Genomic DNA, 72,089 nt, shown 5'->3' with positions numbered 1-72,089 from the left:
AGAAGGAGAAATGAAATTAAGAAGAGAAAGCTTCTGTACCTGAAGAGGAAGTGTAAGTGTTGGAGAGAAGAAAGCAAGCAATGAAAGAGTGAAAGAAGGAGAGAAAAACCCTAAAACTGAACTGAAATTGTTTAAGAATCTTTGACCAGATTTTATTTTATTTTCTACAAATTAAATGTATTTTTAATTAGGGGTGAAATTGACATTTTCTTTAAGTTTGGAGGTGTAAGATGAAAGGGTTGGAGGTGCAAGGTGAAATACCCTCCATAAATTTTAGTCTTTGTACTTCATATTATATTGTTCTCAATAATAATTTTCATATAATCATTAGAGACATGAGAAGAAAAATTTCTTCCACCTCATATTAAGTGGTCGATATTCAAACTATAGTTTTCAGTGTGATTATAGTGTTAACATAATGTGTGTAGTAATATTGTAGTACGTGTAATAAATTTGTCTTTGTCTTTGTCGTGTCTATGTGTATATATTTTTAAATATTGTTATTATAATTTTTTAAATACAATTAATTTGATTTGTAAAGAGTAAAATGAAATACTAAAAGTGTTTAAAAGTAATAAATAATTAATAAAATCCAAAAGAAAAATGTGAGTTACAAAAGTATTGTCAAATGAAATATAAATAAATTTTAGTACTGTTATTACAATATTTTTTATCAGTGGTAAGGGACCACTTAACTTACTTATCTTATTTAATAGTATGGGACCACTTCATATTATATCTTGCTTCTTGTTGTATTCCATCTTTGCATTATGTCAAGTTAACTTTATTTATTCCAAGTTCAGATTTACAGATACTCTGCTTAGTCAATTTTAGCAGGCAAACTCTGCTTAGTTCAGATTTACAGATCCGGGAGATGGAAGTGGGTGAACCATGAGCAGTTGTTTATGATTAATTTAAATGAGTTGAATGCTAAAAATGCTACCTTTGTTTAATTCTTAAAAGTAAAAAGTGGAAGACAGCTGAAAAAATTAAGTGTTAACTATCTGTCATTGGTTGTTTAAAAATGTTTAGTGATGACTTAATGTCTTCTGTAAGCATGGAAAATTTCCTGAAGGTTGAAGGTTTTCAGCTAATCTTAGTTAGGCGTGAAGGCTATGTAGTTTCTTAATGCCTACTTCTAGTTGTTTCATTTACTTAGAGAACTATCTTTGATTCTCCAAGGATTAATGTCTCCTTCTAGTTTCTTATGCTTCCCAATGTTTTCTTTATTAACATACAACAAAAGTCCAGTAACAGTGGTAGAATGTTAAAGGGAAAAAAAGTTAATCATCAAGTGGCAACACAAGTAAATTATTTGGAGAATTTAGTCAAGCAGAATTTGGAGACAAACTCAAGTCATTTTATTCAACCATAATTCTTAATTACAATTCATCTTCAACAAAAACATAATACAAAAGAAAATTGTTAACGTCCATGACAAAACAAACAACAACAACATCATTTTCCTAACTTTCTTCTCTTGTTCTAATTTCCTTTTCAGCTTGTCGTTCTTCTTCCTTAGATCCAGTACAAGTTTTTCATTTTCCAAACACATTTCAAGTTCTTCACGTTTTCTTTCAAAGCTTCTTTCAATTTCAGAAACTCCTTCATCATGTCATTCAAAGTAATTACAACTTGAATTACTCTGCAATCAAAATAACACACGATTAATACAAAATTCAGCACATGAACTGAAAGATTTAATCACTTACTGCCCAATTTCTACATCTATAAAACATTCTTCCTTTGTTATTCACAGTAGTTGACTTCAAAAGCAACAATGTTTCACCACAACCACACAATTTGGATGGTAATCGTGAAGATGATCCACAACTTTGCGACTTTCTCGAACCAATTGACCTTCGCATCCAACCATTTCCTCCACTCTCACCTTTCATTTCACTACAACAAAGAAATCCCTTCATCAGCTTTCGTGCCCACCCAAACCCTATATCCCTAATCCTTATATTCTTTTATAATACTTAATAATATAATACTTTTTATTATTTTAAAATACATTACAAATTTCAGTTTCTTCCCTCTTTTCTTTATTCAATAACTTATTAGCAAATATTAATAAAATATTCAATTAAATTTTATCATTTAAAATTTATATGATACATAAATAATTTATAACAAAAAAAATGAGAAATATTAACAAATAATTTATTAATAATTTAATAAATTCCTATTTTACATTGTCTAATAAAATAAAATATTTAACAAAATAATTAACATCAAATAATTTTTTTAAGAGAAATCCTCGCATTGCATGGTATAGATATTAGTTAATGAAATAATTAGAGGTGCCATAAAATCATAAATAATTCACTTAAATATTACTTTAGTTAATATAATTATGTACTTTTATTCATAGGAATTATAACAAGTATTTCAAACATTATCACTGAATTATATGATAATAATTAAGCCCCCACATTGCATGGTATAGATATTAGTTAATGAAACAATTAGAGGTGTCATACAAATCATAAATATTTCACTTAAATATTACTTTTATTAACATAATTGTGTACTTTTATTCATTAGGAATTATATTATTTCATACATTATCACTCAATTATATAATAATAATTATATATTGAAAGAAATCCTATCATTATTATCAAATATACAAGTATATTACCAATTCATGTATAATTTAATTATTTAATTGGTCTATTTTATCAAAACATATAATCATTTCAATAACTTTGATTGCTTATACTAAATAATCTTAAGAATTAAATAAAATTTAGATGATAAAAAAACTAATATACATGTGACATCTTTTCATGCAGTGATTTTTTACAAATTGTAAATGTTAACATACATTTCTGAAAAATAAAATATAAATTGCACATTCATATTTTTCAGTTATTGATAAATAAAAAAATTGTTTTTACTAGATTTAAGGACTAATGTTAATTTTTTATAATATTTAAAATTAATATTCTGAATATCTTGAATATATTTAATCTTTTAAAAGTAATAAACCCATGTACCCATTTATTCAAATAGTATCTTAACTGAATAGTGGACATGAAACTTAAGAAAATGGTCAAAAGGAGTGATCGCTCTCGGCCCGGCCCGCAAAAGCCCATATGTTAACATAGTAAGAAAAGAAACTGAAACCCTAACAATTGGCCTATAAATACGACAATCCCTTGTGTAATCTTACGATCAACCACCGAAGCCTCTTTTCCCAAACACCCTTGTTTGTAATACCTTCTCCTCCTTCTGCAGCTCTTTCGTAAATTTGATTTGTTGTGTTTCTCGTCTGGGCAAAGATGAAGAGTGCTTGATTATTCTGACACCTCTTGTATGAGACGGATCTTTGTTAAAGGTTTCGTCTTTGAGCACAGAAAGCAACTCTCTGAGTCCAACAACATTAGGGTTGATATGTTCATTTACTATTTCAATTATTTCTTTAATTTCAATTCTATTCAATTAGAGATTATGCCTAATATTGCAATTCTTTGCACGTCGATTTGGTATGTCAATGAATCTATCGTTAGGCTATATTAAAATTATTTTAATCGACATGTATATACTTAATATACGTGTTGTCTATCTTTAGCTCCGAGTATCCTTATTTCTTGATAGGATTTCTTGGTGACAAGATAGATAAATATCTTTTGAGAATTTGAATAATTCCTTATTTGTTTAATTTATTTTTAATTTTTAATTGACTTTTAAATTTATCTTTGGGTTTTGAACATGTGATGTTGAATGATGATAAAATCAGACGGATTCCCACTGATTTTGTATGTGATTTAACAACCAGCTACTACTGACAACATTATGTTCAAACACATTGCTTTGTATTTTATTTGATTACATTTCTGCTATTAATTGGTTATACACATTGGATTGTTATATTCTTAGATATATTTTATAATGTATTTTACTTTTTATTTTATGATAGCCCGTGATGTTAGAAAATATTTGCTACTCTTGATGGGATCACCCATTTGATGATTTTTATCCACCAAGATCTCTGAGGCTCGTACTTCAAACAATATGCAGATATTTATAAAGTGTATTTTGTATTGTTATTTGAATTTTTTGTATAGCTTTGACAATGTGACAAACGGTCTGCAACATTAACATAAGGAATGCTTCTCTATCTGGTCTGTGTGGATTTGTTCTGTTCCCATATGACTCGTTCCCTTGAAGCTAAATATATCGTGTTGCTTTTCTAAATGTCGATCCCTGGATCTGTTCCCTCTGATACTTTGGGATATTAGTGAAGCAGCTAAATTTTTGTTGATCACATTTTGATAGACTGTTATTTATGTGTTTTATTTCTATTATGTATCACATGCTTGTGTGCCGTATTATTTCTCTGATTGTTTGTCTACAATGTTTTGCTTTTCAAGTTACACTTACATTTAATGTTGCAGGTTGAGTATGGTTTTTGTCATTCTTTTTATTTGAATTTTGTTTGATGTAATGAGCGTGACCTATGTTTAATGTTTCAAAACATATTAATGTTGTTTATAAGCCTTATGTTAGAGTGAAGTTTTGTACTTAATAGATTAGTTATTGTTTGAGGGTTATATATCCTGTAGGCTCTCATTTCTCTGTATTGTCAATACTAAACATACCAATGTATTTTAGTCTTCTGTCCTCCGTAGGCTCTCATTTCTCTGTATTGTGAAATTTGAAAGAGAACAAATGTAATTTTCCTTTACTTCATATTTCACAAGTTATATACAAAGTATATCCTTGAGAAAAATCTAATGTAATTTTCGTGGCGGAGAAATCACCATATTTTGAAGTTCTGCACAATTTTATTGAAAGGTTTTAATCATAAATCACCCTTTGCACAAACATTGTGCGGTTACAATTTCCAATTCATTCTGGTTTTAGTAATAATTCTAAAGTGGGGTGAGGAATGAATATATTTTTACTTGGACTTAAAAAGTTCTTCGTGTTTGAAGAAAATTGTTATTGAAAAATGTATGACATGGAAACCGAAATTAAAGATGAGAGTTGAAAATATCGCTTTTAAGTTTTTTTTGCCATCAAATTCTGGTACTATATTTTTTATTTTAATTTATCACGCTGTAATTACATATAGGAATTTCTTTTATTCCTTATGACTTCTTTCTTTTTAAAATTTATACAATTTATGCTTTCAAAAAAAATTCTTAAATTTTTATACAATCATTTTTTAAATATTCTTTATTTTGAGACCTTTATCAATGATTTATTTAATGAATTAAACTAATGTTCTAATTTCCTTTTCTCCTTAAAATTCGTTTATTTATTTTTCATTTTATATAAAACTATTTGAAAAGGAATGTTAGCACAGTTTATTTTTATTGTTAAAATTTTATTCGTATAGTTTAGTTTTTTAAAAAGGAATATATATTTTTAATTTTAATTTATTAATTTTTAAAATATGTCAAAATATAAAATATTATTATAGTTTAAGTAAGCAAAATTATTATACATATATATATATATATATATATATATATATATATATATATATATATGTAATATAACTTAAAATATTTTAGAAAAAAATGTAACTTAAAATATATCTTAATATATAGTTCCAGATTAAAAGTAATACAATAATGTTTTTAATATATTAATTTAATTAGTAAAGAATATAGAAAAAAATGTATAATTGAATAATAATTTAAAGAAAACATGAATTTTGTTAAGAAATCCATTAAGTTTAGAAGAGAAGTTTATATATAAGATTTTAAAAAAATTATAGTAAGTAAGCAAAATTATTATATATTACAAAAAAAATTCAAGATTAAAAGTAATACAATATTGTTTTTAATATATTAATTAAATTAGTAAAGAATATAGAAAAAATGTATGATTGAATAACAATTTAAAAAAAAACATGAATTTTGTTAAGAAATCCATTAAGTTTAGAAGAGAAGTTTATATATAAGATTTAAAAAAAATATAAAAACTATAACATAACAAATTTCAAGATTAAAAGTAATACACTATTGTTTCTTTAATTTATTGATTAAATTAGTAAAGAATATTTCAAAATAAGGAATATAAAAACAAATATATGATTGTATAAAAATTTAAAGAAACCATAATTTTATTTTAGAAATTCATTAAAATTAGAAGATAAGTTTATATATAAGATTTTGAAAAAACATAAAAACTACTATAAAAGATAAAAAAATTTAATCGTATGCTAACAACAGGATTTCAATATATATATATATATATATGGGTTTGCTATATGTTTATATGTCTGTTTTTCAGTTAGTACATTTTAGCAATGTGTTCCGCATTTTACTAGACAAAAATATTTTTATATATCATGGATTCTAAGTTTTAACGTTAAGAGTATTTTAATAATTTTCATTCTCAAAACTAAAAAAAGAAACCCCCAACTTTACTCACCTCTTCTTTCATTGCTCTCAACTTTTTTTCTTTCATCTCTCTCACTCCAACCTTTTCATTGAAAAAATCAGAAACACTTGTGGTTAACAATTTGCCTTTGTAAAGAATTGAGTAATTGACATATTCACTTTCAGGCAAAGGTTCATTTAAGATCTCTTCAATTTCACCATATTCACTAACCTCTCTAATTTCATCATCTAAAATGAAAACTCATTATAAAATCATTTTTTGTAAGAAATTGTTTAACAACGAGTGTTTCTAATTATTTTCCAAGCCAATTACCAATTCTTTTGATGTCATTATGCTTGTGAAAATTAGATAAAATTAGATAAAACAAAAATTATACAATGAAAACTCATTATAAAATCATTTTTTGTAAGAAATTGTTTAACAACGAGTATTTCTGATTTTTTCCAGATCAATTACAAATTCCTTTATGCTTGTGAAAATTAGATAATACAAAAATTATAAAATGAAAACTTACTATAAAATCATTTTTTGTAAAATTGTTTAACTGTCAGTGTTTCTGATTTTTTTTTTAGTTGGGGCTACCATAGGATAACAGAAAAAATCTTGGAGTGAGAGAGGTAAGTAAGGGTTTGGGAGATTTTTTTTTTAGTTTTAAAAATGAAAATTATTAAAATATCCTTAACCTTAAAACTTAGAATCCATGATATATAAGGGTATTTTTGTCTACCAAAACCCAATACACATTCCTAAAATGTACCAACTGAAAAACAGGTGTACACGCGTTAGCAAACCCCATATATACATATATATATATATATATATATACATATATGTATATATACACATATATATATATACATATATGTATATATATACATATATATATATACATATATGTATATACATATATGTATATATATATATGTGTATATATACATATATGTATATACATATATGTATATATACACATATATGTATATATATATGTATATATACATATATGTATACATATATATATACATATGCATAGATATATACATATGCATAGATATATACATATGCATAGATATATACATATACATAGATATATACATATAGATACATATATATATACATATATATGTATATATATATATGTACATATATATGTATATATATATGTACATATATATGTATATATATATGTACATATATATGTATATATGTATATGATAGTTGTGACTGAGTGTCAATTTTTATAAAAGTCATATTTTTTAATAATAAAATTATATTTATGTATATTATAGATAGGGTTAAATATGTTTTTCGTCCTTTAAGTATTACACGATTTTGGGTTTAGTCCCTACTCGAAACTTTGATGGTTTTTAGTTCTCATAGTTTTAAAACTCTTACTATTAGTCCATAAAATTGGAAGGCGTTAATTTTTAGTAGATATGACGAACGACGAGGTCATGTCTTATGCCAGCTTGCCTCTTCACTCTCTACCACGTTGCTTGTGCTTCAGAACTTCGTTCGTCTTCTCCAGCAGAGCCTAGTCTCCATCAGACCAGTCGCTGTGCCGGACCTTCCGCTCAGTCCAAGGCGTCGCTGGCGCCACCAATCGCCACCGGAGCCATTGCCGGCCGCGACGTCGATTTCTATCTCGTTCCTCTGCCAATCGCTGCCTGAGAGAGCCCAGCCTCCACGAGCCACAAACCAGGATGGTCACCGCCGACGTCGTCCTCGATAACCGGTCAGAGTCGTGAAGATTGGTCTCCCCTTCCTCTAATTCGGCGCGACCTAAAAGCAGGTGTTATCATCCACATTTCGACGAAGCAGACGGCCGCCAACATCCACTGTTTCGCGCCGTCAACACTTGCTCTGTGGCATTCCAGAAAACGCGAGCATCCATCGCATTCCCAGAATCACCTGAAACTCAGAAAAAACCAGAAAACGCGAGCAACCCCAATCACAAATCGCACTGTTCCGGAAGACGCACATCGAGTTCGCTCCGACCAATCGAGAACCATAGCCAAACGAAATCCCAAATCGCGAGTGCTGGGACGAACCCTAAATCGCCTAAGTCTCTCCGCCATCGCGCCTTCATCTCACAAGCTCCCCTGCAGCGACGTCATCTTCCATCAATGCCACCTTCAATGCGCAAAATCCTTGCAAGCCGCGACATCCTCCCTCGTGTCATCATCGTCATCGAGAGGCGCCATCACCTGCAACAGACCTACAAATCCAAAAACACAGCAGAAACTCCATTCGCCACCTGCAAGAGAGCAACCCTTTCCTTCTCGCGTTCTTGGCTCATGACGACGTAAGATAGAAGAGCAAAATCGTGGTGGAGGTACAGGGGCAAGTTTCCCCAATCTGACAAACCCTAATTTGGAGTGGAAGGGGGCTGACACGTGTCAAATTCTTATTGGCCATATAAAAAGAAAAGCAACGTGACAGAGAGTGAAGAGCCAAGCTGGCATAAGACGCGGCCTCGCCGTTTGCCACATCTACTAAAAGTTAACGCCGTCCAATTTTAAGGACTAATAGTAAGAGTTTCAAAACTATGAGGATTAAAAACCATCAAAGTTTCGAGTAAGGATTAAAACCAAATTCGTGTGATACTTAAGGGACGAAAAACATATTTAACCCTTATATATATATATATATATATATATATATATATATATATATATATATATATATATGTGTGTGTAATATAACATAAAAAAATTTAAAGATTAAAACTAATACAATATTGTTTTTTAATATATTAATTAAATTAGTAAAGAATATAAAAAAAAGGAATGATTGAATAAAAAGTTAAAGAAAACATGAATTTTGTTTAGAAATCCATTACGTTTAGAAGAGAAGTTTATATATAAGATTTAAAAAAAAACACAAAAGCTATAACATAACAAATTTTCAAGATTAAAAGTAATACAATATTGTTCCTTTAACTTATTAATTAAATTAGTAAAGGATATTTCAAAATAAGGAATATATAAACAAATGTATGATTGTTAAAATTTTTAAAGAAAGCATGAATTTTTTTTAGAAATCCATTAAAATTAGAAGATAAGTTTATATATAAGATTTGGAAAAAACATAAAAACTACTTTAAAAGGTAAAAAAGATTTCATCGTATGTTAACAACTGGATTTCAATAGAAATATATATATATATATATATATATATATATATATATGATAGTTGTGATAGAAGTCGGTACTATGAGTGTCAATTTTTATAAAAGTTGTATTTTTTAAATGCCAAAATCTGTATATATTGATATATTTGATAAAAAAAATTCTATACTGATAGTGAAAAAATAACCGCGCATATAATGTTTTAATAATTATAAGAAGTAAGTTGTAAAGCAAATTTGACATTTGAATTTTACACAATCATTCTTGATAGTTTATACATATTTTAGAGTTATAGTTAGTTGTTCAGTTATTTGTGAATTATCAATTTATCTTTTTTAATTTTTTAAAAACTATGGAAACAGGGATTATCTTAAAGATTAATATGATTTTTTTTAAGTTTAATAATTTATTTTGTTCCCAGTTTTATTCAAGTTTGTCAATTACGTCCAACATTTGAAAAAAGTGTTAAATACATTCTTATTTTTTAAATTTTGTATTAATGAAGTTTCTTCCGTTAAATACAAACAAACAGAGAGTTAAGAAATTGATAATATGGCAGAAGACGTGTTATTTTGTAGGTATATTTATGCTTATGTGTTAGTGAATGGTGCAGATATGAAATTTAGGGGTGCACTTAGTATTTTCTAGGCCAGGCCTAAACCCTCTATTCTCTAGGGTTTCTTTTCTTCTTTTTCAGAAACGAAAGTCTCTTCTCCACCTTCATTAGCAGAAGCTCTGCCCTCCAACGCTATCGTGGCTCCCTTTGGCCGAACAAAACTGTCGCTGGTGGCTGATGACAAATTTATGAACACCGAAAAACGGCGCCACAAACTTGTTGAACAATCGGCAAGTGTGACCGAATCGTATCAAGTAATAAAACAAGGTAAGACCAAGTATCGTTTTCCCAAAGGACTCACGGCCTAGTTTAGCTATGTGATTTGTTGATTGTAGGTTTAAATGCAAGAGACAATAATTAAATATGTATGCATGAATTTGATCAATGGAGAAAAACAGAATACAAACACTTCAATGAATTAGATGGATGAGTATGTTGTTGGGGTTATCAATTTCATCTTATCCACTCTCATATATTTTAAGGAATTCATCATTCTTATCATCAATGCTAATGTCACTCTCTAAATCACCTTGCAAGAAGGCCTATCCGTAATTACGAGTTCATACAATTCCTAGCATTCCTAGTAATTAGTTCTTAAAGTGCAGGAGCTTAAAGGCAACCAATATGCTATTGGGAGAAATTCCTCAGATCTAGACTTCCCCGTACGTTCCCGTATCGACAAAATCAATAATCATGGCAATGAATGAGTTACACAAAGCAAGCAATAAGCAAAGAGGAAAAACCCTAGCTAAAGATGAAAGAAAACATATATCTTAAGATAAGACATTAAATCAAATTCCATATATGAGAGTTTCACAAGACTACATTGATTCCCCAACAACAATACAAGGTTTAGTTCACCATATTCATGGTGAAACTAGATGAACAATAATGAAAGAATGAAAGATAAAACCCTAGAAAGAGGAGGAGGTAGCCTGAGCATCCAAGATCTTCCTTCAAGGGGTGGAAAAGAGAGTGTTTGCTTCGTCTCTGCCAAAGATACAAACCCTAGGACGTCCTAAAGCTTATATACTATTCTAAAATTACAGAAAATTAGGCCCAAGCCCAAAAATAGTGCCGCTCAGCGGTAAACTACCGCTCAACGGTAAGTGCGTGAGTTGTTTTTCTCCCCTCAGCGGCCTTTTCACCCCTCAGCGGATCCAACGTGACTGCCTGAGTGCCGCTCAGCGGTAAACTGCCGTTGAGCGGCAGTTGCAGCTTCTCCTTTTGCACTTTTTGATGTCTTTTCTGATTCCATCTCTGTCCTTCTTCACTTCTTTCACCAAATTCATCTTAAAACCTGCACAAAAACACTGAAATCAAGCATAAACCTGTCCAGCTCTCTTATTTCTAAAAATATGACCAAAAGCATGATTTCAAGCTAGTTTCTAAGTGTTAAAGGTTGCTTTTAGTATCAATTTTAAGCATGAAAATAACAGTTTTTCAACTATTATCAGTGGCACCGATCGCCGCCAGAGACACCACCCGCCACTATGGCGTTCCTTCCTCCGTGCGCGCTTGAGGTAAGCTCTAACACTGACTGGCGAGGTTGCCGACACCGTCAACGATGCTTTCCCGCGCAAGCCACCGCCGCGGCCAAGCTAGGGTCGTCGACGTCTTTGCGATGCGAGAAGCCCTGTTTGATGGCAACATCGTGGAAGAGAAGAGCGGGCTTGTGTTTGTGGTGTGGTGCCTCCGTTCTCAGGCAGTTTCACGTCAACATGGCTTGTGATTGAAGGTTTCGATTTAGGGCTTTGCAAAAACTCTTCCTCTTTCCCAAAAATTTCTTATGGTTCTGTGGCTTCGTTGTAGGGGAAGCATAATTGCCATTCAAAATTGCAACCACGGGGTTTTGTCGAAATTGGGTTTCTAAATTTGGGAAATCTTGAGTCTTTGTTTCGATCTCGAGTTGGGATTATGTGCTTCTCTACAGGTTAGGGATCAAATTGGAGCTCCTGTTTCTCGCATTTCACACGGGTCAAGCTGTGAAGAAGACAACTTTGATGATTGCTACGTTTGGGGTTTTCCTATCCTTGTGATTCAATTTTGTAATTTGGGGGTTTAACAGGTGGTTTCTGATTTGGGGAATTTCTCGGTCAAGAGTTTTGTTCTTGTGTTCTTGGTCATTTTGGGGTTTCTGATCTAGTTTTGTTTTTGTGATTAACGATTATAGAGTTTTGGTTTTCGTTTTGGAGGTGGTTCTTTGTTTGATGTTTCTCTATTTTGGTTGGGTTTGAATGTGCAAGTGATTATATGAGGATGATGGAGATTTTCTAAGGTATGAGTGAAGGTAATGATTCTGGGTGATGAATCTAAGTGTTACTGGGAGTGATGAATGAGGTTGATGAATTTGTTTGTAATGATGTTGCTGAGAGCAAGAATGAGTACTTTTTTTTGGCAGAGAAAGTGAAAGAAGATGAAATTATGGAAGAATCAAGACCATGGTGCGTGAAGGGTGAATTACTTTCCACGTCAACCTCTAATTCACTAACACATCAACACAAATAAACATACAAAATAACACGTTAATACTGTTTTCTGCCACATCATCAATCCCTTAACTCCGTTTGTTTATATTTAACGAAATGGACTTTATTGATGCAAAATTTACGAAGTGGGGACGTATTTGACACTTTTTTCAAAGGATGGACCTAATTGACAAATTTGAGCAAAAATGGGGACAAAATAAGCTATTAAGCATTTTTTTATATGTTTTCTTTTTTAATGAGCTATCCCACTGGTGGGCCCCCACGCTCCACAAAATAAAGGCATAAGAAAGATGGCCCTACATATCTTGTTCGAGTTGTTTGCTACTAGAATCGTCCGTTCGACTTTCAATCCTATCGACCAGATGGTATTTGTCATATCTTGTCTGAGTTTGGTAATCCCACATACGTGACCGACTGTCTGTCCTTCTTTGGTGGTACGACCCCTCGACCATGTCCTTCTTGATAGTGTTAGCAAAAATCAAAGATAAAGTTTTGATGATGAACAGATTTGCACAAGTCAAGATTCATAAAGACAAATTGAAGATCTCTGTATTTTATAAAGCTTTTATAATAATTAAAGTTGATGTAATAGTGCTCAAATATGTATTAGGGTTGATTCTTGTAATTTATATTTGATTTATTTAGTTAATCGATTATTCCTGAGAATAATCAATTAACACTAGCCGTTGGGGGTTTCAGATTTGAAAAACTAGCCGTTGGGGGTTTCAGATTTGAAAAACTAGCCGTTGTACTCATTATTAATCGATTAATATTTATGTTAATCGATTAAATGCGTTAGATGGCCCGTTTTCGAAGAATGGAAGGGTATTAGGCTGAGTCTATAAAATGGCTCACTCTTTATCTCAAAAATAACTCTTCCCTTGTGCAAAAGATCTCTGAACTCTTTGAGAACTCTGTGAGATTGTTGAAGCTAAGGAAACTCTTGTTTGCAAAGTCCTGAAGTGCTACTACAGTGACAGAGGAATAGCTTGTTCATCCTTGGTGTGTCCGAGGAAGTGCGTGGAAGAGAATCATCCTTCGTGAAGCATTCGAAGGAGGTGGTCATCCTTTGTGAAGATTCAAAGGAAGTGTAAGTTCGTCTCTTGTGGTTTCAAGAGAGGTGGTATCATCCTTTGTGAAGATTCAAAGGAAGTGTAAGTTCATCTCTTGTGGTTTCAAGAGAAGTGGTATTTCTAAACTCTTACAAATTGTTTTTCTTTGTGACTAATATTTGTAAGTGTTTTGTGTTAGTGAAAAAGGTTTATCTTGTTTGAGATAAGCGACTGGACGTAGGATCCTAGTGATCTGAACCAGGATAAAATCACCTGTGTAATTTTTCTCTTTCCCTTACTCTGTCATTTATATTTAATCATTCGCCCAATAAGAAAAATTAAGAGAAAAATAATAAAAGGCACAATAAGAGAATATAACCAATTCACCCCCCCTCTTGGTTTGTTACCACGCTAATAATTCCGCTACAGCGATTCTAACAATTGGCATCAGAGCTTGCTTTGATAGTCATTCAAATGGCAGGATCACATCAAACCTTTGCAGAGGGTGCATCAATCAATAGACCCCCACTATTCACAGGTGAGAACTATGCATTCTGGAAGGTAAGAATGCAAATATTTATTGAATCTATTGATTGTGAAATTTGGGATGTTATTGCATCTGGTTCTTCTGTTCCTACTAACAATATACAAGAAACAAAGCCCCGTGGTCAATGGACCATTGAAGAAAAGAAAAGAATTCAGAATGATGTAAAAGCTCGGAATATTATTGCATCAGCATTGATTGTTGATGAGTTCTACAGGGTTTCTGTCTGCAAAACTGCTCAAGAAATGTGGGACGTGCTCAGAGTGACACATGAAGGAACGGATGACGTAAAGAGGGCAAGAAAGAACTCCCTAATTCAAGAGTATGAAATGTTCCGGATGAAGCAAGGAGAAACAATTTCCGACGTTCAAAAACGCTTCACCAACATTGTCAATCATCTCATTGGACTAGGTAAGTCATTTGATACTGATGAATTAAACATTAAAATCTTGAAGTCTTTAGACAGGTCGTGGCAACCTAAGGTGACTGCAATCTCGGAGTCACAAAACCTTAACACCATGACTATGGCGGCACTATTTGGAAAGTTGAGGGAACATGAATTAGATCTTGGAAGACTTGATGAAGAAGAAGCAAAAGCCAAAAACAACAAGAAGAGTTTGGCATTAAAGTCGGAGGTTGAAAGAAGCAAAGGTAAATCGGAAGATGAAGACTCAGACGAAGAAGAAAATTTGAGACTCATGATAAAAAGGCTCAACAGGTTCATGAAATCAAAAGACAAAGGAAGATTAAAATTCGAAAAGAAAGAAAATCAAGGATCTTCCTCACACTATAAATGTTATGGTTGCGGAGAAAGGGGGCACCTAAAGGCAGACTGCCCAAATCAAAAGAAGAGTGAAGACAAAAAGGAGAAAAGATTCTTCAAGAAAAAGAAGGCCTACATTGCATGGGAAGATGACAATGAAACAATTTCCGATTTGAGCGAATCTGATGAAGAAGCAAACATTTGTTTAGTGGTGAACGACAACGCTGGAAGTCAAGTAAGTACATCTAGCGATTCTGATAATTATAGTCAAATTAGTGAAGATGAATTGCATGAAACTTATGCTGCTTTAATAGTAGAATCTGAAAAATTAAATAAAGCTCATAAGAAATTGAAAAAGGATTTCAAAAATTTAAAATTAAATTTTGAAAATATTTCTGAAGAAAATAAAAATTTGAAATCAGACTTTGAAAATATTCTTGAAGAAAATAAAAATTTAAAATTAAATTTTGAAAATATTTTTGAAGAAAATAAAGATTTGAAAAATAAAGTTTTATTTTTTGAAAAGGGTAAATTTACTAGTAGTGATGAATGTGCTTCTTGTGAAAATTTTAAGAAACTACTAGAACACACAACCTTAGGAGAATGTAGTAAAAATAACGAAAATAAGATTGTTAAAAATAAGTATGTTCCTAAAATTAAAAATAGAACCCGTAGAACATGGGTAGAAAAAGGAACAACTTATAGGAACACAAACTTTGTATCATGCTTTTATTGTATGAAAAAGGGTCATACTTCAAATAAATGTAAAATTAAGCATTATGGTGTTCCAAGTGGTAGATATGTTTGGGTTGTAAAATGATTTCTTTTTTCTAAATCTAACCCAAAGGACCCATACAAGTAGTTGGGTACCTATTGTTTAAAATTTAGAATTTCTTTAAAACAAAATTTAAGAAAATTTTATTCCAAGGCCGATGAAACTATTTTTTTTTGGATATCTTCTAATATACAAAGCACATATAGTTTTCAATCGGAAAACATTTGAAATAGAAGAATGTGTGCATGTTGTCTTTGATGAAATTGTAGACCTTGAGGCAAAACCTCTTGAGTCAGTTGAATTAGATGCAGGCAATGATGAAGATTTGTAGAAGACAACAAATGAAGCGAAGAATGATGACAATCCTCAAGATGAAGATCTAAACAAAATGTGAAAACAACCTAGAGGATTATCATTACGAAGTTGGAGGCATATCTAAAGGGGTAAACATTAGAAGAGATCTAAGAATCTTTAGAAATATCTTAGGATTGAATTTTTAAATGCGTTCCAGTTTTGCAATTTTGAAAAAAACTAGCCATATTTTTGTATGCTTTAAAATTCCTATCTTATATAGTTTAATGTATGTTTAAACAATGTTTTATAAGTTCTTCATCCTAAAATTATTTACTTTAAATATCCTATTGTGTATGTTTGAATGAATCTTTAAATTTGAAATATTTTTAGCTCATATGCATACATGCTTTTATTAAGGGGGAGTATTATCTTAGGGGGAGAACATCAAACACAACTTTTTAATTATGATCAAAAAGGGGGAGAAAATGTTTAAAGCTTAGTTGCTTATTTGTGTTTGCTTATTTGTGTTTATTCACTAATGCACTTTTTCTTCCATAAGTTGTGTTTTATCCATATTATTATTAAAAAGCTTTAAACTCAGAAGAATTTTTGATCATCATCAAAAAGGGGGAGAATGTTAGCAAAAATCAAAGATAAAGTTTTGATGATGAACAGATTTGCACAAGTCAAGATTCATAAAGACAAATTGAAGATCTCTGTATTTTATAAAGCTTTTATAATAATCAAAGTTGATGTAATAGTGCTCAAATATGTATTAGGGTTGATTCTTGTAATTTATATTTGATTTATTTAGTTAATCGATTATTCCTGAGAATAATCAATTAACACTAGCCGTTGGGGGTTTCAGATTTGAAAAACTAGCCGTTGGGGGTTTCAGATTTGAAAAACTAGCCGTTGTACTCATTATTAATCGATTAATATTTATGTTAATCGATTAAATGCGTTAGATGGCCCGTTTTCGAAGAATGGAAGGATATTAGGCTGAGTCTATAAAATGGCTCACTCTTTATCTCAAAAATAACTCTTCCCTTGTGCAAAAGATCTCTGAACTCTTTGAGAACTCTGTGAGATTGTTGAAGCTAAGGAAACTCTTGTATGCAAAGTCCTGAAGTGCTACTGCAGTGACAGAGGAATAGCTTGTTCATCCTTGGTGTGTCCGAGGAAGTGCGTGGAAGAGAATCATCCTTCGTGAAGCATTCGAAGGAGGTGGTCATCCTTTGTGAAGATTCAAAGGAAGTGTAAGTTCGTCTCTTGTGGTTTCAAGAGAGGTGGTATCATCCTTTGTGAAGATTCAAAGGAAGTGTAAGTTCATCTGTTGTGGTTTCAAGAGAGGTGGTATTTCTAAACTCTTACAAATTGTTTTTCTTTGTGACTAATATTTGTAAGTGTTTTGTGTTAGTGAAAAAGGTTTATCTTGTTTGAGATAAGCGACTGGACGTAGGATCCTAGTGATCTGAACCAGGATAAAATCACCTGTGTAATTTTTCTCTTTTCCTTACTCTGTCATTTATATTTAATCATTCGCCCAGTAAGAAAAATTAAGAGAAAAATAATAAAAGGCACAATAAGAGAATATAACCAATTCACCCCCCCCCCCTCTTGGTTTGTTACCACGCTAATAATTCCGCTGCAGCGATTCTAACAGATAGGTACCCCCTGATCGGTTTGGAGAGCTGATGAAGAAAGACTTTGACTTAGAACAAATAGAGGGAATCGTACGGCTAACGAGTAAAAGTGTGAATGTGTGTTTTGTGAAGTTACTCGACCCTATACCTGAATCATTTTGACACCCACCGTGAGGGCTGAACGATTCAGAAGATCCAATGGTAATCACGAGAAACATGAGTTCATAAGACTCGATAGAGATTATCAACATTACGAGGGGAGCTGACTACCCCGAGAACTAAGAATGCGACAAGACATACTTTCTTTGATAATTGAACATTGTGAAGTGTAAGTTTGTCTGGCCCTACATGGTTTCGAAACTTTGCCCCATGCACCACAAATACAAAACATAATACTAAACTATAAGCTTTTCATTAAAAAATACTCACAAAAATACCTATATAAATCATACAAACAAGAACATTTTAATAAAATTATAAATCAATTTATTTATCTAGCAACAATTTTAACACAAAACCACACAAAAAAACCAAATTTATATTATTTTTCCTTTGTTTTATATTTTATTTTATTATGTTGGTTAGACTCTTCTATTATTCTTTGGCCGATCGGTTTCATGTTGATAACCGTTCGGCTTGTTCTGGTCCTTTGTGACCGAACGTTCTCTTGTGATCGTTCGGTCTTGTAGATTCGTACTTGGTTCGTACGTTCTTTGGCCTTCGGTCGGTTTTTTCTTAAATGACCGTTCGGTCTTTGTTGTTTGTTTTTCAGTCGCTTGGAATGGCTATATATATTGTAGCCTGTCTTTGCGTTTGAGGAATTAATTCAATCTCGAAATATTCAGATCATTTTTTTCTCTGTGTTTTCTCTTCTTTCTTCTCTGGGCTTTTCTATTTCTCCGTTTCACGCTCGAACTTAACAATTGGCGCCCACCATGGGGCAGTGAATCAAGAAACTCCAGAAGCGATGACAACCAAGTTCGACATTGAGAAGTTCAATGGTTCTAATGATTTAGGGTTGTGGAAGATCAAGATGGAGGCTATCTTGATACAATAGGGATGTGATGAAGCGTTGAATGATGAGTTGAACATGGGTGCTGCAATGTCGCAAGAAGAGAAGAAAAGAATGGTGGATAAAGCAAGAATCGCAATCATATTGTGTCTGGGTGATAAGACGTTGAGGGAGGTTGCGAAGGAAAAGACTACGGCCGGAATAAGGGCGAAGCTGGAATCTTTGTACATGACGAGATCGCTGGCTCATAGGAGTGTCTGAAGCAACAACTCTATTCGTTCAAGATGACAGATTCAAGAACCATAGAGGAGCAGCTTGCAGAATTCAGTAAGATTGTTGACGATCTGGAGAATATTGACGTGAGATTGAAAGATGAAGATAAAGCGGTTATTCTTATGAATGCGCTTCCAAGAACCTTCGAGCATTTCAGGGATGCCTTGCTCTACGGTAAAGATCAGGTGATCACGCTAGAGGAGGTTGTGACGTCAATTTGAACCAAGGAGTTTCAAAAGCTCCAAGATTCGAAGGCAACCAAGGAGGTGGCATCTGGGCTGATTTCGGTGAAAGGGAAATGGAAGAAGCAAGCTGGAAATGGGAAGAAGTCGAAGCCAGAAGGTGTGAAACAGGTGAGATGTTTCAAGTGCCAAAAGATGGGACATATCAAGAAGTATTGTCCAGAGAAAGGCAAAACCGTTCGGCCATAGGAAACTGCTGATATGGCAGAGGCTTCTGAAGGATATGAATCTGCTGGTGTTCTGGTGGCTTCGTCTGAAGATTCTCAAAGGAGATGGGTCATGGATTTTGGCTGCAGCTATCACATGTTCCTGGTAAAGGAGTTCTTGAGAGTCTAGATCAGAAGGAGCATGGAAATGTGCTGCTGGGAAATAACAAGGCTTGCCGAGTGCAAGGAGTAGGGTCGGTAAGGCTGAAGATGTTTGATAACCGAGAGATGGTATTGTAGGACATGAGGTATGTGCCTGAACTGAAGAGAAATTTAATATCAATAAGTTCCTTTGATCTTGGAGGTTACACCACAAAAGTCGAAGATGGAGTGATGAGGGTGTGTTCTGGAGATCCTATGGTTGTCAAAGGCAGAAGGAAGAATGACTTGTACATTCTTGAGGGATCCACAGTCATTGGTCATGTCTCGGTAGCAAGTTGGAAGATTGAGAATACCGCTCGACTTTGGCACCTAAGGATGAGTCATATCAGTGAGAAGGGTCTTGAAGAATTGGAGAAGCAAGGCTTACTTCTGGGAGAAAAACTGCAGAAGATGGATTTCTGTGATCATTGCGTCTTAGGGAAATCACACAGGATACCGTTCGGTCAAGAGAAGCACTTAACCGAACGACCATTTGAGTACGCTCATGCTGACTTGTGGGGGCCTGCAAGAACTCAGACTCATGGTGGAGGAGCGTATTTCCTGAGCATCATTAATGATTTTTCAAGAAGAGTGTGGATTTACTTTCTGAAGAATAAATCTGAAACTTTTCAGAGATTTAAGGAGTGGCATACACAGACCGAGAACAAATTGTGGTGTAGGCTGAAATGTCTGAGAACTGAAAATAGTCTGGAGTTCGTTTCAGAGGAATTTAATGAGTTCTGCAAGGTTAAAGGGATCAGGAGGCACAAGATTGTAGTGGGAACTCCTCAACAGAATGGTCTGGCTGAAAGGATGAACAAAATAATTATGGAGAGGGTTCGGTGCATGCTGCTTGGATCAGGGCTGTCAAAGGCTTTGTTGCCAATACAGCTGTATACCTGATTAACAGAAGTCCTTCTTCGGCTCTCAATCACAAAATACCAATGGAAGTTTGGAGTGGACGACCGACTGATTACTCAAACTTGAGGGTGTTCGGTTCTTTGGCATTTTCTCATGTCAAAGGGGATAAGCTGGAGGCCCGAGCGGTAAAGAGTGTATTCCTTGGATATGCTGAAGGAGTTAAGGGATACAGGCTATGGAGGTTAAATACTAAACCGTCCAAGCTGATCATTAGTAGGGATGTCGTTTTTGACGAAACGAGAATGACAATGCATGCTGAAAATCCTAGATGCGAGAAGAAGACGCTCGTTGAGGTGGAGCATACTACTAATGGAGTCGTTCGGTCATTGACTGAGGAAGACCGAACGGGTGAAGTGCAAGACGAAACTGTTCGGTCATTAGATGAGAACTGAACGGGTGAAGGGCAAAACCAGTCTATCACAGATCTTGGTGATGATACAAATGGTATATCTGGTGATGTGAGTCACTCAAGAGGTGCTGGTGATGAATTGAGGAATTATCATCTTGTCCGTGATAGGGAAAGGAGGATCTCTAAGCCAACCAAACGGTTTGGAGAGGCAGATTTAATTTGCTACGCCTTGAATGTTACTGAAGATCTTGAAAGCTCGGGTGAACCGAGAAGTTACAAGGAGGCTCTTCATAGTAGCGATCGATATCTTTGGCAGGGTGCTATGAAGGAAGAGCTGGAGGCATTGAGGAAGAATAACACCTGGAGATTGGTGGATCTGCCAAAGGGTAAGAAGGTTGTAGGTTCAAAATGGATGTTCAAGAAAAATGAAGCTATACCAGGGGTGAGAAAGCAAGGTACAAAGCAAGGCTTGTTGCCAAAGGCTTTACTCAGATTGAGGGTGTAGATTATCATGAGATTTTGGCTCCTGTTGTGAAGCACTGTTCGGTCAGAGTTTTAATGGCGATAATTACTCACCGCAATTTGCATCTAGAACAGTTGGATGTGAGGATTGCGTTTCTGCTTGGAGACTTGGAGGAAACCATTTATATGAAGCAGCCGGATGGATTTACTTTGGATGAAAGGGTGTGTCTGTTGCAGAAGTCTCTGTATGGCTTGAAGCAAAGTATAAGGCAGTGGTACAGGAAATTTGATGATTTCCTGATAAAGCTAAACTTCAAGCAGTGCAATTATGATGACTGCGTGTATACTCTGAACCGTAACAGTGAGGTACTTTATCTTCTTCTATATGTGGATGATATTCTGATTGCCAGCCATGACAGAAGCATGATTCATGAGATGAAAGCAAAGTTGGGTGGTGCTTTCGAGATGAAGGAGCTAGGGAAAGCAAGGCAAATATTGGGCTTTGACATAAAGAGAGATAAACTAGGTGGAAACTTGTTTTTATCTCAAAAGACTTATTTAAAGAAGGTGATTTCAAGGTATCAGATGACTGAATCCAAATATGCTAGCACACTGATCGGTCAACACTAGAAACTCACCAAAGAACAGTGCCCGAAGACCGAGGATGAAAGGAGGAAGATGGAATATGTTCCGTTTTCAAATGGGATTGGGAGCATCATGTATGGCATGGTCTGCACAAGACTTGACCTGGCGCATGGGGTAAGTGTTCTCAGTCGGTTTATGGTTGATCTTGGACAAATTCACTGGGAAGCATTGAAGTGGATGCTTAGATACATACGGGGGTCTCTTGATACTGGATTACTTTTCCAGAATAACTTTCAAGGTGGAGGTTATATTGAAGGTCTTGTTGATTCAGATTTTGCCGAGTGCATGGACACAAGGAAATCCCGTTCGGGATATGCGTTTACACTATTTGGTACTGATGTAAGCTGGAGGTCTACATTGCAATCGGTTGTTGCCCTATCAACCATTGAAGCTGAATACTGTGCACTCGCTGAAGGGGTAAAGGAGGCACTAGTGGTTAAAAGGCTTGAATTCGGGAATTTAGGTATTGATCAAACGACCGTCCGGGTTCATTGTGACAGTCAGAGCACCATACATTTGGTCAACCATCAGATCTACCATTCTAGAACAAAGCATATTGACGTCAAGCTGCATTTTGTGAGGAGCATTGTGGAATCCGGTAATGTCCAAATCTGCAAAATTGCATATGAAGACAACCTTGCAAATATGCTGACTAAGCCGCTTGCTAAAGAGAAGTTTCTGAAGTTGTTGTCTATGATTGGTTTTTTACCGTTCAGTTTGTAATTGTATACCGTTTGGTTTTTTGTTCTTTCTTGTAATAGTTGAGTCTAGGTGGAGATTTGTTGGTTAGACTCTTCTATTATTCTTTGGCCGATCGGTTTCATGTTGATAAGCGTTTGACTTGTTCTGGTCCTTTGTGACCGAACGTTCTCTTGTGATCGTTCGGTCTTGTAGATTCGTACTTGGTTCGTACGTTCGTTCGGTGATGAGAGGGTCGCACCTCACACAAAAATTGATTGCAAAATTAATGCAGTATAAACTAGGAAGTGACTCCTAGGTCGTCTCTCAAGGACCAAATGTGGTTCGAGTCTCTGATCAAACACGTAGTGGGGGGTTTTGAAAGTGTTTGCGAATGCAAATGACGAAATTAAAAATGAGAATTCAACACAACTAAATACAATTGAAAACATTAAAGTGAGTATTAAAATTAAATAAAGAAAAAAATAAAAAATAAAAAAAAAACAATTGCAAAGCATTAAATCACGTGCAGCAAGAATGAAAATTCAATGAACATTTTCATGAACCAATTGAATATGAACTTTTAGCTTAACATTAAATGCATTTTATCACGAAAATCAATGAATTAAAAATACGTAAGCAATAAAGTGATTTAAATAAACATGTTGCTTCTTGAATGCATATGTAGAATATAATTTATACTTATTGAATTCAAACGTGAACGTGAAGAAGATGAGAATGAAATGAGCTAGCTGCTTCAACCTAAATCCACTTTAATATATTAGATATGAAAATAAAATTTGACTCAAGCGTGAAAAAGTAAAAACCGAACACCTCTTCCTTGCTCAAAATCACGGACAACACTCTGTTTCTTCATTCATTCTTGGACACCGTGCACACCAACTCTGGACCATCCATTTGTTCTCCGTGTGCTTCCAAAAAATCCTAGACTCTTCTCCTCTAAACGTAATAAGCCTTGCTCCATCCATTCTCCGTGACACGCTGGATGCTACGTGCTCCAGGTCTCCACTCTCAATCTCCGTGTGCACTACATTTCTCTCGGTGGTTCTCCCTCTCTTTCTACTGTGGCGGCCGCTGGAACTTCCTAATATCCAACAAAACCAGCCCTAGGCCGAGACACCTCAACCTGCTGGAGCTCTCTCCTGTAAATGCTTCAACGCTGCTGCCTCCTCTTTGCTCATGGGTCGTGTGCTGCTGGACGTAGCACCCTTCCTCTCCATGCACACCAAAATGAAGGCCCCTTGGACGCGTGACCAATCTGCTCCTGCTGGACCGTGGAGCTTGCTGGACCGAGGGCTTCATTCCATCCAGCACCCCCTGGGCCGTGACCGAGTGAAGAGTTGAATGGTGCAGGCGGTCACACCACTTCCAGCTCAACGTGGAATCTGCAGCTGCTCCTACCTTGCTGGACTCTCGGCGTGGGCGTGTGCTTTCTTTCTTCCAGCACCCCTCAAGTTTGCTTCTTGGACGTGTGTGCCTTCCATGTGCTTGATGAAGATAGATGGGCGTGGACCAGCCCACTCCGTGACAAGCTGCTGCCAAGCTGGACCAGAATTTCAGTTGCACCTCCAAAAAGTAAATCCACACCTCTCACTTTTTAGTTTAAACAAAATTGATGTCACATTTTCTTTTGACCTCCAAAATGTCCCAAATATTATCCAAAAATTTTCCTACAATTAATAATGAAAATAATTAGCTCAAATAATTCAAATTAATTAAAATAAGAATTTTTGGTCAAATTAAGCACAATTAGCAAAAACGGAAAAATACCGGACATTTAAGCACAATTCCCTGATTAAATTCGGTACAATAAGCTAAGTGAAATTGAGAAAATATTGACTCATCATTCGGCCTTCGATCGATTTTTTCTTAAACGACCGTTCAGTCTTTGTTGTTTGTTTTTCAGTAGCTTGGAATGACTATATATATTGTAGCCTGTCTTTGCATTTAAGGAATTAATTCAATATCGAAATATTCAGATCATTTTTCTCTCTGTGTTTTCTCTTCTTTCTTCTCTGAGTTTTTCTGTTTCTCCGTTTCACGAACTCAACATATTATTTTTTCTTCGAATTTTACATGATCACCTCTAAAATAGCTGAACTAGTCAGTCAAACAACTATACCATAGTCAGAAACCTCTTGGCCGAGTTTTAGAAAATACAAATCGAGGTCCAGAACAATCCAAACAGAAAAACATCCCAGTTAGCCGAACTCTCCGTCAACCCTGCCAAGAAACATACAATCCAAACAGAAACATCCTTAGCCTAACTCTAGGTCAACTCTGCAAGGTTACGTAGCTTAGACAGCCCAACCCAACCATGCAGCTCGGACATCTCAACCCGTCCATGCAGCTCGGACAGCTCGGCCACAACCAGAAACACAGAATCACAACGCAAACAGCTATACATACAACATGATTTTCAAACGTTATTAGCAACAAAACATGCATAAGTACATACCAACAAAACATCCATATTAAAACACAACAATCTACACCAAATAGGCAAAACAAACACACACTAGACCCTGCACACCAAACCTTAACGCTCCACCTCTGGTTTGGTCATTCCTTATGATCACAATATGATTCACAAACACCATATCAGTATGTACACTTAATAATTGGCTCAAGTCTAATCCTACCACCTTATAGTCACTGTACAAACTAACCGTGTTCACAACTACGCAGAATCTCATTTAACGTAGAACTCTTAAAACCACTAAGACAACACTGATAAACCTCGAAACACACCACACCCTATATAGTTTCAATGTTGCAGGTTCTGAACTTAAAACTAAACAATTTCCAACCATCAAAATTCACGGCACCATCATGTTTCAACTTCAAACATTTAATCATAAACCTAAACATTATAAAAACTAGTCCACACAACACATAAACATCACGTCCAATACCAAACTCAAAAATCTTGCACCAAACAGCTTAAAACAACAAGCATTCTTAACCCAAAAACAACATGTATAACCACTGTTTTATAAAGACTGCACTACCAGCAACATATTTCAATTAATCAACACTTCAAACAAAATATAACCATTGATTTTTCACCCGAACAACAAGCAATTTAATCTCAACTATACCAATTATCACAACTATTTTACTGCACAACAAATTCATAATTTCCTAAACTTGAAGTTTGATCACATACCTAATTGTTTTGTTGTTTGAAGCCAATGTTCTCTACTGGATTTGTCTTTTCCATCCTGTTTACCTTGAGTCTCCGTTTCCACCTCTTTGGTTGTCAATACATGTGTCACTTCCTTCGATTTAGTTGTCTTCCAACATTCTTCATAATATATATATATATATATATATATATATATTATGAAAATAATACTGGTTTCTTAATTAACAAAACAACCTCTTTCAAAAATTTATTTTCAATTATCAAAAATTTGATCATGTAGTAAATACATAATATATTTTCTGATTATACAATACTGATTCTTGGGCTGTCATATATGACACCTCTTGTGATGGCATCTTGGGCAAGTTATACCTTACATTATTCTATTAACTGGTTTCTTAATTAACAAAACAACCTCTTTCTTTTTGTTTATTGTTTATTACTTGCCGCCCTTTACTTCAATCAACGTCATGCCTGACGCTATTGAATACCTGCATTCTTGTGCAGGATTTTGTTTCTAGAAACTCTACTGTTTTAACAATAAGCATTGAAATAGAAAAAGACCTATAATAATTTATTAAATTAAGAACAAAGTTTCAATTAGACTTACCAATACTCTTTGGTCTACGTTTCAACCATGATTCTACTTTATTCTCTCGTGGTCGAAAAGGGCCACCCAAAACGCTAAAATAACTTAAGTTCTTATTTCGTATTAATAATTATATAGTTTTTATTATTAGGTGGCATTGAAGAGGGACAATTAAGATTCGTTTTTCTACTAAAACATTTAGTTTTGTATTCAACAAAGTTTATCCATTTTGTATTATTTCACTTTCCATTCAAAATTAATCATTCAATAATTTCAATTAATTAATTTATGCGTTCCATCTAAAATGCTCTAATGAACCATTATATTATATACACATAAGTTTATGACATAGAAGAATGTGAGTTTGTATAGTTTCAAATGGTGAGTTTGGTTTCGGTCTAAAACTTCAGGACTCTTTTTTGCTTTCTCTTCGAAACCATAAACAACTTATTTTCTATTTAAATAATATAAATAAAACTTAATTACACCATTTAAAACTATAATAACTTCATAATATACAATTTTATATAATTAAATTCTAGAAATTTAATTTAAAAAATAAAATTATTGATTGATTTATATAATTTAAATAATTATATAAAATTATATCACCTAAGAGTTGTTTAGTTAGTGATATTTGCTAACTTTTGGGGACTCCAACTACACTAATTTGAAATATGAGATTGAGAGGAAGGTATATGATGAGCGGGTAATGATAATTTGTCCTTTTTTGTATTTTTTAAAAAATTGTTAGGTTGTTAGATTCAACATACTACTTTTCTCTTTTGAAAAGAGCTAAGTTTTAGAGTATTTTCTACATATACTATCCGAATAGCTCAAAACAATCAAAACACACAAAATAGAATATAGGAGTGATCCAAAGATCAAACATCAAGGAGTTAAGAATGTATGACCGGTCTGTAGAAATAATAATATAGAATGCAACTAATAGAAAGATTTAATAACAAATTATAATAATTACATGTGTTTAGATAAATTTTTCATATAATTTTTTTCAGTTGATAAAAACTAATAAAACGAAATTAATATTTCTAAAGTTGAAATTAGTTATAATTTAATTTGTAGAAGCTCCTCAATTTTTATAGATAAATTGATTTTAATTTAAAAAGATTTTTTTTTCTTATTTTAGTTTTCTTCTAGTTATTTCAGAAAAAAATGTTCAAATATACCTTCCACTTTCCTACAAGCATACCATAGGTTTAATTTTTTTTATAGGGTGCATACAAGGGAAGCAAGAAAGTTCTTTTGCATAAAAGCACGATGCAATGAAACCTACACGCTATATTTGTGTTTGTAGGGCGTGTGGCAGGCATATTATTTACGTGATAAATTGTTTAATATTACTATTGCGACCACCACCAAATAATTTGTACTTGGCTTAATCATCGACCCTGAAAACAATATGCTAATGCTAGATCATGTGTTGCGTTACACATACACGATGAGACCTAATCATTTTACGTTGCACCTCTTTCAACGAACGAAAAATATTAATGAGAATGATGATATTTTTTTGTGAATTCTAGCATACCTGCTATTGAAGGTTAATAAGCTATCATCCGGTTTTATACAACATTGTTGAAAGTTTTTAAAAATTGCTTGCTTACGTGTAATATATATATATATATATATATATATATATATATATATATATATATATATATATATATATATATATATATATATATATATATATATATATATATATATATATATATATATATATATATATATTCTTTATTTGCTATGTAAGTTTGAGCCACTGTTATGTGAGTTGCTCTTACAATTTGAGTTGAATGCTAACTTGTCATCACATAGACATAAATAATATATTAATTATAAATAAAGACTTTTTTTAAGACTTCAAGCCAAAATTTCAGTTTTACCTTGATCACAACCAAAAAATATATAATATATAAGAAAAAATATACAAGTCTTTTTTTTTAATTTTAAGTTAAAAATTGTATGAATTTTTTATTGAAATTTGAATAAACTTTTATTATTATTTAAATTTTCGATTTAATCCTTTTTCTAAAAATTCATCACTAAAAAAGTAAAAGAATAAAGAAAACATGATAAACTAATCCAATTTCTTTGTGTGAACATAATGCAAAACTTTATTCTCGGATAAACTAAAATACAAAATCCATCAATATGTCCATATCACAGTTATTTATAAAAATTAACAGTTGTTATTTCAGGTATAGCATGGTTAGGGATCATGAAAGACAAAGATTTACTTTTGTTTATATTTTCTTTTTGGAAATTGGCCAGTCTTTAGCGGATTTCTTTATATATATGTTTCTAATTATTATTTTGTATTATATTCAATAAAATTTATTTATTTATTTAATAATTTTTGTAAGAAAATTAAAAAAATATATGATTTTTTTTTTGTGAAAATTAATATTAAAATCATCAAATAATAATTTATTAAATAATTAACAGAAATAAACAAATGACAAAATGAATATTTGATTTTGTTTTGCTTTTAAATAATAAATTAAATTAGTATTAATTTAGATAATAAATAAAATAATATAATGTAAATGAAAATTAATTAGTCTTGTCTAATTTTATAATATAAATTGTTATCAGTAATGACCATTGATATACAAATTTAATAAATTAAACTCAAAAGGAAAAAATATTATAATTTAATTAATTATTAAAAATATAAATAATTATTTTTAAAAATATAATATATTTTCATACTCTGAACATTATTAATTACAGTTTATGAAAATTACGGTTTTATGCAGGGACTAAATTGCAAATTTCCTGTCATTACTGGTTTTATCCTGTCATTAATTTTATTCGTTCATATATTTAACTAATATATCTAATGGTTTAATATGTTGATCACCGGTGGATCCATAAATTAGTATCCACGGTAGAATCCATGGACATTTTTAACCCATCATTGCCTGTTTGTTCCCCAATAACAAAGTAAAGCGTAATTTGTGACCCAAAAGAAAAAAAGTAAAATGCAATATGCATGATTATGCCCTTTCATGTGGATGACAATAACACCGAACATGGACATAAGGACATGCAAAAGAAAACAACATCATATCCACACGCAAACAATCTTTATTTCTTCCTTCATTTCCTCGCATGATCTTGTTCAAGTGTCAAAAGTCACAAAAAGGGAATAAAAATATAACGAAAAAACTAAGGCCAAACAAAAAATTATTTACTTGAGGAATACGCAGTCACATACGCAAACATGGATGGAAAACCGTGTGAATCAAGACACGCCATAAAACAAAATCTAGTTATATATCTGAATAAGTGGAAATGTGAAAACTAAACAAAGCGTCATATCAAAGAAGATTTTTTTTCAAAAAAAATATCAACGTAGGTTTAAAAGAAAATTATTGAAATTTAATTTTGATTTAGTTGATAAAGATAAAGACAATCAAACATAATTCTAAAAATATAGACATTTTTTATTTTTATGAACTCTAATTTTAAGTTATATTTTAACATAAATTTTCATATCATATAAATGACGAATAAAAGAAATAAACTTATATAGTAAAATATTATCTTTATATAAATAGAAATTAGCATTTTAACAAAAGTCTACTAACATTGTGCTATTGTCTCATCTTCATCGTGTACACGCTGACCTTCTTCATATTCATTCCATATTAAAGATTTTTACTAGTCCGTATACAACACTAAAATTTATTACTCCTTTCCTAATGTACTAATTTTTCTTTTTCCTTCTATATTTGCTCCCACAGAAAGGTTTAAACATTAAATTAATACGTTTTAAATGAAAGTAGTTTATTATTTTTTTCAAATGTTAATAATAAATTATAATTAAAAATTACAATCACAATACATTTTTGGTATGGTGACAGTAGTTACGGTTGCATCATTCCTGACGTATTTTAAAAATATAAACCTTGTATTCTTGAAATGATTATTATAATACCTTGTGAGCTTCCTGGACTTCTCCAAGTTGATTTCCATGTTCCTTTTCCATCCTATAAATACACAAAGTCCACGGCTATTCTGCAATCGTTCTCAATCTGCACGAAAAGCCAGAGATCAGAAAAACAAGTCCAAAAAGCAACGCTTTTGAGTTGTGCTCCAAATTGAAAAAAAAATAAAATGCAGAAAGAACAAGAAAAAGAGTATTTAGATTCGATGACGTGTCCAAGCTTCAACTACTACACCACCGTTCAACTCGCTGTCGTCGATAATCAAGTCGGACAAGATCACATCAGGACTCTAAACGACGACGCGAGTTTCGAGTTTGCGGCGTTTCGAGATGAAGCCTGTTTCGACGACGCGTTTTTCCCCATTTTCAACCACAAGATTCCAAGTACGCAAGGGAGCAGCATCGCCGGCGGACGCGATTCCGGCGCGGCAGTCCTCCGGTTCCCTATCACAGGAGCCGATCTTCACCGGAGCGAGCACGATCTGTTACAGGTTCCGCTGTCGGATTCGTCGTCTTCGTCGGAGGCGGATGAATTGGAGGGAGTCCCGGCAGCTACTTACTGCATGTGGACGCCGAATTCGCCGAGAAAATGCAAGAAGAGCAATTCGACAGGGTCGTCGTCAAAGAAGTGGAAGCTTTTTGATTTGCTTCGCCGGAGCAATAGCGAGGGGAAGGAGTCGTATCTGTTCCTGACGGCGGAGAAGAAAAGGATGAACGAGCGGTGGAGCATAGAGGTCGCTGAAAGACCGAAAGGCAATGGTTTCGCTGAGAAGAAAAAAGCGGCGGTGACAGCGCACGAGGCTTTATATGTTAAGAACAGAGAATTGAGAATGATTAATAAGAAGAAGTCCTTTTTGCCGTATAAGCCTAACTTGGTCGGGTTCTGCACAAGACGTTTTGGCAAAACATTCCCTTCATTCTGAAGACTATGTTCGATGAATATCTATTTTCAATTTTTCTTTCCAGTAAGGAAAAAAAGGATTGGAGAAGTTAGATTAGATTAAGTTTGGTCTTTCTTTTTGGCATTTTTATTTTACTAATCATGATTCATGTAAATAAGGGTGAAATGAATCAAATGAATGATTTATTATTAAACGATCTTTGTTGAAGAAGCGGCGGAGGGTGAAGTGTCTGTTGAGTTCAAATACGGGTCTTCGCCACCAAGCTGGGCCAAGAAAGCGAATACTTTTTATTTTTGTTCAAAGAAAAGGGTGGGTAGAGAAATCATCATTGATAACAAGAAAAGGCAAAACTGAAGGAATCGTCTACTTTGAAATGAAAGGAATAATCGATCACGGAGTTTATTGACACAAAAATTGTAGGACCGAGAGTCATTATAAAAGTATCCTCTTCAAAATTATTGGAAGGTCAAACTGCAGTTTATTTTTATTTTTTTTCTTAAGTGCTCTATGTTTAGAAATGTATGATCATAGTATTGCGGCATCTCTCTCTTAGACCTAGGGTTTATGCTTGAATTTTATATACGTATAAGTAGAACGTACTTGATTTTCTGTAGCGTGTACAGGGGTATCTAGCATCCAAAGTATTTTTCTTAGGAAAATACTTTATTTCTTTCTGAAGTTTCATTCTAGAATTTTTTAATGAGAAAAAAAGTCATTCAATTGTTTTAATTTTGCTACAGAAATTAATTTAATTTGATAAATTGTTTGTTTTTAGTTTAATGAACTCAAGTGGTTCGGTGAGACTCATCATTTTAATTCAAAATTTATATTTTACAGATGTTCTCTCTACATCTTCACGTACTCTTCCTGTACCTCCAACTTTGCCATATTATTCTTTTGACTGTCTGCAATTCTATATAGAAATCTAAAAAGAAATTAGAAGAATTGACTAATCACATTCTTTTTCAAAAATTAAAAAGCCAACCCTACACCCCAAAGCTCATACTTTGTGCGCCTCCTTCAAAATCAAAAAGGGCTCTCTTTGTCTCTCTTGCGTCCTTCTTCAAGTCTCCCTTTGTTTCTGTTTGTGTATTTCCCTTCCTCTCTCGGTGTAGCTTTTCCACTTTGTGTCTCGGTGCATTATTTTTTCACGGGCTCGTGAGCAAGGGCAACCACATTTCTAACTACGCTACAATCATAACTGGCATTTGAAATTTGATGGACCCTTAATCGGCGTTTGAACTGCAGTTAAGGATTGGCGGCGTTCGAATGTCGGTTAAAGTTCAACCGTACTTTGAAGTACGATGACCCTTAATCGACATTTGAACGTCGACAACCTCTTAAGCGCATTTCGAACGTCGGTTAAGGATGTTCCACTATTCTAACCTCAAATACGTTTGAAAGTTGCTTCGATGAAAAATTAAGACCCGATTACTACTCAACCATCGGAGACCACTAGCACAAGACCACATCAAGACACCGAGACTACAAACACGAGGGACCACAGATCTCCAAACAACAAACCAACATGAGAAACAAAGAAGAAGCACAATGAATGAATGAGCGAGGTGGTGGTGGGATGCAGGTGTGCACAAAATTTGTTGAGTTTCATTTAATGCAAGGAGTATTATGAAAAACTTGAAGGTGCAAGAACCCTGGAAGTAAAAAGAGAATTACTCTTTACTTATCATGTGCAATATCATACTATCTACAATAAGCATCAAATGGTCCACAATATTCACCAACATTGTCAGTACGAATGCGCTTCAGCTTCTTGCCTGACTGCCTCTCAACCAAAGCATGGAATTCTTTAAACTTGTCCAACACTTGGTCCTTTCTCTATAAAGCATAAACCCAAAGCTTCCTAGAACAATCATCAATAATAGTAACAAAGTAAATTGCACCACTAAAATATTTTACCTTCAATGAGCCACAAGCATCAGAATGCACCAATTCAAACAACTCTGACTTCCTGGAAGGAGGATGCTTCTTGAATGATACTCTGGTTTGTTTACCAGCCATGTAGTGAGAATATTTCTCCAACTCTACACTCTTCAATCCTGAGAGAACATCCTTTTTAACTAAGTAGTTAAGTCCTTTTTCACTAAGTAGTTAAGTCTTTTTTCACTGATATGCCCAAGCCTTCTATGCCGCAAAGATGACTCCATATACATGGCATTCATACTATCTTTAGCAACTAAAGCTTTTGTCCAGTAAAGCTTAGAGTTTTTCTCCCCTTTAGCCACAATCAAGTTACCTTAGGTGAGCTTCCACTTTCCAGAACCAAAGTGGTTATCAAATCCACCATCATCAAGTACCTGCACATAAATCAAGTTAAAGCGAACATTTGGAGCATGTTTAACTCCTCTAAGCAACAACTGCATCCCCATGTTGGTTTGCAAGTGAACATCACCAACACCAATAACCTTAGACACTCCATCATTACCCATCTTCAATATTCCAAAATCACCATGTGTATAAGATGTGTAGAACTCCTTCCTGGATGTAACATGCAGTGTAGCATCACTATCAATTATCCACATGCTCTCATCAGATACAAGATTAATAACGTCATAATCACAAAGGCAAACAAGGTCACCACATGTAGTAGTAGTAACACGATCACCATCATCGATATCTTTTTCTCTTTGCTTACCCTTTTTGTCTTTGCTCTCTTTCTTAAAAAAATAGTTCTTCTTTATATGCCCTGTTTTGTGACAATAATGACACTCAACATTCTTGTACCGAGACCAGAACTTGCTCCTACTTTTATCTCTACCACTATTTTGTTCTTTCTTCTAGTTTCTCCCCCTATTCTTTGTAATAAGCACTTTTGAATGAGATGAAGTACCCTGTGTATTCCTTCTCATCTCCTCATTAAGAGCACCACTCTTTGCCATTTGCAAAGAAATATCACCATTAGGGGTAGCACTTATCATGGAAACCTAAAATGTCTTCCATGAATTCGATAAAGAGTTTAATAGGAATAAGCCCAATAGATCATCATCAAATTTTATAACCACTCTTGCTAATTGATCATAGCGTCCTTGAAATTCACTCAAGTGATTTAAAACAGGAGTTCCTTCCTTGTACTTCAACTCCACAAAATTTTTCAGCGAGTACAATTTATTAGTCCCTGACTTAGAGGCAAACAAGGGCTCAAGCTTATCCCATAGGCTTCTCGCATGTGTCTCATTAGCAACAAAATTATAAATATTATGATCAACAAACTGTCTGATAAATCCACATACCTGTTGATGTTCAAAATCTCATTCTTCATATGACTTGGATTTCGGCTTATTGGAAGCAAAAACAGGAAGATGCAATTTTTTCACAAATAGCAAGTCCTTCATCTCGCCTTTCCATAGGTGATAATTTTCTTCATCCAAAGGAATCAATTTTGTATGTGCCTCCATCATTCACGCAAACTAAACAGTCCCTTAACCAAAGAGCTCTGATGCCACTCTGATGGGGAAAGGGTCAAAAAATATAACAACTTAGAAAAAGTAATAATGCAGTGGAAATTCATCCCTCTTCTTGCGAGAATCTGTGAGGAGCATCAAACAAATAGAACAAAAATATAATCTAAAGCACAAAGAGACACCAACAATTTTTAACGTGGAAAACCCCTCAATGCAAGGGTAAAAACCACTAGTCGTCCAGACCAAAGAAAAATCTACTATGATCAATAATAGGATACAAAAGAGTCTCCAATAATAACACCAAGTGATGTGATCAATAAGCCAATTTAAATAAGCACAAATGCTTACAAATGAGAATAAAGAAGATGAAAATTCTCCAAAATAGGACTGCTGGTGCGAGAACTGATTCTCCCAATATAGATCTTCGATTGATAATCCGAACGGTCAGAATGAAGAACCATATGTTTGGAACCTATTGTCAAAATATCAGCTCGATCCAACGGTGAACACCTTCACAACGACAAAAACACCAATGCAGGTTTAGGGTTATGCGGGAATGACTTTCTCTCTTTCTTTTTCTCTCACTTGACTTTTGCCTCTCTTCAAATGACTCTAATGTGCCCTACTAATCTGACCCATCTCAATTTAACCTATTGAGACCTAATGATCCACATTATTTGGGCCTATTCTCCACATAGGAAGGGAGCTCAATAACCCAACACTAAGTAAGTGATCTTTTTCAAAGAAGTCTATATAAAGGAGTTTGCATGAAGAAAAGAGAAGAACTTTCACTATCAAGAATATTTATACGCTCTCTACTATCTCCAATTAAAATTCTTAAGACTTTTCTTGAAAATATCTTTTTACAAGTTTTCAAAAGTTCTTTGTATTGATTTTATACCCTCTCTAAGAGAGTTATCTTCTATCTTGTAAGATTTTAAAAATACATTTGTTGTATTAGATTCATAAGTGAATTTAAATACTTATAAAGTTTAACTTAACAAAGTTAAACATTTAAGACAGTTGGTCAGTTGGTCTAGTGTTGATATCAAGAGTGGTGAAACTCGTCTAACTAGTTTGATTATTTTGTAAATCAAAAATGGTTAAACTCATTTTTAGTGAAACTCTTTAAAGGTTTTTAAGAGAAAAGTGAATGTAGTTCAATTTAAATGAATCACTATAAAATCAAATATGCTTTTATACCTTTATGTTTAAACAAGTTTTTTATTCAACACTTTCTTTAAACTTAAGTGTTTAAATATTATTAGATATCGCTTAATCCCTACAAGATAATATTTAACATTATTTGAAAAAAAAATTTAAAACACATATTTTTCTTGTGTTTTATGAAATATTACTTTCGAAATTATTATTCTCTTACAAGAAAATTTGAGATAGCCATAAATAAATATCAAATAAGGAAAAAAATATAAATGATATCCATTTTGATTTAAAATATTTCTAATTTTAACCTTTTGCAATCATACCTTATTTATTGATTTATTTTCGTGTCATTTTACTTTACTTAACTCTTTCTTATTCTTCTATAACTATTTAGATTTTTCCGTTATTATGGAGTTGGAGTACCTACAACCAAATTATGAAACCTACCTCTTTTGATTGATTTGATTATTCTGATATTTTTTAAATCATGATAAAAATATGTATTTGAATTTAATTTTTAATACACATGACTAATGATAAGTTAATTTATTTATTTATTCTTAAAATTGAAATTCCATCGTCCTTACTCGACATGTTCAATAATAAATTAGTTTATTAAACAATATATATTGAAAATATTTATTGTTTAAATGATATAAAATATATATTAAATAATTTTATTGTTTAAATTATAGAAATTTATGATTTTACACAATTTTTATAATTTGTAATGTATGTAACTATTTATATAATCTGTGATTATTTTAATCAATTTATTTTAAGTAGTAATTTTCCTTTTTCATATTTATGTATATTTTTTAAATGAACGTTGTTAATCAGTTATGAAAAAAATAATGTGACGTAAATGATTTCTCACATATGCATATACAAAGTCTGTGTGAAATAGGAAAAGAGTTATTTAAAACATAATTTTTTACTGGAGAATGTATAATTTATTTATAGCATTTATGAGAAGAATTACTGGCCTTGTGATGGATACATTTGAAAGTGTGAAATTGTGTATTGGGATCAAATAAGAAAACTAAGAATTCATCTTATTAAATATCAGTCAGGTTTAATATGAAGGAAACTAGTTATATAGTTTTTATTTCTAAATGATATAAAATATATTTATTGTTTAAATGATATAAAATATATATTAAATAATTTTATTGTTTAATTAAATATGATCTTTAGAAGGAAGTAATTTCCTTGGATAATGTTTTTGTGTAGCGGAAGGTGCGAGAAAATCAAGAAAATATCTTCAACAGCAGCACCGTCAATTTAGAGAGGCGCCAAAAATCTTAGAAGAGAGATATAGTTGGATTCCTCCGTGGCATGTAAAGTTTAGAAGTGTGTCCCACGCAATCGCCACGTGCACCTCCCATTCTCTTACCCTGACCCGTGCCCTCTTCAGCAATACGTTCTAAATTCTCAAACAATAATAATAGGAAGAGAAATACGCACTTCTCACTTCACATGCTCTGCTTCCGTAACCATAAACCAATCTTACCTTCAATTCAAGCTTCTTCGCCATAGCCACAACCTCAACCATGCTTGCACTGCAATTTGGCACGCGCCCTCACTACCCTCCTTCGCTGTTCCTGAGCAGCTCCAACGCTTGTTCATCCTCTCGCATCCTCTACAGCAACAGAAACAACCAGGTGTACCTTGTTCGCTCCAACGTTGGAACCCTCAACCTTAGAGTTTTCGCTGCGTCTGGCAACTCCTCATATAAGATGAACCTCAACGAGTACCTCGTCACTCTCGAGAAGCCCCTCGGCATTCGGTTCGCGCTAACCGCCGATGGCAAAATCATCGTCCACTCTCTCACCAAAGGGGTACCCTCTATTCATTCTTACCTCGCTCTGTCCCAATCACGTTAAGATCTGTTTTAAAAAAACCATTGTATTTTTTGGATTAAATAAGTTTTTGTTACCTCCAAAATTTGGACCGATATATCCTAAAATCATTTAACCTATATGTACATTTATTTATTTATTTTTCTGATGGTAGGGTAATGCAGAGAGGTCCAGGATAATTATGGTGGGTGATACTTTGAAGAAAGCTGGCGATTCGTCTCAGAACACTCTCGTTGAGATTAAAGACGTTGGAAATACACAGTATGCCTCCTGATTTTGCTCTAGCACATGTTTGGAAACCGTTAAATTCAGATAACTGTAATTATAATATTACAATAATGTGACTGTAAAACTAAAAGTGTAATGCATGCCGATAAAATTTCACGCAGTAATATCTTTTCATAATGTAGGAAAGTGTTAACTTCGATAAAACTTTCCCTTCCTTTCATTTTCTGTTTTGTTTTTATCCAACAAGAACAATTTCATTCGATTCCAGGTATTGGAGTAAAGGCACGGACACCTTGAGTGTTTTTCAGATTGCACACCATACTCCTCTTTTCTTTATCTGTACACAAATACCTTTCATTGCTTGAACAACAGTACACTGCCCCCACTTTTACATTGCTCGAATTCCTTAATTGTTGGAAAATATTACATTGTGTATGGTTTGGTGTACCTGTAAGAGACACATCATTGTAAATATTAAAGAAGCAATAGAGTTGTGTGCATTCTCAAAAAAACCTTAGCGATGCCAATGTGATTTATTCTACGAATAACTTAGGTTTGAAATTGTGGATGCAGTTACATAGTTTCCTTGCAATCTGTTGTGATCCTTGAAACTCTGGGAAATTGTAGACAAATGTAATTTGTGTGTAGTCGCGATGATTCCAAAATCCATGACACTGGCCAAAATCATGGTTGCGGAAAGTTTCTGAAAACCTTGATATAACCATTCAGGAGAATTCACTTGATAACCCAAGTGGTGGTTCGTGACGCCGAAGTGCTTACTGGTGGTCAATAGGATTGAGAAAAGACAGAAGATTGGCATTATGTCATGGATGCTTTAGTTTCCGTTTCAGCTTCTGCTTGATTATTTTTTTTTCTATTAATTTAAAAGAGAAAATTCTCAATTCTATCTCAACATGGTATTATTACTTCTGTACCCTTTTACTCTACTAGAAATCAGTTCAAAAATCGCTTAAAACGGAGTGAAGATACTTTTTCATGGACCATCACAATGTATTATGTTCATCAGTGTGTTGTTTTTATTTTTTTCAGTCTTTTGGTTTCCTCAGGAAGGTGCTAAACGAGCAAACAAGTTCTTTTAGTTTGGTTCTTGAGAGGCCCACATCTCCTTTTCCTATTCAAGTACTGCACAAGATGAATGATCTCGAGATAATCTTTAATAGAGGGCGAGTTCCTATTGTCACATGGAACAAGACCCTATTGGCATCAAATTTACAATCATCTTGTGAGAGCAGTGCAAATTCTGGATTTTTGATGTTCAACTCAAAGTTTCTCAAACCAAACGCAAACAAGTTATTGGGCAACCAAAATCAACGTACCATCACCCATGGTGAGAGAAACTTCTTTGCTGAACACACACCACAAATTGCTTGTGTTTTTACTGAAGAAGTGTGTGGAGATGGAGATTGGGGTCATGGAAGTTTCCCACTCGAGGAGTATATTCAGGCTCTAGATCGTTCCAAGGATGAGATGTATTATAACCACTCTCTTGGTATGCGTTATAGTAAGGTATAGCATTCGTTTTCAATGTCTTTATTACAATTTTTTGTTTAATAGCACACTTTTTATAATACTTATAAGATATTGATTTGTTATAAATAATTAGATTACAGAGCAAATATATGTGGGATCCTGTATACAAACAGAAGATGATGGAGAGACGTTGTCAAAAGTTGAGGTATGGACATTGCCACCTTGATTTCATAAAAGCCTCCCTAATCCTTGTTTAATGCCTTATAGTCAATGTGCAAATGAATTGCTTAATTCAATCTTCAGTTCTGAAACTGGAATGTGTTTAATATGAAAACATTTCTGTAGCTGTCAAATATCAACCAATATTTGGCATTTAATTCACTGCAGTAGTTTGCTAACAAAAATAACTTCCGCCCTGAAGTATTTTTAGTCAAAGGTATGTTGTGGCATAAAAAGTTTTTGGATTCTGAATGTGCACAGTTCTTTCTGTTTTTAGTTAGTTACTATTAGCATCTCCTAAGCTAACAGCGAGTCCTATCTTTTTTATGTTCTTAATTACCCTAAAAGTTGTTTCTTTCGTACTATAATAACTTCTATACGAAGTTTTCCTTTTATATCAAGCATTATATCCTCGTCATTATAGTAGGAATATTTCTGCTGCAGGGAATTACTGCTGTTCTGAACTTCCAAAGTGGAACTGAAGCCGAAAATTGGGGAATCAATGCAAAATCAATCAATGAATCTTGTCAAAGGAATAATATTCTCATGATCAACTATCCTATTCGGTAATATTGGGTCCAGAACATGCTAGTTTATTTAAATTTTGCAGAGTTTATGTAATAATGATAATTTTGTCTTCTTTTAGGACATCTTCATCAAATAACTTAATTAAGTACTTTGTGAACACTTATGATGTAAGTGTATTTTTTTCTATATTAAAAAAACAAATTGCTATAAGTTAATTCTTTTTTTTTTTCATATAAGATTTAAGCTATTTCATGATTGGAATTAATGAAAATAGCATATGGACATATCATAAACTACTTTTGTAATCTCTGTTCCAAATGTCTAGACAAGTACTTATATCAACAAGATAAGTCCAAATAGGCTGTAGATAAGTTCTTTCAAATGTACTCAAAGTACTTTTTGAAAAAGAGGAATATAAAACATGAGACAAGGATTGAATTATGTTTTTTTTTTGTTTTTGTTTTTAAAGAGATTTTTAATAGAATAATGGATTTTATTTAGAAAACCTTTAATGTACTATGCAAAGAAAGGTTAGTTTTACAATAAAAAATTATCATATTAGGGCTAAGGCGATACATTAGAAAGAACTCTGAAGAATCTGTTTTCTGTAAATTTTACAAATTAAACCCTACTTATATTAGAAAAAAAAGAAGATAAATTGATGTAAGGTAGATGTAATGAGTAGCATTAGGGGCCTGTTAGCAAAGTTAATTTTCATATTATTTCTAAAATATATAGTAGTCATTCGGTGCCAATTTGTTGATCAGCTTAAAATAAGAAGCTAGTGGATTTTTTGGGACCTAGGAGAAGCTAATGGATTTTTGGGGACCTAGGTTTATAAATGTCAGAAATCGTGATTGGCGTGATAGAGATTGGCATGGTGTATTTTAGGAAGTTTTATATTTGATGTGCTGTATTTTTTGTAATAATTATGTGCTGCCTTTTTTAGGTTCATTTATGTTTGATTGATTCCGTAATCACAGGGATCTATCCCTTAGAATTAGCAGTCCATATTTCCTAAAATATGCTGCAGACTTATGTATTTATATAGGGGTTAATAACCTCTTAATTAAATAAGAAAGAATTCTATTCCTTCTAAATTTGAGATGGTATCAGAGCTCCCGATCCTTGGGAGTCTCTGATCGTGCCGTTAAACCTAAACCGCAGCCTTCATTGCTGCACAACCTTTAACCTAAATTGCAACCTTCATTGTTGCACCACCTTTAGGCCTTGTTACAAGCCTTCATTGCAGCGCAACCCTCTCTACCTTGATTGCACCTAGGTATGGTTGAAGTTGTGAATCTGGAGATGGGGGACAGACCCCAGACTGCTGGAGAACTGCAGAATGTTCATTCCGCTTATCGGTTAAATGGGAAGAACTACCTCAAATGGTCTCAAATCATTAAGACCATCTTGAAAGGGAAAGGGAAGATCAGTCATCTGACGGGTGATAACTTTTCCTATACAAAGAATGCAAGTAATCAAAAGTACTCTTCAACAGATAACTACTTCCTATATATACAAGATTATCCCGTGCCCTTTCTAACTGTTAAGACAGTTAGTGTAACTAACTCTACTAACTCTTCCTCCTCTACTATGGCTTCTCCTAATTCCACTCTTATATTCTCACAACGGCCACGCGTCACCCTCTTGTGCCCGTCCCCTAAACTAACCGAATATGGTCGCGTATCGATCGTAGGCAGTTCTAACTTCTCCACCAACTTCCGGCTAATGTAATTGTGGCTTGCGCCACTATCTATGAGCACCACTACTTCCCTCTCTCCAATTCTTCCTCTCAACTTCAGGGTCTTGGGTGTTGTTAACCCTTCAACGGAGCAGGCGGGTAATTCCATGGGTTTCTCTTCTAGGCTTCCCACTTCTTCGCATTCAGCTTCCTCCTCATCCTCCGCTAATAGCAACACGCGCAAGCTCTTCTCAGTACACCTATGGCCTGGTGCGAACGGTCCCCCGCAACGAAAGCACCGACCTTCCTCCTTTCTTTTGAGAAATTCTGGATATGGTAGATTTCTCACCATCCGTCCTCTGTTTTCGTTCCCGGCTGGTGCACCTACTCTCGCATTTGCATGCGTCGTCGCCCCATCTCTTCTCACCGATCCTGTACTCTCCGCTCTCCCTGTTTGCTGAGTCGTGTTTTGACTGGGTTCCGATCGCAACACACTCTCCGTTGATCGTGTTCCCAGTAGGTTAAATTTGACCCCATTCCCGTATCCTCCCTGCGCTTGCATGATAGCCCCCTCGACTTCCCGAGCAATCCGCATCACCTCCATCAACTCCATGGGTTTTGAATTTGCACCTGGACCTTTACATCGTCACGCAATCCCGCCAGGAAGTAACCCAGTACCTGCTCATCAGGTATGCCCCTCGTTTGCCCCTCGTCTGCCCCATCAACACCTCAAAATCACGAACAAACTCCTCCACCAACACCTCAAAATCACGAACAAACTCCTCCACCGTACCCGTCTGGCGTAAAGTCGCCAACCTCTCGAACACCGTTCCCCTAAAAACTCCTCTAAAACGGTTGATCATGGCTGCCTTCAGTCCTTCCCATGATCGATTTCTCGCTTTTTCCTTCCAAAAGGTGAACCAATACGCCGCACTCCCCTCCATACTAACGTACGCAATTTCGACTTTCTCCTCGTCGCTGGACACCTTCTGTATACTAAAAAATCTCTCGGCTCGATTGAGCCAACTCAGTGGTTCCTCCCCATCAAAAGAGGGCAATTCCACCCTTCTCCTCCACGGTTTCTGTTCATCACTCCGAACGCCGGTTCCTCCGTCTCCGATCTCTCTCCCGACTCTTTGTCGGTTGTCATTCACGGAACTATCATCGGAACTCCCTTCCGCCTGATCGACTTGCTTCCCCAACATCTTCATGATTTGTTGTAAGTCCCGCCGTACTGCTACCGATTCCGCCTTCATCTCTTCCATCGTTATCTCAATCGCTTCCAATCTCGCCTCCGTTGCACTCTCCATTTCTCGGAATCCCCCCTCCCCCCAAACTTTGGATCCGGCAGGTCGGACCAAATTGTTAGGTTTCCAATCAAGAAACCTAAGGAATAATCTCACTAACACCCAACTGAACACTAAATAACCTCCACACGTATTATTCACATTAAGAAAAGTTAAGAAAAGCATATACAGGGAGCCTAACCTCCCCCCACAGGAATAACTTTTCCTGTACAAAGAATGCAAGTAATCAAAAGTACTCTTCAACATATAACTATTTCCTATATATACAAGATTATCCCGTGCCCTTTCTAACTGTTAAGACAGTTAGTGTAACTAACTCTACTAACTCTTCTTTCTCCTCTCATAGACTCTCAGTCTCCTATCAAATTTTGCCTCCATTCTCGTATTGACCATGCTGCACAACATACAACTTTCTGGTTATTAGTTATTAGAGAGAACCAGACTCTCCCTCTCAAGTTACAAAATAAAGTTGGAAACTGCTAAAACTGTCAATTATGACTTTATAGAAGATGTAACTAACTAGGGATAAATAACTACCTTACAGCTAGTTAACTGTCTGTCATACAATAAACTAAATTATACAGTTTTTCTTATGCTGTAAACCTTCCCTTTGTACCTATTAGTGCGAGCAATGTTTCACGAGATATTGATTTCTTGACTAAAGAAATCTATCGTAGAGACTTTTGGATAATTTTGTAGATTGAGCTTTAGCTCTTTGTGAAGGGAAACCTTTGGAGGAGAGAGTGCTCTCCTATTTTTTTTTTTTTTTTTTTTTTTGTGTTCTTTTCTGTATATTAAAAAATATTACTCTTCTTCCTCTTTTCATTTATGGGTTTGTAACATATAGGCACTACACTTTTGATGGATTAATTTTAAGAAGGTAAAGTGGTAATTGGTGAAGATCAGAACATGAAAAGAAAAATACTGCAATATTTTCATGACATGGTGATGGGTGGACATTCAGGAGGCAACCTAACTTACAAAAGAATAAAAAGATATCGGAAAGGGTTGTAGAAAGAAGTTAAACAATGGGTACAAGAGTGTATAATGCTTGCTAGGTTACTTCAGCCACTTTCTATTCCTGATAGAGCTTGGAAATCATTTTCAATTTATTTTATTGTGGTTCTTCCTAAGTGTAATGGCATGACAAAGTATGCTCATGTCACACTAATAGCTCATCCTTTTTGGAGCAGCTAAAGTTGGACAGGTATTTTTCGATACTGTTGTTAAATTACATGGTTGGCCATATGAGATAATTGCTGAAAGACATACTCTTTTTATGAGTGCATTCTAGACTAAATTGATCAAGCAACAGAAGGTCTAATTCTTTCGGTCCACAGCCTTCCACCCTCAAACAGAGGGGCAAATTAAAGCTTTAAAATTTAAGATGTGTAGCTGGTGACTTACCAAAGAGGTGGATAGAGCATCTTTCTTCAGTAGAGCTATGGTACAATGCTAAAATCCACACGGCAACCAAAATGCCCCCATTTGAAGCTTTATAAGGCAATCCTCCATTAATGCCTAATGTTGCAATGCACAAAGTTCCATTAGTCAAAGCAGTGGCTTATACACTGAGAACAAAGCAGATTGCCAAACTTTTGCAAGAAAATTTATACACTGAAAAGGTTTTCTGATCTCATGTGGGCAGACAAGGAGTTTCAATACAGAGACTTAGTTTATTTTGAAGGTACAACCTTATAAGCAATACAGTTTGGAAAATACATCATTCCACAAGTTTGCTGCCAGATTTTGTGGCCATTTTAGCACATTGGAGAGAGCTAGCAAGAGGCTTAGAAACTTGAGCTACCTGTTGTCACAAGAATACATGGTGTTTTTCATGTGTCATTGCTGAAGAAACGTTATGGTAATCATTCCAAATCGCAAGAGCTTCTAGTAGTATACAATGAAGGTGGTGAGATGCAGCTGTAGCAATTGGCGGTTTTAGATAGAAAAATGAAGAAAAAGGGCATTGGAGCGGTTATTGAGATGCTCATTCAATGGCAGCATACCAACCCCAAAGATGCATTTTGGTAGGAACTACACACTATGCTACACCAATTTCCATATTTTCATTCTAGTGCCACAAGGCCTTGAGGACAAGTCCTTTTGGGTGGGAGGAACAACTGTAATAAGTAGTATTAGTGGTCTGTTAGCAAAGTTAGTTTTCGTATTATTTCTAAAAATAATAGTAGTGGTTAGTTGCCAATTTGTTGATCTAAAAATAATAGTAGTGGTTAGTTGCCAATTTGTTGATCAGCTTCTTACGAAGCTAGGGGCTTTCTGGGAATCAATGGTTCTAAATAAACACCCTTGTCTAATTTGAGGGATCAAAATTACAATTTTAAGAGTTGTTTTCATCTGTAGTTACCTTTACTATAGTAAAGTAAGATCAACATGTAGTAGTATTGATATTGGCTCACCCTACAGCGATAGGGACTATGTTTCCCTAATTAACATAAAACGTAATATATCTAACAAGCTTCATTCTCCATTTTTTTTCACTTCATTTGTCTCCTTTCCCCTTTGATTGTTACTTTATGCATTGAGTTACCAAAAGTTGAATATAACGAGTATTATTTGTCTTTTATTATAGTGATCCTAAAGTCAATTGAAGAAAATTAAGTTTCATCGGGAAAAGACATTCAAAGTACTGATGACTCTAGTTTGGCTTCCTATTAGACTATGATTTCTGGTTTTATTTGAGCCTTCTTTAATTCTGTTTGTAGGGAGGGAGATTCTTATGATATGAGGAAAAAACTCCCATTTTGTGTGGGGCTTCTACTACGTTTGCTAAGGAAGAATCTTCGTGTTTTTGTTACTTGCACTTCTGGATTTGATCGATCTCCTGCATGTGTGATTGCCTACCTACATTGGATGACGGATGTTTCCCTTCATGCAGCATATACTTGGGTAACTGGGATGCACAATTGCAGACCTGACAGGTTCACCTTGACACACTTCAAACACTTTTAGCATCATATATTTACTGTTCATTTGATTCTGTTAAAGAGGACACTAGATCATGGGATGCATTCATGTAAAAACGTTTATATTTTATATGCAATCTATAAACAAAGGGTAATTATGCAAAGTTTCTTTTTCTTTTGGGGCATGGGACATAATTATCTGAGTTCTGTTTGAGACTGAATAATTTAAATTAATTATTAGCTTTCAGCTGAGTTCCTTGGGAAGCTTATATGTAATCCAGTATTTTCTATGATTTGTATGTACTTTTCTAATATTAGTGAATTTCTTCTGGAGATATCTCAGAATATCTTTATGTTTTCATAACGGTCTATTTTAGATATTCATTTTTGGTTTCTTTCACTGGCCACTATTTGTGTGGACTGGAAACAGATAACAAGGCAGTTTTAAAATGGGATGGAACATGACATACGGCTCTTGGTTGCTTTTTGTTCTTTAGAAGAGAAAAAGACAAAACATAATTCTACAGAAGTGTTGGGAAGGGAAATATTGAGAGAGAGAGGAATGTGTATTATAGAAGGGAATTTAGAAATAAAAAAGGTTTATGCAGTTAATTGTTTTGGGGGAGAGATTTTCTCATAAAGTTTATAAATAGTTTCCTTTTGGAGGTGTTAGGGGTCTTTCTTTTAGTTTTGAAAGTCTTTGACTTTTGGTGACAGGGAATACCCTGTGGGAAACGAAGTTGTTCCTTTGTAAATATTGTTCTTTTACAGCTAATAGTGAATAAGTATAACTAATAGTGAAAAAGTACACTTGTGGGTTTATCTTTGGTACTTTTATATCTTGTTCTTTCATCACTATTTCTAGGTGCCTAACAATTTGGTCCGACCTGCTGGACCAAATCAAGGGATCATCATCTTGGAGAGTTGGATAAGCACTTCGGAGAAATGGGCCAGTGAACAAGAAAGAATGTAAGCAGAATTAAAAATGGATATGCCCATTGTTAAAGACAGTTTGTAAAAGTGAAAGAGATTCTTCGAGAAGTGAAGAAAGGCAAGAAAGGAGAGAAAAAGTTTGAAGAAGGAGAAAACTCGGTCAATGGAGATGATAGGAGGGAGGAAAGATTTCTACAGGGGAACAGATAGAATGAAGAGCGTGCTGAAACATTGAGACATTGGACAAAGAGGGTGGAACTACCCACTTTTGAAGGTAAAGATCCTCTGGGATGGATAGTTTGAGCAGATAAGTATTTTGAAGTGAGGAGTGTCAATCAAGAGGAAAAACTACAATTGGCTCTTATCAGTATGAAAGGCAATGCTCACCATTGGTATAAGTTTTGGCGTCAGAAGAACAAGAACCCATCTTTAGAGGCAAAGAACACAACAATGTTTATGAAAAATTAGCAGTTGTACACAAACATGAAAAGGTTGAAGACTACATACAAGAATTCAAATTATTAACCAAATGTTCAGAATCAGATTCACAGTCCTAAGGATTTGATAAGGGAGATCACTCATGATATCGAAAAAGCTATGCAAAAGTGATGTCCGATTGGAGACCTTCTGATGGCAATCTCCTAGCTAGGTTGGGCCAAAACTAGAAGGAAAGTCATGGTGATGGTTGAAGGTTGGGGTGGTTGTGGAAATATGGTGGAAAAGAGACTAAGGCTCTTGGTCATGGGTTGTTTTATGGTGATGGAGGTGGTATTTGTGATGCTATAAGAGAAGTTAGGCCAACTCTTGGAGGAAGGTGGTTAAAGGAGGCCACTTGGGTTGCTTTAGCCTAGAGTGACCTATTAGAGTAGTATGGCTCAAATTTGGTAGCATAACAATTTGGCAGCATTACATGAGGGGGAGACACCTCTATTTATAGGCTAAGGTGTCTCCAAATGGACAGAAACTTAGACCTAAAAGAGTCACTTTGGTTAGCTTGGAGAGCAAGGAGAAATCCTCTCCATTAGGAGAAGGACAAGTTGCAAAATTCCTCTCCAATAAGAGGGGATATGTGGCCACTACCTATGTAGAATCTTTCCCATTCCTAGAGTGACATGTAGCCACTAACTAGGAAGAAAAACTCTCTAAAGGGAGGGTAACACATGGCATGGACAGCCCACTAAGTTGATGACGAGATTCAACTTGCTCAACAATCAATGTTAGAAGATGTGTACAGGGGGAGACAACAGTCGAAGCGGAAGCACAAAAGTCACCTCAACAAGGGTTAGTTTAATAGCAAGAGGGCAGCTCCGAAGTGGTCATATTGTAAAACACTTCTGCCATTCAAGTTCAATTTTTAGAATTCAACCTTGAGGAAAATGTTGTTCAGGCAGCGGTGGGTATTGTATGAAGGGAAAAAGGGAAATATACTGAGAGAGGAATGTGTATTATAGAAGAGAATTTAGAAATAAAAGGGGGTTATGCGACTTTCTCATAAAGTCTATAAACAGTTTCCCTTTGGGAGGTGTTAGGGGTCTTTTTAGTGTTTTGAAAGTCTGATTTTGGTGACGGGCAATATCATGTGGGAAGTGAAGTTTTTCCTTTGTAAACATTTTTCTTTTACAGCTAACAGTGAATAGGTGCAATTGTGGGTTTATCTTTTGTTCTATTCTGTCTTGTTCTTTCATCACTAGTTCTAGGTGCCTAACAAAAAGTGGTACATTTTGGTTTCACCTTTTAGGAGAATGAAATCAGTTAAATTGTTCTGATCTATTCTGTTTGCTTGCCAAAGGCTTATGGGTTATTTGTGAAGATATTAAAGATTGTGAATTTTTAGTGATGGTATTAGTTTTTTAGCAAATTGAGTATGTTGTAGGAAATGCTAGGTAAACTGTTATGCTTTTTAGTTTGAAATAGAAATTTGGTTTGATATAATTTCTCACTTAGAAAAAACATTTCATCGAGATGTAATGCAGGCCGGCAATTGCATGGGCTACTTGGGATCTTATAGCCATGGTTGAAAATGCCAAACATGATGGACCTCCTACACATTCTGTCACATTTGTGTGGAATGGTCATGAGGTATGAAGTTATATTTCCATTGCTTTTTTGTAGCTTAATTTATCTTTTTGATTCTTGGGTTAGAATTTTTTTTTGTTATACTAGTAAAATTGATCATTGGTAGTTAATTTTAATCCTTTCTGTTCTATATTCCTGTATTTAAGTGGAATGTTCATCCCATGAGGGCATAAACTTGTAATATAGCTTTCAATGTGGCTCTCGGCTAATTTATCTGTTGATTCTTAAACAGGTTCGAGATATTAAATCATCACCATTGTTATTCAGAATTATCATAGTTTCAACGTTAAATTGTCCTTTTGGTTTTAATGTTTCAGGGTGAGGATGTAACTTTGGTTGGAGACTTTACCGGAAATTGGAAAGAACCACTAAAGGCAAAGTTCCAAGGTGGATCAAGACATGAAGTAGAAGTTAAACTTCCACAAGGAAAGTATGTGCTAATTTTTCTATTTTTTTCTTGAGCGGTGATACTTTCACAAACCTTTAACAACTCTTTATAATAATATTTTATTCAACAATTTAATTTTTATTTTAGTTTAAAATTTAATTTAATTTTTATTTTAGTTTAAAATTTAATTTAATTTTTTGTCATTTATCACAGTTAAATAAACGTATTTTTAAAACGTGGAGTCAAAATACTTTTTTCGTTTTTCTTTATGTAGATTAAGTATATCCTTTTTCTTTTCTTTCTCAACATGATGACCAAATTGCCTAAGACTCCTCGCGAGTAAATTGTTTTAGTCTAACCAATGCCATTTGTTTACTTTTTTTGTTGTATGATTTTTTTTATCACAAGCATAAAACTGTTCCCACTACCCCCTGCTTCTTCACCATTCACCCAAAACAATTCCAGACAATTTAACGATGTATCCTAGATTTTTGACGATTTAATGATTTTGTTGCACCTGAATGTTTCATGATTCGTTTCTATCAGGTATTACTACAAGTTCATTGTAAATGGGCAATGGAAGCATTCAACTGCTTCACCAGCAGAAAGGGATGACAGGGGAAACGTTAACAATATAATTGTGATTGGTGAAACTGCCAATGTTCGGCCTTCTATTCAGCACCAGCTGAAAGTATGTTTCCAATTAATATTTGTGTTTTGCATTTTGATTTATCTACACTATATGATATGATACGCTTCCTATAGTACAATTTTTCTTGTGCAATTATTTAGGCACTGGAAACTGCAGCTTAGCTGATCTAAAGATATTATTTTGGACTAAAAATTTGATTTCTGATTTTGCTTATTACTTCTAATACTTGATTGCGAGAGCAGTCTGCATTTCCTATATTTCTTGACGGTTGCTGCATTTGTGTGTTAAGTAAAAGCTTAGGTAGAATTCGTATGTCATGTAATTCTTACAACAAAAATTAATCTTTTAATCACTGCCTGATCTTTGATGTTCTAGGATGCTAACGTTGTCAAGGTGATTGAGAGGCCTTTGAATGAAAAGGAGCGGTTTATGCTGGCAAAAGCAGCTCGTTGTATTGCTTTCTCTATCAGTCCGATCACTTTGGCCCCCAAATAGTTTCACGCAAATACTATAATGTACAGAATTGCAGTTGTTGCACATGTTACTGAGGCCAAAACAAATTTGGTCACATCACACGCTGGGTATGTCTTGGCATATTTAGTGCACACTACCAAACTTGCCTATGTTTCTGCAGGCCTACCCTTTTTCTTCATTCTGTTATTCGTATTAAAAATCGTAGTCATAGTATAAATTCACATTTATGTTGTACTGGCTTTCAAATGTTGGCCCAAGTAATTTGCTTAAATGGATTACGGATGGGTGTCTTCATAAATAATTTCAGTTCATAGCATTTTATGTAATGTTCTTATAGTTGTGAAGTTGTTTCTAATGCTATTTTTAATTCCGTAAATCAGCATTCTTTGTCCTTTCATTTTTAGCATTTAAATATTTCATTCTGGAGCATATATATTCCGTAGTTTGCTATTTTTCCTTGTTTATCGGGACAGTATACATTCTTATTATTCTTACATAGATCTCTTCAATTTTACTATCTTTATTAATCTTTCTAATTTTATTATCTGTTGCATATATTGAATCATCATCTCTAATAAAATGTTCCGGGTCAATTACCAATTCCTTCATATACTATTATGTTTGTGAAAATTAGATAAAATTACACATGATAAAAATTATAAAATAAAAGTTATTTATAAATCATTTTTTTATAAGAAATTGTTTAATAACGAGTGTTTCACATTTTTTTCAGGCTAATTATCAATTCCTTTAATGTCATTATGCTTGTGAAAATTAGATAAAATTAGATAAGACAAAAATTACAAAATGAAGACAAAAATTATAAAATGAAAACTTGTTATAAAATCATTTTTTGTAAAATTGTTTAATTGTCAGTGTTTTTGATTTTTTTCAGTTGATGTTACATAGTATGACAGGGAAAATGTTGGAGTGAGAGAGAGAAAAGAGAAAGAGTTGAGAGAAATGAGGAAGGTAAGTAATGACTTGGGTTTATTTTTTTAATTTTAAGAATAAAAATTATTAAAATATCCTTAACTTTAAAACTTAGAATTCATGATATATAAAGATATTTTTGTCTACTAAAATTCGATACATATTGTTAAAATGTACTAACTGAAAAACAGACATACACACATTAGTAAATATATATATATATATATATATATATATATATATATATATATATATATATATATATATATATATATATATATATATATATATATATATATATATATGATGTAAATCGATTCTTGATTATTATGTTTATTTTCTTGTAATGATTCGATTGCGAATTAATATGATTATGGAATTGTCGAGACTGTTTTTTCAGTAGAATTGGCAACAAGATCAACTTGGATAGTAGAACGTTGGTAAATACAAGTTTAGGATACAGTTTTTAATTGCCTCGATAATTGTACACATTGTTTGGATGATATGGAAGATGAAAGCCTGTTAAATTCCAAAATATATTTTTTGTAATGCAATTGCCATAATTTAAAGCAGAAATACACAGCTATGGAGAAGCCTTAAAATTCATAAATTCTCTCTTATGAGAGATTTCAGTATTATCTTATTCTTTTGTATAATATTGACTACAGATTCTTTGTTATTTTTTTGTATTATTTTTGTGTTGTATTTTTACAATATATTGATTTTATATTAAAAATTAATATATTTTAACACTTCAAAGTTAGAATACATAAAAAATATATTTTGAGAAAGATATTAAAATAACCTCATGCAAATCCAGATTCATCCATATTACACCACCGAAAGCCCCTAAAGTTATTGAATTTAATTTACACTTCCGGAATCATTTTCTGTCAAATATAATGTAATGGACATGATACCGTTTATTGATTTAGTTTCAAATAGTCTATAGCCAATAAGGCAATTACTGAATGTTCCATAAATAGATTACTTAACCGAACACTGGACACCGTGTCAGAAACTATTGAAACTATGTTTTTTACATTAAAAACATTAAAAACTGCATCTACTTTGTCAACAATGTTGAGGACATTTTTTGTTAAATAATTTAGCTAAAAACTATTTTATTTTCTCTCAGGTAAACTAGTCACTGGTTCAATAGTGAGATCCATAATCAATGAGGTAAACTAGAGTTATCAAAATAAGTCACAACTCTCGGACTAATCCGGTCCTTTACGGGTTTAAGCCGGGTTGGATTTGAAAAAATTGTATTTTCTTTATGCGAGTCAGATTTTAATCCGTCTCATTTAAACCTGGTTCATGCGGATTGAACCCGTGGTGGACCGAGTTGACCCACCAACCCACTTATCTAATTTTATTTTATTAAAATTTAATTTTATAAAAAAATATTTATTGTTCATGAGGTATTGAAACTATGCTTTTAACATTAAAAACTGCGTCTATTTTGTTAACAACGTTGAGGACATTTTTTGTTCAATAATTTAGCTAAAAACTATTCTATTTTCTCTCAGGTAAACTGGTCATTGGTCCAATAGTGAGATCCATAATCGATGAGGTAAACTAGAGCTATCAAAATAGGTCACAACTCTCGAACTAATCCGATCCTTTACGGGTTTAAGCTGGGTTGGATTTGAGAAAATTGTATTTTTTTTATGCGAGTCAGATTTCAATCCGTCTCATTTAAACCTGGTTCATGCGGGTTGAACCCGTGGTGGACCGAGTTGACCCACCAACCCACTTATCTAATTTTATTTTATTAAAATTTAATTTTATAAAAAAATATTTATTGTTTTGTTTTTGCTTGAAAAAATTATTTAAGTTCTTTATTTTCAAAATTAATTAAATACCCATGTTGAGAGTGGAATTTGGAAGTGAAATTTGTTTAGATTTGAATTATAAAAAGTTTGTAATTTTTTTATTTTAAAAAAAATTGTAATTAAGTGAGTCAGTGAATCAAAACGTTTATCCACCAACCCGTAATGAGTTGAACCGAGTTCGAATTTTTTTGACTCGCTAATAAATGAACCGGGTTGGGTCTCATTAAGTGACCAATCCGTGATGGGTCGGGTCAGATTGGGTGACCCGTTTTGAAAGCTTTAAGGTAAACCTATAAATAGTATTTTAATTATAGTTTAACTTCACTTTTTGTATTTAATTCATATTTGACCTGAATTTTTAACCAAGTACTAACTTGATTATTGGATTTTTTTACGAAGGAGACTTGGAGAACAAATAGAGTACAGGGAAAAGTTTGTAGAAGTAGAAAGTAACTTTGGAAAATATATTCAATTTTGCAAGAACATGTAATAATTTTCCTTTTAAGTGTTATTTAGCTTCTATTGGAAAAAAAATTTTAGAAGATTTCTTATAGTTCTAATCTTATTTTTTTTTAATAAACCAAGTAGTTAATGATCTCTTAAACTTTGAAAAACACAACTAAATAGGAATTCTTGATTGAGAAAAAAAGAGAGAAAACATTTCACTGAATTTTTGGAATTGGAGGTAGCTGTTGATCATAGTATATATAGCTGGAGAATGTCTAGTTTTTATATTATTACGTAGAGATGTTAGAAGAGTAACCTGAGAGAAGCACTCAAAACTAAATAGAAGGCACCCGTACTGAAAGCTCTATTATTCTTTGTATTAATAAAGTATTATTACAATATAGGTGCCAGTGCTATGACAGCAGTGTAAGGCTAGCTTTTGCTTAAATGGCGTATTATTAACTGTAGTAGAAAGGTAGAACTCTTTGGTGCACTTTATTTTTACTTTTAGTAGTTACTGATGTATATTGCATTCACCAATTCCTCATATTCAGGGATACAAGGAATCGAAGCACCAGCAATAGTAGTCAGATCTTGATATTTCCAGCATCTGTTCAGGAGTCATTCTTTCAAGCTCACTTTGCCTCCACGAAGCAAAATTGTTCCTGTTCTGGGGGTCAGAAACCAAAGGGTAATCCTGTGTTCTGTGTAGTTGGGATCTCATTCTCATGTAGAGCCTCATAGTTGCCACACTGTCATCATAAGGATCCTGAATTCCAACTTGAATGTCATACCTGCATATATATATGTGCCCAAATTCTTCAAACTTTCCATAAAAATTGCCTCTTGTGTAAGAAAATTGTAAAAGATACTTGCCCAAGATATGTTTGCGTTAAGTACTTGAGTGAGTTGCTGAGCTTGCTCGTTTTCATCAGAGGAGGGTATTTTGCAGTGTCCCTGATTATTCAATAAGGACTTTTAAGTCAATAATTGAATAAGAGAGTATTAAAGTAGTAAACATATGTGCTTGTTCTATACAAAGTATTTTTCTGAAGAGAATATTTGACTAAGATGTGTATGATAGACAACCTAAATTTTAGATTGAATGATTTACCTTATCTTTTCTGTTCGATATTCTATTTGCAGACATTCAAGGTCATGATCCAAACCATGGCCCACAAGAATCCTTGCTCTTCCTCCTCTTGCCCGAATTGTCCACATAGGTTCACCGTTGCAAAGAAAATCTTGAATCCTCCTTTGAACTTGTCTCACTGGCATTGCATCCCTCAGGTATTCTGGTCTAATGCCTGTTGTCTCATACCTGTCAATGAATAAGTAGCTCCATTCACCACACCAGCTATATATATATATATATATATATATATATATATATATATATATATATATATATATATATATATATATGTTAGACTCGGAAGATTAATTGTCCAACCTGTAGTTTGTGACAGGAATTGGTGGCTTCACATAAGAATGGAATATGATGTTCTCATGCTCATCGGTTAAGCACACTCTTCCACAGAGATCGAGTGAGCCATCACTGCCACCTCCAACCATTTTACATGCTAATGCAACTACTTGTGGTCCTCTTGCTCCACCACTAATGGCCAAATTATCACGAAGTCCTAAGTTTGAAAAGCGACCAATTATTCCCTGTAATAATGTGCACCAAAAGTTACAAATTCCCAATGAATAATTCCAATTTTTAATATTAATAAAAAAAAAAATACACAGTTCATGTTTTTATGTATTAACTGCACATATTTTTATCATGTAACAGGAAGTTCAAAGTCAAAAGTTGTACAGCATTTGTTCCAGAGTGTTGGCATTTTTCTTGGTGAATCCTGCGAGAATTAGGGCTGTCAAACACTTTCAAGCAAAACTTGCACCCTCTATAGGCAAATATATCTCTGCATTCCTGCTTTGGCAATGGACCTGGAAAAGCAGATCGAGTCTCAAAAAATTCACAATGATCATCAATCAATAGATAATTATCTACTCCGTGTATTCAAAATAGTTATTAAGAAAGATTATCATTACCTATGAGATGTTCCCTTAGAGACTCAAATGACCTGCAGTGTTTCCTGCAAATGCCACAGGTTGGCTCATGAACTGAATGATACGAGATCCTCATGTGCTCCACAAGGTGCTCCAGTTTGTTGAACTGTCTGAAGCATGCTGCACACTTATTCCTACAGTAAGAAAAGCTACATATTACACATATCCATGTGTCTGCTAACTATGAATTAAGAGAGTTAAGATGCTCATGCAGCCTTGTATACATGATGTGTGTGCTTGTGCATGGATGTCAGAAACAAAACCTGTGAGTTTCTGTACTCTCTATTCTGCAATCCATGATTGTTTATAGTGATGTATGTATATTTGTTAAGAAAGAGTTGAAGTTGAGGTCAAAGGTGGAGGGGAATGATATTTATAGAGAAAGGGTACAGGTAAGAATTGCCCCAACTTGCATAAACGGACAATTCCCAAAGAATTATTCAGTATATTAATTTGGGATTCCCCTTTTACTTTTTCTTTATCTTTGACCATGCTTGCTTCCTCTCCTCAACCTTGCAGCAGAGTTTATGGTAGGGTATAGCATTCTTCCATTCCTAATGATCTATGTAAGTTCCAGATTCTTGGGTTGGGTCCATTCTTGTTGTTTCTTTCATTGACTTTGGCTCTCGCGTTGCTTTAGTGTATGAATTTCTTTGTTTGGAAACCAACCAATGAATGTTCTCAAACCCTTATCCATAAACACACACCTTCTCTCTCATCACTGGCCACATGCTTCTCTAGTTTCTTTTCATCCGGAGAATAATCCACTAGTAAAAAGAAAATACTAAAGCACCTACTTGTGCTTAGGTTGATCAGAAACCAAAACATAAGTTGGTGCGGTGGTATTTTTGAAATTTTCGCTTATTTATATACCTCAATTCTATCTCAACCGAAGCTATAAGGTATATACGATCACGGTTATGAAGGCAACCTAGGCCATAAAGTCTGCGAAACTTTCTAACAAAAGACTTTTCATCTAAAAAAATATTAGTACAAGGGTTTTGGCCTCGATTGTTCACAGAACCGAGGCTGCTCCAACTAATAATCCTATCTATAGCTTGACAAAATCTCTGTGGAGGGGTTTTGGCATTGGTTGTTCTCAAAACCGAGCCCAAAAACCCTTTGCCCCATTGACAATCCCCCTCAGCACTCTATCGTTTGAAGTGACAGACTTTTCTAAGAGGGATTTATGGCCTCGGTTCCTCTTACAATCGACCGAGGCGATAGACCTGTTGTCAGTTGTAATGATCAGATTTCTTGACTTTGAAAATTAATTAAAATATATATTTTTTATTGGATTTGGGACCATTTTTTTGAGAATCGAGGTAATAAATCCCATCTGCTTCAGTTTGGCGCTTAACCGAGGTAATATGGTTGATTAAAATTTCAAAAATGCTACTTAAATTAAATTTCAATTTTTTTTTGAACTTTAGGCTTCGGTTCTTTGTAGAACCGAGGTAGTATATCCCCTACTGCTTCAGTTCTTTGTAGAACCGAGGTAGTATCCCTTGTCTAGGGTTAAAATTCCTCGAAAACGCGAACAGTTCCTTCTTCTCTAGCGATTTCACTCTGCAACTTCTTCTTCTTCCTTATGTCGTCGCTAGCTTTCTCCTTGTTTCCTTACACCACTGTTGCATCGCTGTTGTCACTGTAGAACGACTTCCTTCCTCACTTTTTATCATTTGTATCCAATCAAATTGGACTTTGGTCGTTGGAGTTTTTTCGCTTTTTTTTTTTTTGCGTTTTTGGGTTGGTTTGATGCGTTTTTTATTGTTTCGGATGATCACTCATGTTTTGTTGTATTTTTTTGTAGATATTGTGTTTTTGCTTTGAAATTTGTTCCGTTTCAAAATGCGGGTTGTCGCATCTTCTCCATTGTTGAGTGGTTTTTCACACTCCCACGTTCCTATTATTCTGTTTATTAATTTTCTTTTGTTAATTTTTAATTTTTTTGTATGTTGAATATGAACAATTATGTATGCTTGAATGTTTGAATTGATCATTTGAATGCTTATTAATTGTATGATTGTATGATTGAATTAATTGTATGTTGAATATATCGTATAATTGTATGATTGTATGATTGTAATTTTTTAGAATATTTATGTATGGATCGAAACTGGATTAATTTACCATGCATTAGTGCTGAGTACGAGAGAGGGGTAGAAGAATTTATACAATTTGTGCAACTTAATAAGTGTAGAAGAGATGATGAAGTGAAATTTAGATGTCCTTGTATCAACTGTTTGAATGAGAGAAAGTCGAACGCAACCCAGATTAGGGAACATCTTATCTGTGATGGTTTCCTATAATGCTATACAACACGGAGATGGCACGACGAAGAAATACACTTTTGACTGCCTCCCAAACTGAAAATGTTATTGATTCCACCATGGAAGAAAATCGACTGGATGAAGACAAATTAGAGGACATGATCCGTGATGTTGGCGCAAAATTTTTTGCCAAAGCTCATGTGTGTGAGACAATGTGCGTGTTGAGGATTGCTAGGATATTCTTACCACTACAATTGGACGACATGAGCACCCTGGACGAGTGCATGTTGCTGGTATTGGAGTGGGCATTAAAGATTATTTTGGGAGTTCTTTGCATCAGACTTCATATACATACAACGAAGATTATGAACAACGACTAAAGTAAGAGATCTCAAAAAAGCTTAGGGCGAAATTGTATGATGAAGTCACTAAAAAAATGACTGACAGAGTTATGTGTCAATTCCTATAGTAGTTTGAGAGTTATAGGATGCGCCCGCAGCCATCCTTTGTACAGGATCATGTTGTGCCTCCCACAAGTAAAATTAGTAAAAAAATTTGTTGAATAATTTATTATTTGTATAATCTACAATTTACTGTGACAGGGAGAAGCGGGAAAGGAAGTTGTTTAGCATCAGTCGTCCCACGGGACGACATGGACGATGCTAGTCCATGTCTGCTATATGTTTTAGATGGTACATGGACGATGCTGGTAGCTCGTGGAACAGTGTTCAGGCAGCGACTATTGTTCATGATATGGAGCTATCAGAGGATGAGGTTAAGGTCTTAGTAGATGATATTATCATACTAGATGCCTAAGTTCCTCTGCCCACATATGAGATTTTCACTGTGGCACAAGCATTCCATTCTTTTATCGCTTGGTCTAAACACTTGGTTGGTTCTATTTCTGACCCCTGCTATGGACTCTTACTTTACACTTCTTAATTTTAAAGTTTACATATTATTTATGTCGAAACTTATCACATTTTTCCATGTAACAAGAGACGCATGGACAAGAGAAGATTCATTTATCTAAGGACGATTCTCTTGGTGCATTGCACCAACTTTTTGACATCACTGGAAATGAGCCTATGAAGGTTGAATATGATCCTAATGTATTTGGGAGAGGCTCTAAGGTCCCAATATAACTGCATAGTCAAGATGTCAAGGAGCTTGTGTCGGAAAGAGAACAGTTGAATATTACATTAATTCAGTTATGGATGATGTAAGTCTATGAGCAATTATATAGATAAAATTGATTTATATATCAAGTATACTTATATAAAATATAATTTTTGATTTCAGGTATATGTTTGGTGTTAGTAACAACTTGGGGTATAGTGATGTCCATGGGTTCATTCATCCCCAAGTCACTCACGAAGCAAATAAATTTGATGACATCCAGACATACCTCACTAGTAGATTTGGAAGTGAGAATGAGATACTCTTTATCCCTTATATATATGGGTAACTGGAGTTTGTTAACTTCAAAGTATCATCTGTGATTTTAATATATTAAGTTATTATCAATTTTGGGCGCCATTAGCAACTACTTATTCTTTCCATACCAAAGAGCTATGTTGTGTGGTTCTGTTCATTGCATAAGTCTCCTCCCAAATATCTCAAACAAGTAGTTGATTGGTAAGAACCTCAATTTTTGGACTTTCTTTGTTATATAAATGAATGCTAAAGCCTTTTGTTTTTAAAAGTTCCATTGTAGTACATATGATGTTGTCTGGGAGATCACCTGCTAACGGTAAAAAGCTTGCATGGTTGGTTCTCAAGGTTTGACATGTGTTAAAGCCATACTTTCTTATAGTTGTTTTATTTTAATGATTTTCACTAACTTTTTACAACTGTGATGATATATTGTAGTGTCACAAACAAAGTAGGTCATATGAGTATGGATACTACGTAATGTATTGGATGACACACACTATTCATGCCCATATTAGAAGTGGTAGGGAAATGGTAATATTTAAATTTAATGAATTTTGATTTTATCCATCATTTGGAATTCATATAGACTAATTAATATCATGTGTCTTGTGTAAAGATTCAAGACTCGTACTCCACTTTCTGAGAAGCCACTAACATTCCTAAGGAAGACACTTGCAAAACATTTAATTAGATTATACAATAGTTCATAGTTATTAGGATTTAAAATACATTATCACATGTTGTTTTATAGTCATTAGACTTTGTACATTATGCTTTAAACATTATGTGTCGTAAATATTGATTCTGTGTTGTATATATTGTGTTTTTTATGCCGGTATGTTTTTGTGATAGTGGATATCACAAAAACAGACATGCTATTAAAAATATTCCAAGAGAATAGGTCTCGGTTGTGGCCAAAACCAATGTAGAAAGTCTATCTATGGCCTCGATTCAACCACAATCGGTGCCATAGGGTGCACATGATTTATTTAAAAAATAATAAAGGGCTTTGACAACAGTTTTAGCTTGAACCACTGCCACAGACCCACATTATTATCTCGGTTGAACTCAGGTAATAATCCCTCTCCTCCTTTTTCTTTCTTCCAAACTACTTCTAGTGCAGAAGAACTGAAGTAGTATCCATTGAGATATTACCTCGGTTGGAACCGAGGTCAAAAGTCTCTCACATTATTACCTCGTTAGTATAGGTTTCGGTTTGAAAACCAAAGTGTATTATAAAAAACAACCGTTGTTATTTTCCTGCACTAGTGATCATTCGTCTTGTTTCTATATTCATAATTTATCTTTAACTTTTACAATAATTTATGTAAGTTCTTTCTAAATAAAAAGTAAAATAATGAGAAATATGTTTTACAGACATAAACTTTTTATATTTATTTTTTAAATTTTGACTTATTTTCAAATACAATTTTTTTATAATTATTTTATTTTATTTTTAATTTGTGTCAAATAAATATAAATATGTGTCATTATATTATTACTTAAAATGAAAATAAAATTATAATTAGTTTAGAATGAAAATTATTAGATATTTATTTTTAATTAGGAAAAAAAATGTTATTTGACATGACTTCTACGAAAGAATGTCAAGATAATGAGAGCCCAAAAGAATTGATTTAATAGACTTTTGCCTTTTTATCTTCACTACAGTCTAGAATCTTTGAAAGTCATTTTCAGGGGAGATCCTTCTATGTTCCATTTATATATGTATAATTCAGTTTTTACTATTTCTTATTTTTATTTAAGGTCTTTTATAAGCACTTTTCCCAACAGTCCAGTGTCTCTTTATAAAATAAATTATTACAGAGCATTTATTAATAAAATATTTAACTTAAAAAAAACATAATACTTAGTTAAGTTATACACCGTGTTTAAAATCGATGAAAAAACACTCACCTTATAACTCATTTTAATTGTATAATAATATATATTATTATTTTATTTTATGCTGTAAAAATATATAATTAAAATAGTAATATATTATTTAACAATTAATTGTTTTTCAATTAGCGAAAACTAAAAACCGCCAAAAAACTAGTTTGGTGCATGTTGGGACACAAAAGTTAAGATGTTCGAAATTAGGTCATGCCTTGCTTAAAAAGGTGTCAATAAATCTTCTAAATCATTAATGCGGCAATTTTAATATTTTCTTCATTTACTTTTCGGACCTAACCTTATATCTATTTCTATAATAACAATAATAATAATAATAATAATATAATAATAATAATAATAATAATTATTATTATTATTATTATTATTATAATAATGTTTGTTTTATATTTCGTGAAAAATATCTCCGTTTGAAATAAATATTTTTTTTCATGTGATTATTTTAATAATAATAATAGTCACAATTCCTGCTATTAATTAGCGTTTATAAATAAATTATTCTGTTTCTTCTAAAACCTCAACAATATTGTTATACCTTTCTACAACTTTTCTAAAATGGTTAAAATCCGTATCAATAAATATAAATATATTTTAAAATATGAAGTGAGTTGAGAAATCAATAGTAATGTGTTTCAGAAGAATGGGTTAGATGATTAAGAAATGTATATAAAGATTGTTTTTTGAGTCTTTTAGTTAGACTAACAATGTGTAAAGATTTTAATCTAAATGTATTAAACGTAATATTAAATAAGAGCTCCGCATCACTACCATATTATTAAGAAGATTTTATTAAAAAAAAGTAAAAGAACAGAAAAATATGGAAAGACTATAACAATGTCATAATAAAAATTCATCGCACACATGAAAAAATATCTATAATGAAAAAAGTAAACCAATGCACCATTAATATAAAACTAAAACTCAATCAACATAAGGCATTTAAAACGTATTACTTTTCAGAATTTTTTGTTTTAGAAAATTTAATATTAATTTTATTTGGTCTATCTCAATCAAACTTTTCTATAGTTTGAAGTAATCTTTCATCCTTCTTGGAGTTAGAACACCTCTCCTCTCTTGTTACCTCAAGAGAGATGAAACTCACCTCCCCCTGAAATCCATAAGAAATGAACACCTCCTTCGAATGTTTCCTAAATGATGAAAATTTCCTTTAAATTTTCACAAAGGACGAACACTTCCTTTGAATCTTCATAAAGAATGACAATCTTTCACTCAACAATAGCAACAACACTAAATCACAACTCCTGTTAAAGTTCTCGCTCTATGTCAACATCAAGTTCTCAAAGCCAAAGTACAAGAGTTGCACAAACCTACAAGTATATCCATCTCACAAAATAACTAAAAAAAAATAATAAGTCCTAAAAGAACAATTCATAAGCAAAAAATAAAAACACATGTCTGAATCAAATTAATGTGCAATTAAGTATAGCATAGAAAGTAATTCCTAAGTCGTCTTTCAAAAATTAAACTTTAGTTTGTTCGTAAAATCAAACACGGAGTGAGTGATTTGAACAAATTTATAAATGAAAATCAATTGAACAAATAATGCATATTAAACACATATTAGCATTAGTTCATTGTAATGCTTTGCATCTCATATTAACTCTAATTACTCACTCTTCACACTCCTAATTCATAATGTTGAATGCATTATATATTATGAATTCCCTTATTCTACTTCAATATATCTTTAATTAATTTTAAATGATTTAAATATAACATCAATTTAATTTCATAAAATGAGTTTATCATCGAGATTTATATAAAATGAAATCACGTGTGAGGCTAAACGAAGGTTACTTTCGAGTGAAGTAGAGATAAGGTCAATGTTATGGCAACAGGGCTTAGGGCTTTATCGTATTCGTAAGGCATCAAATTTGTTATAAAGCTTCTTTTGCTTGCCAAGGAGAGGTTGACTTTGATAACAAGGGAATGTCAGCCGAACCTTTTGACTAAGGACCCTAAAGTGGATTCGTCTCTTGTGTTGTTGGAACCTAAAGTGGATTCCGGACCACTGAAAGACTACGAATAGTTTTCCTGAATATTCCAATACCTTCTTTAATTTCCACTTTTCCTAGCTATCGTTAATTTGGATTACAAAGAGAAAATTGAAATATTCTCAACAAAATATAAAGAAGTTCGTCATAAGTTGATGGTTCTAAATTACAGGGTCCTAATTAGAGGTATTAAAGGATTATGTTTAGAAGAAAACAAAATCCTAATTAGTAAAATCTAAACCAATGATTTTTTTATTGATCTAAATATGTTTAAATTTTTTAAAAGGGTTTAATTAAGTTTTGAATATTTGGTAAATTTGAATATTTTTAAATTCATTTTCTATTAAATTTTCTTGATCTATTAAGTACTTAAAATATTTAGATTTTTCAATTAAATCCTTATCATTTAATTTTTTTGCTGTTTATTTTTTTTTCATCTTGTTTACTTGTGGTATATAAAGTTCAATTATAATTTAAAATTGATAAATAATTAACGTAAAAAATAACGTGGGACTTCCATTGCTCTAATTGAAAATATACTAGATAAAGAAATTTTCACACTTCCTAATGACTTCCACATCACTGTACATTAACTAAGAGATTGTAAAACATAAAAGTCGTTCATCATTTAACATTAACAACAAATCAATTTTATAATAATCATATAACTCTAAAATCTATTATAAATAGCAATAAATAAGCAAGATGGGAAGAGGGAATAATTACAATGTGTTAGCAAAAAGAAGAAGATGAACATCTTGCTTTAATAAAGAATTTTGATGATGATGATTCATGGAGAAAAGTTGAAGATTTAATGAATGCTTGGATTCAAGAGATTCACTAAAGACTTAATAATTTAATGGTTGAAGTCTTGTAATTTGCGTATTTTATTTAAATTAGTAGATCAAATGCTCAATAGATAGAATCAAGTAATAGCTAACACTCAAGAAAAGTTTTATTTTTAATAAAATCCTCTATGATAATCGATTATCGTTAATGATAATTGATTGTCATAATTAATTTCATATTTTCATAAAATCCCGGAGGTAATCGATAATCACAATTAAGTTGACATTTATAGAAAACCCCTTATAATAATCGACTATCATTTATGATAATTGATTATCATAGGAAGAAAATAATTTTTGAAATAGTTTCTAGAATAATCGATTATCACTTATGATAATCAACTATCTATGTCAGTTGTGAAAAGACTCTTTAGTATTCTAACCTAAATTTCAAATTAGGGGTTAAGGGTTTATATATAATTTCTCTAAACCTAATTTAAAAACGAACTTTTCATTTCAGAGGTTTAAGAGTTGTGTGATGGAGAAACTCTGTGTGTTCTTGAGAAGGATCTTTGGAAAACCTAATGTGGGTAGAGCAAGAATTTTAACTAAGTGTGTCTTGTGATTGAGTATTATTTATGTTGTTAGGAAAGTTGTTAATCCTTTGTGTCAAAGGAGGTGTTGTTCATCTTTTGTGTGTCAAAGGAGGTGTTGGTCATCCATTGTGTGTTGAAGGAGGTGTTTTCTATCCTTTAGTTTATTCTCTATGATTGTAAGTTCTTGTTTATTTCTAGTTATTGGTGAATTTCTCTTTTAGAGAGATTAACAACTAGACATAGGTTCTTTTAATCTAAATCAGTATAAAAATCACCTGCCTAAGTTTCTCTCTTGTATACTCTTTTATTTACTTACTCTTATTTGGCTTGATTTTTCTATTATGTGAAGTTAGTTTTTTAAAAGGGAAGTTTGTTTCACAAGAAGTTGGTTTTAATGAAAAACATGTTCTTCCCCTTTTTGGTTATTGTCGAACACCGAACATTTTGCTATGTATATTTCTAACAACTGGTATCATAGTTTGCTTTAATAGTTTTTCAAAAGTTTACGAAAATGATTGGATAACACTAAATTTATGCTAAGAGTGGTGCCTCTATCAACAAACCCCCACTTTTTAACGGTGAAAATTATCGTTTTTAGAGAGTTAGAATGCAAATGGTTTAAGTCTATTGAGAAAGATGTTTGGGAAGCCGTTTTAAATAGATATTTTCACCCCACTATTATTGTTAATGACGTGAAAGAGTTAAGCCATACTTGTAGTGGACTGTTAAGGGAAACTAGAGAACTGAGTTTGATGTCAGAGCTCGCAATAGTTATTGAATTTAATTTACACTTCCGAAATCATTTTGTGTCAAATTTAATGTAATGGACATGATACCGTTTATTGATTTAGTTTCAAATAGTCTATAGCCAATAAGACACTGAATGTTCCATAAATAGATTACTTAACCGAACACTGGACACCGTGTCGGAAACTGCGTCTATTTTGTTAACAACGTTGAGGACATTTTTTGTTCAATAATTTAGCTAAAAACTATTCTATTTTCTCTCAGGTAAACTGGTCATTGGTCCAATAGTGAGATCCATAATCGATGAGGTAAACTAGAGCTATCAAAATAGGTCACAACTCTCGAACTAATCCGATCCTTTACGGGTTTAAGCTGGGTTGGATTTGAGAAAATTGTATTTTTTTTATGCGAGTCAGATTTCAATCCGTCTCATTTAAACCTGGCTCATGCGGGTTGAACCCGTGGTGGACCGGGTTGACCCACCAACCCACTTACCTAATTTTATTTTATTAAAATTTAATTTTAATTTTATAAAAAAATATTTATTGTTTTGTTTTTGCTTGAAAAAATTATTTAAGTTCTTTATTTTCAAAATTAATTAAATACCCATGTTGAGGGTGGAATTTGGAAGTGAAATTTGTTTAGATTTGAATTATAAAAAGTTTGTAATTTTTTTATTTTAAAAAGAATTGTAATTAAGTGAGTCAGTGAATCAAAACGTTTATCCACCAACCCGTAATGAGTTGAACCGAGTTCGAATTTTTCTGACTCGCTAATAAATGAACCGGGTTGGGTCTCATTAAGTGACCAATCCGTGGTGGGTCGGGTCAGATTGGGTGACCCGTTTTGAAAGCTTTAAGGTAAACCTATAAATAGTATTTTAATTATAGTTTAACTTCACTTTTTGTATTTAATTCATATTTGACCTGAATTTTTAACCAAGTACTAACTTGATTATTGGATTTTTTTACGAAGGAGACTTGGAGAACAAATAGAGTACAGGGAAAAGTTTGTAGAAGTAGAAAGTAACTTTGGAAAATATATTCAATTTTGCAAGAACATGTAATAATTTTCCTTTTAAGTGTTATTTAGCTTCTATTGGAAAAAAAATTTTAGAAGATTTCTTATAGTTCTAATCTTATTTTTTTTTAATAAACCAAGTAGTTAATGATCTCTTAAACTTTGAAAAACACAACTAAATAGGAATTCTTGATTGAGAAAAAAAGAGAGAAAACATTTCACTGAATTTTTGGAATTGGAGGTAGCTGTTGATCATAGTATATATAGCTGGAGAATGTCTAGTTTTTATATTATTACGTAGAGATGTTAGAAGAGTAACCTGAGAGAAGCACTCAAAACTAAATAGAAGGCACCCGTACTGAAAGCTCTATTATTCTTTGTATTAATAAAGTATTATTACAATATAGGTGCCAGTGCTATGACAGCAGTGTAAGGCTAGCTTTTGCTTAAATGGCGTATTATTAACTGTAGTAGAAAGGTAGAACTCTTTGGTGCACTTTATTTTTACTTTTAGTAGTTACTGATGTATATTGCATTCACCAATTCCTCATATTCAGGGATACAAGGAATCGAAGCACCAGCAATAGTAGTCAGATCTTGATATTTCCAGCATCTGTTCAGGAGTCATTCTTTCAAGCTCACTTTGCCTCCACGAAGCAAAATTGTTCCTGTTCTGGGGGTCAGAAACCAAAGGGTAATCCTGTGTTCTGTGTAGTTGGGATCTCATTCTCATGTAGAGCCTCATAGTTGCCACACTGTCATCATAAGGATCCTGAATTCCAACTTGAATGTCATACCTGCATATATATATGTGCCCAAATTCTTCAAACTTTCCATAAAAATTTGTTAAGAAAGAGTTGAAGTTGAGGTCAAAGGTGGAGGGCAATGGTATTTATAGAGAAAGGGTATACAGGTAAGAATTGCCCCAACTTGCATAAACGGACGATTCCCAAAGAATTATTCAGTATATTAATTTGGGATTCCCCTTTTACTTTTTCTTTATCTTTGGCCAAGCTTGCTTCCTCTCCTCAACCTTGCAGCAGAGTTTGTGGTAGGGTATAGCATTCTTCCATTCGTAATGATCTATGTAAGTTCCAGATTCTTGGGTTGGGTCCATTCTTGTTGTTTCTTTCATTGACTTTGGCTCTCGCGTTGCTTTAGTATGAATTTCTTTTGTTTGGAACCCAACCAACCAATGTTCTCAAACCCTTTTCCATAAACACACACCTTCTCTCTCATCACTGGCCACATACTTCTCTAGTTTCTTTTCATCCGGAGAATAATCCACTAGGAAAAGAAAAAAGGAAAATGACACTTGAACAACCATTTTTGACAACATTTAGACACGCGCACACGTGTCAAAATCTGAGTGGTCCATTTTCATTTAATTTTTCCAACTGGACCACTCAGATTTTGACACGTGTGCGCGTGTCTAAATGTTGTCAAAAATGGTTGTTCAAGTATCATTTTCCAAGAAAAAAATACTAACACACCTACTCTCCTTAGGTTGATCAGAAACCAAAATATAAGTTGGTGCGGTGGTATTTTTGAAAATTTCGTTAATTTATATAGTTCAGTTCTATCTCAACCGAAGCCATAAAGTGTAAACGACCTCAGTTATGAAGGCAACCTAGACCATAAAATCTGCGAAACCGGCCAACAAAAGTCTTTTCATCTAAAAAAATATCAGTATGGCCTCGGTTGTTCGCAGAACCGAGGTTGCTCCAACTAACAATCCTGTCTATAGCTTGACAAAATCTCTGTGCAGGGGTTTTGGTATTGATTGTTCTCAGAACCGAGTCCAAAAACCCTTTGTCCCATTGACATTTCCCTTCAGCACTTTGACGTTTGAAGTGACAGACTTTTCTAAAAGGGATTTATGACCTCGTTTCCTCTCAGAATCGACCAAGGCGATAGACCTATTGTTAGTTGTAATGATAAGATTTCTTGACTTTGAAAAATAATTAAAATATATTCTTTTTATTGGTTTTGACACCGGTTTTTTGAGAACCGAGGTAATAACCCCTTCTGCTTCAGTTTGGCGCTTAACCGAGGTCATATGGTTGATTAAAATTTCAAAAATGCTATTTAAATTAAATTTCAAAATTTTTTTCTGTGAACTTTAGGCTTCAGTTCTTTGTAGAACTGAGGTAGTATATCCCCTACTGCTTCAGTTCTTTATAGAATTGAACTCATGATTTTGTTGAATTGTTGAAAATAAGAGAGTTGGACAGATTTTATGCTTGATTTCCTTGTTTTTGCAGGTTTTGAGATGAAATTGATGAAATAAGTGAAAAGGGATAGAGGTGGAATCAAAAAAGGACACAAAAAGTGCAAAAAATTAGAAACTACAAGTACCGCTCAGCTCAAATTACTGTTGAGCGGCACTCTCAAGGACCCGTTGGCACTACTGAGGGGAGAAATTCCGCTGAGGGGAAGAATTGGTCATGCGCTATTACCGTTGAGCGGTATTTACCCCTGAGCGATATTTATTGCTGAACGGCACTTTTCTGGGCTTGGGCCTACTTTTCTGTAATTTTTAGAAATATTATATAAGCTTTAGGACGTTCTAGGGTTTGTATCTTTGGCTGGGACGAAGCAAAAATGCATTCTTTCACCCCTTGGAAGAGGATTTTGGATGCTAAGGCTCCTTTCTCAACTTTCTAGGGTTCTATCCTTCACTTTTCCATTGTATTTCATCTAGTTCACCATGAATATGGTGAACTAAACTTATTTAGTTATTGGAGAATCAATGTAAATCCTTAGAAACTCTCTTGTATGGAATTTGTTCTTCAAGATCATTTTTATGATACATGCTTTCTTTAATTAATTGTTAGAGATATTCTTCTTTGCTCAAATGCTTGTGATATTTTAGGGTTTAGGGTTGGACGGTTTGGGGATGTGACAGCTCTCCTCTTCTCTCCCTAGGATTGTTATTGAGAGATATTTTACAAATCATGATCTGGGGAATTCTTCCAATAGTATATTACAAACCTAGATATAGGAGTATGATGGTTGGTTGCCTTTAAGCTTCTGTTCACTATAATGCATGATTAATTGCTAGGGAGACAAGACATTGTAAACTAGTGATTATGATTAGACTTTCTTCACTGAGACATCGGGTTTAAAGTAATTTAGAAAGTGACATTAACATTAATGAAAAGAATGATGAATTCCTAAATACAAGAGAGTGGATAGGATGAAAATGATAAACCCCAACAACATATTCATCCATATATTTCAATTCACATGTTTTGTTTCTTCTTGCCCATTGATCATCACATGCATACATATTTACTTTTCAGTCTTTTGCATTTGAAACGTACAACAATTTGTTCACAAGTCTTAATTAATCAACAAAATCACACAACTGTCTAGGGAGAACCATACTTGGTCTTACCAGGTTTATTACTTGATACGATTCGGTTACACTTTTCGAGGGTTAACAAGTTTTTGACTCTGTTTTCGGGGATTGAAGATTTGTTCATCATGCCACTCCTTGAACCTTTGAAACGTTTCAGACTTATTTTTCAAAACGTAGATCCACACTCTTCTTGAAAAATCATCAATTATACTCAGGAACTACGCTCCTCCACCATGAGTTTGAGTTCTTGCAGGCCCCCACAAGTCAGCATGAGCATACTCGAATGATCGTTCAGTTAAGTGTTTCCCTTTGCCGAATAGTATTCTGTGTGGTTTCCCCAAGACACGGTGGTCAAAGAAATCCAGCTTCTGCAGCTTATCTCCCAGAAGTAAACATTGTTTCTTCAATTCTTCAAGGCCCTTCTCATTGATATGTCCCATCCTCAAGTGCCAAAGTCGAGCGGTATTCTCTAACTTCTCACTTGCTACCGAGGCATGACCAATGACAATCGAACCCTCCCGAATGTACAAGCCATTCTTTCTTCTGCCACAATCACAAAATCTCTATAATACACCTTCATCACTTCATCCTCAATTTTCATGGAATAACCTTTAAGATCAAATGAACTGATAGAAAGTAAATTTTTCTCTTCAGTTCAGGCACATATCTCACATCCTGCAGCATCATCTCTCGGTTGTCAAACATCTTCAGCCTTACCAACCCTAATCCTTGCACTTGACAAGCCTTGTTATTACCGAGCAGCACATTTCCATGCTTCTTTTGCTCCATACTCTCAAAGAATTCCTTCATTAGGCACATGTGATAGGTACAACCAGAATCCATGACCCAGCTCCTTTGAGAATCTTTAGATGAAGCCACCAGAACACCAACAGATTCATATCCCTCGGACGCCTTTGCCACATCCACAGTTTCCTGTGACCGAACGGCTTTGCCCTTCTCTGGACAGAACTTCTTGATATGTCCAATCTTTTGGCACTTGAAACATCTCACATGTTTCGTACCTTCTGGTTTTGGCTTGTTCCAATTTCCCCCTGCTTTTTTCCTTTGCCTTTCACTGCAACGAGCCTAGATGCCTCCACCTCGGTTGCCTTCGAATCTTGAAGTTTTTGGAACTCCTTGGTTCGAATTGAAGTCACAACCTCCTCTAAAGTAATCATTTGATCCTTACCATAGAGCAAGGCATCCCTAAAATGCTCGAAGGTTCTTGGAAGCGGATTCAGAAGAATAACAACATTATCTTCATCTTCCAACCTCACGTCAATATTCTCCAGATCATCAAAAATCTTGCTGAATTCTGCAAGTTGCTCCTCTATGGTTCTTGATTCTGTCATCTTGAATGACTAGAGTTGTTGCTTTAGACAACCTATGAGCCAGCGATTTTGTCATGTACAATTACTCCAACTTTGCCCATATTCCAGCCACAGTCTTCTCCTTCGCAACCTCGCTCAGCGCCTTATCACCAAGACAAAGTATGATTGCACTTCTTGCCCTATCAACCATTCTTTTCTTCTCTTCTTGCGTCAAAGTAGCACCCATGTTCAACTCCCCCTTCAATGCATCATCACAGCCCTGTTGTATCAAGATAGCCTCCATCTTGATCTTCCACAACCCGAAGTCATTTGATCCATTGAATTTCTCTACGTTGAACTTGGTTGCCATCATTTATGGAATTTCTTGATTCATAGCCCCACGGTAGGCGCCAATTGTTGGGTTCGCGTGAAACGGAGAATAGAAAACCCAAATACAAAGAAGAAAGAATAAGAGAGAAAGAGAAAGAGAGAAAAATGATCAGAATAATACTTCGAGATTGATTTATTTCAAAATGCAAAGACAGGTTACAATATATAGCCAATCCAAGCGATTGAAACAAACATAACAGAAAGACCGAGCGGTCATCGATAGTAGAGACCGAACATAGACCGAGTACAACAAAGACCAAACAGCACAGCCAAAGTCAGAACTAAAAGCATAGCACAGAATGGTCACAATGAGACCGAAAAGTCAAAACCAAAAAAACGAGTAATAGA

The 72,089-nt window shown here is 33.8% G+C and overlaps 3 protein-coding genes, 1 long non-coding RNA gene and 3 other non-coding genes across 7 annotated transcripts; 5 read left to right on the top strand and 2 right to left on the bottom strand.

The window, feature by feature from the left end:
• Window positions 1-3,283: 3,283 nt before the first annotated feature.
• Window positions 3,284-3,383, top strand: LOC124833981 (small nucleolar RNA snoR1). The gene has a single exon (XR_007028448.1). It is a non-coding gene; the product is annotated as a small nucleolar RNA snoR1 (small nucleolar RNA).
• A 343-nt stretch (window positions 3,384-3,726) lies between these two features.
• On the top strand, window positions 3,727-3,802 carry LOC124833980 (small nucleolar RNA R12). Its single transcript, XR_007028447.1, has one exon. It is a non-coding gene; the product is annotated as a small nucleolar RNA R12 (small nucleolar RNA).
• A 124-nt stretch (window positions 3,803-3,926) lies between these two features.
• On the top strand, window positions 3,927-4,008 carry LOC124833979 (small nucleolar RNA SNORD24). Its single transcript, XR_007028446.1, has one exon. It is a non-coding gene; the product is annotated as a small nucleolar RNA SNORD24 (small nucleolar RNA).
• Window positions 4,009-23,358: 19,350 nt separating this feature from the next.
• Window positions 23,359-25,985, bottom strand: LOC148197728 (uncharacterized). Its single transcript, XR_015779882.1, has 2 exons — window positions 25,793-25,985; window positions 23,359-24,293 (listed from the first exon to the last, which is right to left on the bottom strand). It is a non-coding gene; the product is annotated as an uncharacterized LOC148197728 (long non-coding RNA).
• Window positions 25,986-30,067: 4,082 nt separating this feature from the next.
• LOC148197727 (uncharacterized) lies at window positions 30,068-31,431 on the top strand. Its single transcript, XM_088091781.1, has one exon. The coding sequence runs from the start codon at window positions 30,507-30,509 to the stop codon at window positions 31,257-31,259; it is 753 nt and encodes a 250-aa protein (XP_087947907.1). The 5' UTR covers window positions 30,068-30,506; the 3' UTR covers window positions 31,260-31,431.
• Window positions 31,432-37,258: 5,827 nt separating this feature from the next.
• LOC124835995 (phosphoglucan phosphatase LSF1, chloroplastic) lies at window positions 37,259-50,969 on the top strand. Its single transcript, XM_088115625.1, has 10 exons — window positions 37,259-37,665; window positions 37,841-37,947; window positions 38,982-39,441; window positions 39,539-39,610; window positions 40,069-40,190; window positions 45,870-46,085; window positions 48,977-49,082; window positions 49,397-49,509; window positions 50,014-50,158; window positions 50,495-50,969. Exons 1-10 carry the CDS (start codon window positions 37,378-37,380, stop codon window positions 50,612-50,614), a joined length of 1,749 nt encoding a protein of 582 aa, XP_087971751.1. The 5' UTR covers window positions 37,259-37,377; the 3' UTR covers window positions 50,615-50,969.
• A 3,195-nt stretch (window positions 50,970-54,164) lies between these two features.
• On the bottom strand, window positions 54,165-56,239 carry LOC148197726 (uncharacterized). The gene is made up of 7 exons (XM_088091656.1): window positions 56,151-56,239; window positions 55,870-56,021; window positions 55,634-55,764; window positions 55,265-55,482; window positions 54,926-55,132; window positions 54,688-54,768; window positions 54,165-54,605 (listed from the first exon to the last, which is right to left on the bottom strand). Exons 1-7 carry the CDS (start codon window positions 56,183-56,185, stop codon window positions 54,362-54,364), a joined length of 1,068 nt encoding a protein of 355 aa, XP_087947782.1. The 5' UTR covers window positions 56,186-56,239; the 3' UTR covers window positions 54,165-54,361.
• Window positions 56,240-72,089: the final 15,850 nt, after the last annotated feature.

Source organism: Vigna umbellata, chromosome 5 (genome assembly GCF_029865625.1).
Source record: "Vigna umbellata cultivar VRB3 chromosome 5, Vumbellata_1.0, whole genome shotgun sequence".
Classification (NCBI taxonomy): Eukaryota; Viridiplantae; Streptophyta; class Magnoliopsida; order Fabales; family Fabaceae; genus Vigna; species Vigna umbellata.
Note: the sequence above shows the minus strand (reverse complement) of the source record. Positions and strands in the feature narration are given on the sequence as shown.

Excerpts from the sequence above, each read along its gene's own strand:
- LOC148197727 (XM_088091781.1), top strand. The coding sequence starts at position 30,507 with ATGCAGAAAGAACAAGAAAAAGAGTATTTAGATTCGATGACGTGTCCA.
- LOC124835995 (XM_088115625.1), top strand. The coding sequence starts at position 37,378 with ATGCTTGCACTGCAATTTGGCACGCGCCCTCACTACCCTCCTTCGCTG. Across the intron at positions 37,666-37,840 it reads TCCACTCTCTCACCAAAGGG|GGTAATGCAGAGAGGTCCAG; the intron begins GTACCCTCTATT and ends TTCTGATGGTAG. Across the intron at positions 40,191-45,869 it reads ATGATCAACTATCCTATTCG|GGAGGGAGATTCTTATGATA; the intron begins GTAATATTGGGT and ends TTCTGTTTGTAG.
- LOC148197726 (XM_088091656.1), bottom strand. The coding sequence starts at position 56,185 with ATGGATTGCAGAATAGAGAGTACAGAAACTCACAG. Across the intron at positions 55,133-55,264 it reads ATTCCTGTCACAAACTACAG|GTATGAGACAACAGGCATTA; the intron begins GTTGGACAATTA and ends ATTCATTGACAG. Across the intron at positions 54,769-54,925 it reads TATCGAACAGAAAAGATAAG|GGACACTGCAAAATACCCTC; the intron begins GTAAATCATTCA and ends TTGAATAATCAG.